The sequence below is a fragment of the Leptosomus discolor genome, chromosome 27 (assembly GCF_034619465.1).
Source record: "Leptosomus discolor isolate bLepDis1 chromosome 27, bLepDis1.hap2, whole genome shotgun sequence".
Lineage (NCBI taxonomy): Eukaryota > Metazoa > Chordata > Aves > Leptosomiformes > Leptosomidae > Leptosomus > Leptosomus discolor.
In genome coordinates, this window is record NC_141417.1 from 1,404,120 (window position 1) to 1,472,032 (window position 67,913).

General features: G+C 58.8%; 2 protein-coding genes across 2 annotated transcripts; one reads left to right on the forward strand and one right to left on the reverse strand.

Moving 5' to 3' along the window:
* The first annotated feature begins 22,469 nt into the window (after window positions 1-22,469).
* HDAC7 (histone deacetylase 7) lies at window positions 22,470-37,515 on the forward strand. The gene is made up of 23 exons (XM_086478605.1): window positions 22,470-22,658; window positions 24,304-24,394; window positions 26,412-26,523; window positions 27,018-27,133; window positions 27,303-27,425; window positions 27,926-28,035; window positions 28,778-28,976; window positions 29,525-29,733; window positions 30,036-30,245; window positions 31,038-31,263; window positions 31,752-31,885; window positions 32,504-32,624; window positions 32,866-32,915; window positions 34,041-34,148; window positions 34,383-34,438; window positions 34,667-34,754; window positions 35,074-35,193; window positions 35,656-35,753; window positions 35,849-35,967; window positions 36,142-36,275; window positions 36,398-36,482; window positions 36,722-36,860; window positions 37,465-37,515. Exons 1-23 carry the CDS (start codon window positions 22,509-22,511, stop codon window positions 37,508-37,510), a joined length of 2,844 nt encoding a protein of 947 aa, XP_086334731.1. The 5' UTR covers window positions 22,470-22,508; the 3' UTR covers window positions 37,511-37,515.
* A 5,323-nt stretch (window positions 37,516-42,838) lies between these two features.
* Window positions 42,839-49,688, reverse strand: LOC104344611 (twist-related protein 2). The gene is made up of 2 exons (XM_086478687.1): window positions 49,181-49,688; window positions 42,839-42,854 (listed from the first exon to the last, which is right to left on the reverse strand). The coding sequence occupies exon 1, from the start codon at window positions 49,671-49,673 to the stop codon at window positions 49,188-49,190; it is 486 nt and encodes a 161-aa protein (XP_086334813.1). The 5' UTR covers window positions 49,674-49,688; the 3' UTR covers window positions 42,839-42,854; window positions 49,181-49,187.
* Window positions 49,689-67,913: the final 18,225 nt, after the last annotated feature.

A 67,913-nucleotide genomic window follows, 5' to 3' on the forward strand; every position in this document is an offset into this window, starting at 1 on the left:
CCTCGAGATAACAGTGTGTGCAGGAGCAACACACCCCTCCCCTTGGAGATAAGTTTGTGTGCAGACACAGCCCGGAGATAAACACCCAGGAAGGCAAACATCCAAGTCGTACACCTGTACGGACACAGAGCGCCTGCAAACACCCGCCGTGCAGCTTTGCCCATCCTCCCGGGGTATTCGACACTCCCCGGACCAGCACCAGACCTGGCTTTGTGCTAGAAAATCCCATGTAGGGCTGTGTGGTGCCCCAAAATCTGGGGATGCTCAGGGAGAGAGAATGGGCGGAGTTTGGTGTCATCTGTGGGTTGAGCTGGCTGCAGCTTTCAAAGATGCTCAGACCAACGTAGACCCCAAAGTGCTGTTACACCCCAGGTTTCGCGTGCCCGGAGGATGCTGTCACCTATAGGCTGTTAATTCAGTTTTCTAGTAGCTCTCAGCCTCTGTGCACAACACAGAGCCTTAAATTGATCCTTTAAATTGCAGGAAGGGACTTTGTTAAACTCCTCGTGTCTTGGAGAAGTTGTGAAACTGGTGCAAGCGAAACCACCACTGGCGCAGCCTCGGCGCAGCGGGAATGCTTTGCAGGGGATTTCAACGCGCGTTTTGGGGACCCTGCTTTCTGGCTGCTGTGAAAGGAGCTGAGCTGGTCCTCTGGGCTCCACTTAGATTTGGGGGAGAGCAGATTGGTGCAGCCGACAGAGCTGCTGCTCGCTCCTTGGGGGCGGCGTGCGTTGGGTTTAGCTCCCTGAGTTTCAGGTGTCCGCAGTGATGGCATTTACATCTGAGCCTGAACTATGTGTTGCTGCGCTCTGGGCAGGCGGAAGAGCTGCTGGGGCAGACAAACTGCCCCGTTTTAGGATGTCCGTGGCAGGGTTATTGCTGGTGTCTGTGCAGCCAGCTCAGACATCTGCACCGAAATGTCGACTCTGGCAGATGAATCACAGCTGTAGCTGGCGGATTTGGATCGTACCCTGAAGTCGGACTCCAGAGTTTTATTTTTCAGGACTGACTGGGAAATAGTTTGGGCACCGTCACGTATATCCCAGATGAGATAAGGGCGGCTGGGGAGTTCTGGTGACGGTCAGCCCTGCGTGTGCTGTCTGCAGACGCCGCCAGCGTATTCTGCAGAGGCTGTTTCTGCAAGATTTCTGAGTCTCTCAATGGAACTTTAGTGGCAAAATGACTACTGAGACCGTGAAAAACGATGGTTTGGTGCAAGTCCTGCTGTTTTAGGAGCAGGGGAGACAACAGGCCAACTGCTGTTACAGCGTGTGACTTGTGCTGTTGCATTTCACAGCTGCAGTTTGTGGGACAACCTGGAGAACAAGCTGGCAGGTGCCCCTCGGCTCATCTCCGATATGCTTAGGAGTGCTTCGTGAGCAGACTTAGAGATGCTGAACGGTTTCAGGTAAAGGCACTGCAGAAAGAGACCCCGATGCCCCCAGCCTGCCATGCTCGTTGTAGGGGCTCTTCAGACAGGCTTTGGTGCTCCAGTCACACCATGCGGTTACTCTGATTAAAGTAAATACCAACAGTGGGTTGAAACCAAGTAGGTGGTGGTGGTTCTGCATCTCATCTGTCACTGAGAGGGCTTGCTGCAGGGCACCCCCAGTTCTGGGGTGAGCAGCAACCTGAGGAACCCTGGCAGGAGCCTCGCAGAGGGTCGGGGAGCTAGACATCGGCTCTGTGCTTCTTGTTATCTTTGTTTGTAAATACTGCAGGTGAGTGTTAACCTTCTTCCTTGGGAGGAGAAACTGGTGTTTAGACTTTGAAGACTAGGAGCAATGTATGGGTGGTCTGTAGCGGCAAAGCGCTCCTGATGCAGATGCAACTGAGCAGCAAAGACGTGCCTGCAGCTTGTCTCTGCTGGCCATCCTTTGCCCTCTGTCTCCTCACGTCTGTGGGACCGTGGGTACTTACTGCTGGTTTTGCTAGTAGAGGTTTATTTGTCACGGATCAACAGCATCCGTATCCGTGAGCAGGAACTGAGCTGTCAGGAGAGAGATGATGCTGGTCCTGCTCAGGCAGTGCCATGGTGGATGTGCTTGAGTTCTCGAAAATAACTGAACACGGTTGAAGGCTCCACTGATTCTGTGCTTCTTGAGTGATGCCGAGAAGCATCAAGTAGGAATAAGCAGATGTCGTGGCCTCTGTAGCTCATGGCTCTCTGAGTGGTCTTCATGCTGTGGCCAGCGCTGTACTATCTACTTCAGAAAGGGCAGTGACTCAACGGGAAAGATTCAAAACTACAAAAACACAGGATCTGCCTTGCAGGGAAAGATGATGATGAAGCTTGAGGGTGGTTATCTCGGCAAAGGAGACTCAAGACATCAGCTGCGTTGGCTGATAGACCAAAACAACGATGTGTTGGAGGCAGAGGTTAGCTTGTGGTTTCTGTGTTGGCCCTGTCCATCTCATGTGAACAATCCTAGCAATGCCACATCTCATCTCTTCTTGTGTCAAATCGGAGCAGAAGGGAGTCCCTGGAGAAATGTCTGGAGTCTGCTCCTTCCCTGGCCAAAGATCTACAAGTCTCCTTTGCGGTTCCTGTCAGTTTTATTGGCTGCCTTTTTTGTTTGTGTTTTGAGGTGTGGATTTGTAACAGTGATGATGACAAACCCTTGAAAGATCTGTCAAGGAACTGGGAGGATTTTTTTTTTTTTTTTTTTTTTTTTTTTTTTTTTTTTTTTTTTTTTTTTTTTCCCCCGTGGTGGGACCTTGCTGTCAGGGTTGGATGTCTTGTTGGGTCTAGCTTACTCATGAGTAACTGTGCTGGTTGGGTGGAGGTTCGCTCTGTCTTCTGCAGGAGCTCAGACTGGATGATGGCCTGTGACAGCGATGGGAACAAGTGATAGCGCTTGGCTGCTTCCCTGCTGCGGGCTTGGGATGCTGGCACGGAGAGGCCGTTTCACACCATGCGGACGTGTCTGGGACAATGTGCCAAGCGAGCGAAGAAGGTGGAGGGTGTGTCTGAAGAGAAGCCTGGGAGGGGTGCAGGGTGTAGGATGGGGTGCTGGCACATCTGGAGGTGGGACAGAGAAACTTGCAGAAGGATTTGTGGGCTAGGCCTGGTTTGAGCTTGGGTGTGTGCTGTATCTGCGCAAATCCGTATGTCCTCCCTTCTGCCGTCTTATCTTCTGGCTCGGTGCCCGCACTGCCTGCTAGAGGAGATCCTTGCAAAACCCTACAGCTTTCCCCGCTGTCCATGTTCATCTCCTCGCAGCAGCTCTTGTGCGTTCCTGACCCTGGGAATGAGAGATGAGACTTTGCCAGAGCTCACCCACCTGCTGACCAGTCTGATACCGACAGCCCAGTTCAGAAGAGAGGTTCCCAGTTACACACTGATGGTTGCTTTCCTGATGTACCCAGCATTAGCATACAGATCTCCCAGTTGGAGAGACAGGGAAGCCCCAAACACAGATCTCGCAGCAGGCTCTGGGATGAGCGAAGCTCCATGAGGGGCATCTCGTTACAAAACCTGGTGGTTTTATTTTGTCAGAATATCTAAATTAATGGCAGAAGGGCTATGAGTTACGTGACTCTGAGGCCAGGGCTTGGTCACGGGTGAATACTTTCCAGCAGATGTTTTGGGAAGCCGTTTGACACGTTGTCTTCAAGAGCCTCAGTGCTGACATTGCCGTGGCTGGAAGGTGGCTGATGTGGGAAGTGGGAGACTTGGGTGAAGGCAGCGAGCGGCACGGCACGGTGCGTATGGTCACAAGCAGGGGACGGTGGTGTCTTAGTGAGAGGTGGCATTTGCAGCTCCTCCATGTCTAGAAATTCTTGTTTCACTGAATAAGAGAGGGGTTAGGAACTTCGTGGCAGGGAATAGAAATTACAACCCAAAGGTCTGGCTGGGCGCTGTGGCTTTCGTGTAGGAAAAAAGAGCTCTATGAGGCAAAGACTAAGAAGGGAATTGGATTTGGGGCTGGAGTCGGTGGATTTAAGCCTGGGGTGGGGCAGGGGGGTTGCAGGAAGGGTTTGTGCAGCTCAGGGCTGTCTGTGCTGCTGGATGCACCCGCTCCTGGGTCAGGCTTCAGCTCTGGCAGGGCTTTGCTGAAAGGGGAGGCCAAACAGCTGGGAGAGGAGGTGAAGCTGGCAGAAATCAGGCCTGCAGGAGCTGATTTATCTGGGAAGATTAAAATACTTTATATCTAGCTGAAATCATGGCCTCCATGTAGGCTGTGCGAGGCAGGGGCTGTGCTCGCTCGCTGTCAGCTCCGGATCCCTGCCGCTCGCTGTAGGAGAGTCTCCTGCTGCACCTCTGCCAAGTCAGGAATTTACCCAGGCGTTGCTCCACGTCTGTCTGCAGCAGAGACGGGGATGGGTAGAAGCAGCCGCAGCACCTCCGGAGCCAGTCCCTCCTTCCCTTTCGGGTGCCCGCTGACCCACATGTGCGGGCTCGCCGGGGCCGAGCGAGCTGGCTGCTCCCTGAGCCTCTCCCTGGGCTCTCAGCTGGCCTTTTTGGGTTTTTTTTCTATTCTCCAGCAGCAGCCACATGCCCTTTCCACAGCCCTCATGGTTTTTCTTGGGTTGCAGGAGCCCTGGCAGCGGGATATCAGAGCAGACTTCCCTGCCAGGGCTCTGAAGGTGGATAGACCAGCTTTTCTCCTTCCCTTATCACCTTCAGCTTTGGGAGCGGGGAAGCCGCCGTCGAGCTGCAGAAGAGCTTTTTGATTTTGGCAGCAAAGGGAGAACATCAGGAGTTGTGATGGCTGCAGAGGGACCACCTAAGAGAGCATGGGAGGTTGGCAGCAAACGCAGCTGAGCAAAGAATGGCAAAGTGATGTTGAAACTCCTGGAAAGGGGAGAGTCTTCGCTGTAGAGGGGGGCGAAAAATAATATGGAAGCACGGGAATGGCTTGCCACTAGATGGAGCGAATGGTCTTACGGGGATTTATCTTCAGCCTTTGGCAAGTTCAGTCCAGGACCTTTGCTGTGGGAATAAGTCCATCCTTCCTCAAACTCCTGGTCTTGACCTTGGGAAGCTGAGGTGAGCTGGCCGTCAGTGTCTTCTCCAGTGCTGCTGAGGTGTGGTGAATCGGGCTGCTGGATGTAAAGCAGAAGAGTCACCTCCGGGTATTGTGGGCACAGAAATGGAATCCTTGAGCTCTCGAAGCCCGTGTCCTTCAGCAGAAGCAAAGTCTGGGGCTCTGCGGGGCGAGAGTTTCCATGTGTGAGCATGGAAGGTGCCAGAGTCATGCAGTGAGAGGACATCTTTTCCAGCCTTGCTGGGGGGAGCAGTGGAGCTGGTCCTCCTGAGGGTTTGGGTAGGGGCAGAGGCCTTTTGGGAAACCACCTGTGCAAGAGCTGGAAACGTTGCCCTCGCGATGCACGCAGAGTTGCAGCGGGACCTTGCGGAAGAGCTAGCTGCTGATCCCGAGCTGCGGTGCTGCCTCCGCGGCCCTCCCTGGGGAGCTGGTGACTTGCAGCAGGGGACCCTCGTGTCCCCTCCTGTTCTCTTGCTGGTGGCAGAGGAGGCTGCATGCCCCGTCAGGAATGACGCAGTCCTGCCAAAGGAGGTCAATATAGGAAAACCTTGGGCTGTGCCTCTCAGGTGCCGGCTGGGAGCGTAAGGAATCCCTGCAGCAGCAGCAGCTCCCCGGTGACGCAAGCGCCGGCGCAGCGGCCCCGTCGGGGTGAGATGCAGCGCTCTTCCCACCGCCCGCGCACCAGGGGAGGGGTGAGCTACAGCAACAAAAATGCGCCCTTCCACTTGGGTGACTGCTCCCAGTTAGAGATGAAAACATTTGTTCCTGAAATTGGAGTCATTCCTGGGATTGCAACACCCAGGCTGTGTTTCCAATTAATCTGCTGAAGTCGTCATGCATTTCCAAGTGCATTGGCTCAGCAGCGAGAAATCTGGCATGGCCTTCGCGCTGAAATGCCAGCTGAGATGTGCACGGTATTAAATGAGGAGCGAACGGCCTGGCAGGCTGGCCCACCAGCACCTGGCACGGGATCGCAAAGGGGCGCTGGGCAGCTCCGGTACGGCGGGGGGGATGTGACAGAAGGCAGAGCAGCCTCCTCCTGGGAATGAAAACGCTTGAAATAGTTGTTGAATTACTGTCGGGTTTTTCCTGACTGGTTTCCTTCTGTTTCTGGGTGTGTGTTTTGTTTTGGGGAGAAGGGGAGGGGGGTGAAGTGAGTTATGCTTGGTCTATTCGCTGCGTCTGCAGGAGTGTATTTACAGCCTCGCTGCCTCGGCCGTGATGAGTGGGTGATGTTTGCCGTGCGTTGGGGATAATGGTGTGGCCGCTCAACCCCAGCCTCCTCCCAGGCCCTCCCGCGGGGTGCTCCTGCCCCCGGGGAGGCAGCCGAAGGCTGGAAGCTGGAGGCTGTTTTGTTTGGGAGTTGAGGGATCCCTTAAGCGATGGCTGCGGCGCTGCGTGTGGGTCAGCGTCTGGGCGCCTGCGGGGCGAGGGGGGCGAGCGAGTCCGGAGCACGGCGGCCTGCAGAGCCGGCTTGGTGTTGGATGGTGGGTCCTGGTGGTGCGTCTCCGTGTTAGGCACCTCTCCAGGGAGCTGCTGGAAGGACAGACATCCCCTTGCCGATGGGATTTTTTTCTCTCCTAGGGCTGCTTTTGCAGAAGCCAGGGTTCCTGCCTGGAGCTGGAAGTGACCCGACACATTCCTCTCATCTCCCGTGTGACTTTCTGAGAAACGAAATTGGATCTAGAGCCCGGTCCCAGCTGGGTGGGAGCGGTCCAGTGCGTTAGCACAAACACTCATGGAAAGGGCTGAGCTTGCGTAGAAATCTTCCCTTTCCAAGAATTAGGTTCCAGCTGAGGCCCCCCTCCCTTCGGAGTCAGCAGGGGTGACGGATGGGAGCGGGGAAGGGGGGACCAGGAGGCTCAGCAGGTCTCCTGCCACCGAGGGCACCGGTGGTTTTTCCCTGTAGGGGAGAGCATGCAAACTGCTTTTGCAAAAGGAGCGTGCAAGCTGCTTTTACCTGTTGGGAGCTAGAGCAGGGATGGAGCGTCTGGCGGCCTCCAGCTCCCCGCCCCGCGGAGCCCCTCGCCCCGTGCCGCGGGGACGGCGTGACCCGCTGTGCTGCACCAGTGCTTCATTTGGAGCTGGAAAGTGTTAAGTGAGGATGGTGACAAGACCACTCCCAAATTGGATCACGCTTGCTTTCCCATCTGCGAGGGCAGCACCGGGGCAGTATGTTCTTCGGGTGGGAGTGTCGTGCAAGCCTGTGCACCCTTCTCGGAGGCCAGCGCAGGCAGGCGGCCTGCGGCAGATGCGTAAAAGCCTGAAAAAAAACCCGAGGGAAGCAAGGAGAGGAGGGGGAAGGCAAGTTTACCACTGGTGTTTAATGCCGCAGTGCGTCAATATAACGAATACTCAAGGATGTTGCACGAACTACCCAAGTTACTTGCTCCAGAAATAGAGCTTTCCTATGCGTCTGTGTCAGAATAAGTCTCTGTTGCAGAGATTTTTAGCAGTGAGGATGTAATCTTTCTATATTTGCTTGGAGGACAATAATACTGATGCTTTCTATTTTTAACACATCAGCGGGGCAAAAAATGCACTTGGGAACCTTCAGGGAGCAGAGCGGCTCTGCTCACAGTGCTGCCTGCACGGCCAGGCTTTGAGGGTGCCTGGCCCCAGTTTTTGGCAGGTAAAGAGAGGCCAGTGTGCGCAGGGCTTGTCCCCCTGCTCCGGTGGGCTCAGCGGAGTCCGTGCTCTGGGGTCCCAGGGCTGGGCGGTGGTGGGGAGGAGCAGGGACATGTGGCATTGTCTGTCCTTCTCTTCCTCCTGTTTCTCTCCCCGCTGTGGCCTTCTGAGGCTGCAGGGGCAGTGGGGAGCCCTGAAGGGTTCGTGGGTCCAGCTGTGTGTTGCTGACTCCATGGTGCTTCTTTGGGTGGTGGCAGTCCTGAAATCCCAGCTCAGGTCCTAAAAGCATCTCAAGCTTCTTATATATATATATTGGGGTTTTTTTTTTTTTAGAGAAAAACAATTTCTGTCACCACCTTGATCGTGGAAAAGGGCTGCAAGCGATAACCTGCAAAGCCCTCCAAACCGGGAGGCGAATAACAAAACCGGCACCAACTTGAGTCACAATCCCAAGTTTGGGGACTGAATCATAACTCTGAGTGGTTCTGCCCTGGACAGGTCCTTCTGCCACCCTCATCTGCTCAAGCTGCCGTCAGCAGCCGGCCTCGGGCAGGACAGGCTTGCGTCGGTCCTTGCAGGGTTTTCCGGCTGCTGACGTGCGTTCTGGAGGAGCCTGAACACATGCACCTCCCATTTGGAGGAGAAAATAGGAATTTAGGGTGGAACTTGCTCCCTGGGGGCTTTGTTTCACCCTTCGGGCTGGGTCCAGAGAAAGCGTCTTCTGCCGCCTTGGGTTTTTTTTTGCCTGCAGTGGAAAATCCCACCGGTCTCCGGGGTGGATTTTACCGTGGTGTTTGTGCCTGTTGCAAAGACTCCGGTTTCCAACCCCTCTGTGGGACCGTGCACAGCGATCGCTGTGTTTCCACAGCAGCTGGTGGCTGCCAGTGGATTTCGGATTAAATCCAAGACCTGGCCATTGTGCCCGGGGGTCCTGGGTGACGGTGGAGTCCGTGCCTGCAGCCGCCCCTCCTGCACAAGGCAGCAGGTTGGCACTTCGGGGGCCGCTCCTTTGGGGCAAAGAGGCAGTTTTGGTTTTGCCGTCGGGGGCGTGCAGCTGCGCGGGGCTCGGCCCCCGGCCGGGACAATGGCAGGAAGCCGGGAGCCGCGCGCAGCTCCGCGCTGCTGCCCGGGCCCCGCAGCCTCGCAGAGCCGAGGCTGCCGCCACCACCGCCGCTCCTCCCTTGCTATTTCCATCGCATTGTCCGGAGGAGAGGAAGGATGTTTCCAACCTTCTTCCTTTTTGCCTCAAAGGGATGCGGGGTGGGCGGGGAGAGGAGGGGAGAGGACTTTTCTCGCTGGCAGTTGTGCAATAGGCGCAATTACTGCTATTCGAAGCACCGTCCCGCTCCGCCCAGGTCAAGGGGGTGATGCATCTTGGCCTGAGAGGTCCCTGAGGTCTCCCCTCCTCTGCACAGTCTTGGCAGCGCAGATGCATCTCGTCCCGTGTCCCCACTGGCAGCCAGTGGGCTCAGGCGTGTCCTCTTGTGCGAGGCGGGGGCTCGGAGCTCCGTCGGAGGAGATGCTTCTGCAACGTGGCTTTTAGTGGACACACAGACGTGGCCGGACTCGTGGTGCTCAGCAGAGCCCGGGGGGAGATGCTGCTGCTTCTACCACCTTTATTTCCCAGTGGTGGGGTGAGGCTGTCGTGAGGTTGCTGGTGCTCAACGTAAGGTATTTTGGGAAGGCAAAGTGGGATCCTAATGTTATAAACGCCCCGAGTGCTGTGTGGCGGTGGGGACGTATTCTTGGAGATGTCGTGGTGGGGCTGCAGGGGGTGGGAGGACAATCCCTGGCCCCTCGGCGGGGATGGTTTCAGGTGCCTCTGAAACCGTTAGAAGTGTGTGCTGGGGAAGGGGAATGGGGAGAGTCACTTCTTGCTTTGTGGTGGAGAAATATGTCCATGAAAGATGGTTCTGGCTCTTTTTTTGGGATGTTTTTAGTTCTTCATCCTGTGGACGGGGCTCTGATGATGACAAGGAAATGCAGCAAAGCCCTTCTTGTGGTTTTGCACAGCTCCGACTGCTGTGGCCATGCAAAGTTGAGGCTCCTTGCTGCACCAGAGGAGGCTGGGCTCCCACGTGCCTGGAAGCGAAAGCAGAATTAATTAAGATGGGAAATGATCTTAATTTGCTCTGGCTAAATCCCTTTTAGCACCAGTAAACTCCAAACATTTGAAGCAAAGATCTTGGTTGGAGTGTGGCCACACCTCTCCCATCGTTCAGAGGTGGAGAAATCGCCCATGACACATCTCTGAGGGTTTGACTGTATGGGAGAGTTTTACCAGTTCTACTGGGGTGATTGTCGCTTCCTGGTAGCAGCCAAACTGGGAAAAAAAACCATCTCCTACTGAACTGGATCCCAGCTTAGCTGGGATCACCCTAGGACAGCCAGAAGAATCCAAATCTCACGTGTGCTGGTGTTGAGTCTGTCCTGGGACAGCCCCAGGACTTAGCAGCACTGCTGATTTTTCCACAGGGGAGCAGAAAGCTTTGAGGATCCCTCTTTTGGCTTTGTTTCTTTGCTTGTCCCAAACTGGCTCGGGACGCAGCGCGGCTGTTTTGTCCTCCTCGAACAGCATCCGCCGTGCGTGGTACCCGTCACGCATCATTCTCAGGAACACCCTCCATACCCCGTTTTGGAGCTGACAAACATTTCTAACAAAGCTCAGGGTTGGGGCCAGCCCGTATAACCTGCCAGGAATACTGGGAGCTCCCGGATTTTGCTGCTGACAGGAGGTGTCCAGCAGTGCCAGGGCGATGGAGCAATTCCTTGGCGGCTGTCGGAGCCAGCTCTTTGCATTAGTGAAAAACACAAATGATCTGCAGGCTTGTGAAAGTACTGCTCGTCCCCGAGAGGTCGGGGTAACGACCTCGCCTGCGTGTCCTCGGCCGTTTAAGCCTTCCTGATGCTTCGGCCACGCGTGTCCCGTTGCGTGTGTTGGCGTTTTCCGCCCCGCGGTGGGGCACGCGAGGGAGGCGAGGTTGCGTGGAAGGAGGAGGTGATGCGCCGCTCGGCGTCTCCTTTCTCCGTGGTTTTGTACTTGCAGGGAGGCTGTGAGCCTGGAGAACGCAGCAGAATAGCAGTTCTTCTGTAAACCGGCTTAGAGATGATGCTGGAGGAGCTGATGCAATAAAATACCACTTCAGGTTAGGGCAGAAGTTTCTCCCCATTTTTTCTAAACACGAGCGAGCTGGGGTGTAAGCTTCGTTATGGTCTGCCTCCTTGCACGTTCCCGTTTGCAGAGCAGAGAGGGTCTTGCGTTCGTCTCCGGCAGCTGCCGCAGCGACAGGCGTCGGAGTGGGCACGGCGGGAGCAGGAGGAGGGCTGGCATCATGGACCAGCCTCTGCTCCGCCGTGGCGTTTGCTTCCCTGCCAAAGACCTCGGCGTTTCCACCTGCTGCTGCGTGGGACCTGGGTGCCAGCCACCTGCCCGAGCCCACGCAAAGCCTCCCTGTTTATTTTGTCTAAAAGCAATATCCCCCAAAGGGGCGGGGGCGGGGGGGGGGGGGGAGGGGGGTGAGGAATACCCACTCTGGCTTAATTGCATTTAATGAGTCTGATGGGGCCGGCTGCCAGCAAGCCGAGGGCTTTGCCAAGGTTCGTACTTGCCCGTGAGAACTGTCAGGGTGTGGTGCGCGGCCGCGCCTGACGTTGCAACTGCTGGGAGAAAAGATCTGAGAGCTCCTGCCGCCCCTCGCTGCCGTCGCTGTGCCGCTCGCCCGGTGCCGTCGCGTTGCAGGGCTCAGCTCTACGGGCACGTTGACCCCCAAGGGCTCGCGGGGACACCATGACATCTATAGGTGAGTGTGCCCAGCGGGTGGGAAATGCCCCTTGCAGTTGTTAGAGAGGGTTTACACCGGTGGGTCTGTATTAGATGTGCCACGAGCATCATTTCGTCTGGAACTGGGTCCAGTTCAGCTCCGCAGCGTGCAGCCAGCCAGGCGCCGTTGTTTGATGATCGAGTGAGTTTTAGGGTCCCGGATCGGGATGTGAGTTTTGCCGCGTTGACGCCGGGTCTGATCTTGCGAGGTGCCGAGGGCTCAAATCCCAACCCGCGCGCCGATTCCTCGGTGTCTGAGGTTACCGCTGCTGCGCTGGGCTCACCGGGGGTTGGTTTGTTTATTTATTTTCCTTTTTTCCCCCCCATGCTTGAGCAGCTCAGCGGCAGGATTAACCCTGCTTTCTGGGTTAAACACCCTGGGCAGTGTTGCTACATGAGTGCGGAGCGCCCACACCCCACCGCACCCTCCGTCCCCGCCAGGCACTTTGGCTGCCTCGGGGCACCTGCGTTCTGCAGCCGTCAGCGTCCTCCTCCGAGGTTTCTCCCTGCTGACTGTTGTTTGCTCCTGCTTTTCCCTGGGCAGGCTCCAGCTGCATGTAGGACACCAGGTCCTCCTTGCATTCCTTCACCCCCAGCTCTTGCAGAGACCCAGAAATCCTGCCTGATGGCTTGGCTGTGCAGTTTCTTGCAGCTTTTCCAGCCTGGGTGGCATTCCCCGGCTTCACCATCATGGATCTCTTCTTAGCGTCTCCCCTAGCTGCTTGCATGCACAAGCACTAACCCAGATTTTACCCCGCAGGGTGGCTGTCACTGGTGTCCCCATAGTGTGGCAGAAGGGCTTGTTGGATCCAGGCGTGTTTCAGCCTCCTCTGCATTAAGGTTTTGATAGCTGCGCGTGTGCCAATTTTGAGCCAAAGGCTGTGCCTTCCTAGCTTCTTCCTGAGCACCCAGGTATGGGAGGCAGTACCAGACAGCCCCACAGTGAAGGACAGAAGTGTGTGTGTGCAGGAAACTGAAAATGTTGTGGCTTCCTTCCTCTGACATAAATAGCTCTTGCCCTGAAATGCAAGTCTCCGCTCTGCGTGCTGGTGATCCCCAGCGCTGGCTTCGCGGGGCGAAGCTGAGTCTCCCCGGCTTTGACAGTCTCCTTCTTCAAACACCCGACGGTCAGCACTGGAGCAGGGTTTGGGGTGAGCTCCCCTTGTGCCCTTGCTGATTGCGGTCGAGCAGTCTATGGACCCGCACGGGGAATCCCTTTTGCCTGGGATGCATCTTATTCCCATAGAGCTGGTGCTGCCGGTGTTTGTCCCAGATCCCTGTTCTCCTGCTCTCAGCATTGTATTGGGCCTGAGTTGGTTGGTTGGTTGGTGGGGTTTTTTTTTCAAATTTTCTTTTCGTGACCGAATCTGCCTTCCAGCCCAGCCTTGGACCTCAGCCAGCGCTCGCCAAAGGGATTTCCTTCTCTGCAGCATGCAGAGAGGCTCCAATTAATGGGCAGGTCCCCTTGAGTAGTCACTCGCTGAGAGTGGGCATTGTGGGAGTCCAGGCTTTTTGCCTCAGCACTTCCAGATCAAGCAAGACACCGCTTCAGAGCCCTGAGCTCTTCCCCAGGGGCTTATGAGTCAAGCTGGGCTCTTGCTGTGTTGCAGGCAGCAATTAAAAAAATAAATATGTAGGCTGAGCTGTAGCGCTGGTGACAGCAGCCCCCGTGCAGTGGTGACCCTTCGCAGGCGGCATGAGGCGAAGCAGATGGAGGTTTGAGCCAAGCGGATGGAGGCATTGCTCCGTGCCGTGCCCCCGAGGCGCCCCGTGCCGCGGTGGGATGCTCCCATCAGCGGCTTCGTGCGTGCGGGGGGTGACAGCAGCGAGGACCCCTCTGCTGGGGGTCCTGGATGGGCTGCGGGCAGCAGCGTGGTGCGGGGCAGAGGTGCTGACGGGCCCATCGGCGTGCTGTCCAAACCGGTTGGGAACGCTCTCCTCTGCGTATGCAGAGGGCTGGTAATTGAGGAGAGGTTCGTGGAATCGTTTGATCTTTCCTCTGCTTCCCTTGGCACGGAGGCTGCATCCTCTCGTGCTGATGTAATCGAGCCCGGCGCGGGAAGACAAGGCGTCCTGCGCCGAGAGGGTGCTCGCTCACTTCCCGGGAGCGCTTGGCTGCGCCCGTGGGGCTGCTGCGCGGCTCTGCCGCCGTTGGCATCTACCTGCTTGGAGAACAGAGACCTCGAGGAACTGATCTTGCCAAGCCCGGTGCCAAAACCTCTCTCCAAAGAAGATCTGCGTGGGCCGTAGGCAGGGAGATGATGCTGAGGCTCTAGACTGGACTGTTGCCTCTTGCCAGAAACCTGGTTGAGGGAGAAGATGGGGCTGCTGGAAGACACGGGGCTGTTCCAGTTCAGGCAGAGCAGGGCTGCTCGCTTGCCTGGAGACGCTGCCAGTCATCTGCGTTCGTCTTTGCCTGCGGGCCTTGGCAGTGTTTAAGGCTTCGGGAGCACCCCGCAAACCCTCGCCCCTTCTCTGGCCTCTCCTGTAGCTGTGTCCCCAAGGAGAGGACATGGGCAGTGAAGATGTGTAGCAGCTCTCTGCGGGGTGTGTTCGCAGGGCTGGTGGGGCAGGAGGAGCGGTGGAGCTCAGCATCAGCCCTCTGCGGAGCAAGGCTTCGGGGGAGGACCGGGAGGAACAGCACTGCCTCTCCGTTGCGTGACTCGGGATAACGTGATGTGCGGGGCTACGCCGACCCACCGCTGGTGGCCCTGGAGCAGGGAGTAGCCAGCAGACCAGTAGCAGGTGAGGGTGGTCAGAGGGGAAGGAATCCAGCGCGCTGGCCTGTGCTATGGGGGATGTTTCCCTTCTGGGAGGGAAGGACTTTTCCTGAATCTCGGGAGCACAAGCTGCCTACGCTGTTCTGGGGAGCACGAGGTGCCGCTGGGCAACCTTGGCTTTCCTTCAACAGAGCCCTTTGGTCACGAATTTCCCTCTTGTTTTGGAGGAAATGGCAGTTGTTGCGAGGTTTCCTGGGGACACCTTGCACTCCTCCGCGCGGCATCCTCCCCTCGGGGCCTTGTGCTGCTGTTTGGGATGGGGTTTACGACCGGTGTGGGTGGGAGGATGCAACTGCTGGCAGGAAATGACTGCCAGAGGTTTCCAGCTGTGCCAGAGCTGCGGTGGGGATGGAGCCCACTTGCCGTCCCTCCGGTCCCGTGGTCCTGGCTGCGGTTGCAGCAGATGAGCTCTTCAGTCCCACCTTACACCTTGTGCTGCCCACACTCAAACCGTGCGGCGCAGGGACTTGAGCCTTCTGCAGAGATGCTGCTAAAACGCTGTTTATTTACTTACTTGCTTTAGATGGGCACGAGCACACGGATACCACGATACCCTTACACTGGGTAAGCAGCTATTTGTGAAACTGCAGCCGCTGTCTCGCCTGCCTGCGCCCAGCTCCTTCTGTGGGTTAGTACCTGGGTGTCCCTGTAACCAAAAGATCTCAAATTTCGACTCGAAGCCTATCACCAAGTTTTGCCGTGCAGGTTCTGCCTCTGCACGTTCGTGGTTGGGTGCTCTGAAGGCTTTAAAAACTCATTCCCTGGGAGAGGGGCAGCATCCAGGGAGCTCAGCCCCTGGCACGTTTGCAAGTTGCTTCAGCTCCTCTGGGAGCTGTGCATGAGCATGAAGGAAGTTGTTTGGTGGTTTAAGTATCACCTGCGGTGAAGTTCGTGTCCGGTATAACGCTGGGGCTTTGGGGTAATTTAGCGCGGTGCAGGGTTACCTTGGCACCCTCCTGACCAGCTTCGCCCTGCAGGCAAAACACTTTCAAGGCCAATCTGAACGTGCGGATTTGAGAGCACGTGGAAAACCTGCCTCGAAAACAGGCACCTAAACACAGCTGTGTGGGTCTGCTTGCCCCGCTGACCCCATCGGTGGGGCAGCCCAGGGCCCGCACGCAGCCCTGGGCCAGCGAGGAGGGGGCTCGCAGTTCAGGGAGAGCGCAGGCGCTTGTATTTCCACTGGGGATGCGGCTGGACCACTTCCATGCCTGTTTTGTGTAGTCCCGAAGGGTTCGCTATACCTCTTCCTTGGGCGGTGGAGTCCTGCCTTCTGCTCTGTGTGATGCTCTGGGAGCATACGGCGTGGTCCCTGCGGAGCCTGGATGGGAACACCGATATTGGGGTGTGGGTTGAAACACAGAGCATTAAAAATAGCAGCAGATCCAGGTACAGAGCTTTTTTTATTCCATGTCCCTGTAGCACAGGCTGGCCTCAGTGCGCCGTGAGATTTTCGGGTCCTGGAGTCATGAGTTTCAAAATGTAACTACGCACATTTGCGGGGAGAAGATTCCAGGGAGGGCTATTAAATGTCTGACTCAAAGGTCATGAGCCGCAAATAACAAGCGAAAGTAATCAGGGGAAGTATCTCGCCCTGATCCGCTTCCCGAGGCCTGATGTGGATCTTGTTTACAGGCTCGAACGGAGCATTTCCTCATTTATGTGCTTGAAATAACTAAATAATGTGCTTCGCTCACAGGTGTATGTGCGAGGTCTGGGCGGTTTCAGGTGCGTCGCTTTTAATCCTGGTTCGTGACTTCGGTTGCGGAAAGGGTTTTGTGATGCACGTGCGACTTTGCCAAACTTTGATCCTCATCTCTCTCCGTTTTTTTTTCTGGAAGCTTTCCGCAGGAGAAAGTTTGCAAGAACCAGAGTAGAAAAATATGGGTTTACCCTTGTGGAAAAACTCTCGGGGGCTTTTCATAGAGCAGCATCAGCCTCGTCTTGTTTTGGAACAGGAATTTGATGTCTGGTAGGGAGGAGGGGGATCCACCCACATCTGGCCAATTCATAAAGCCCTTGAAACTCCCGGTTAACATGCTCCATAAAGAGTTATCAGAATTTGGCAACCGACCGCTCCAAGCATTACATCTTCCCTGAGCATCATCTGTTCTCTTATGGCTCACACGGGACGCTGCGTACGGCCTCTCCGCTCGGGGACGGCTGCGGCGGTGCAGGGCTTTCCCCGGAGCTGTGCGGCAGCTGCCCTGCGCTCCCCGGCAGCCGCCCGGCAAGGCGAGGAAGGAGGAAAATGCCCCAAACGTTCAGATTTCAAGGGGTCCTGCGAGGAAGCCCCCCGGGGATGCGTGAGCAGATGGAGGTAGGGGGAGCAGAGGGGCGCGTGGAGCACCGGCTCGGGGTTCCTGCTATTCCCCCCCGGAGAGCTGCGAGACCCGACGGCAGCGCCTGTGTCCCCGCTCCTGGTGTAGCTGGGCAGAGATACTGGGGTGATGCTGGTTTTGTCATTTTTCTACTTGTCTTTGAGGGGAGCATAGCGTTTGGTCCCATAATTAAAACCAGCAGGCACGCCAGGGGCCAGGGCGAGGTTATGCGAGGTACCCCGACTCTGGGATTTCCTATTTCTCGAGTTCTGGCTTTGTGATCTTAATGTTATTTCAACATAGTCCTTTTTGTGTGGTTTCATATTTAAGTGTTTTTAATTTGAACAAATTCCCTCCAGCTAATTTTTGTTACTTGTGCGTGGCTCTGGAGAAGACCTTTTCCTTTTATTAAAGAGGAATGTTTTTAATCACACGCATTCTTCAACCCGGCTGAACTCTGAACCTCTCACAGCTAATCGACATAAGATGGGAAACGGGTTTTAAAAAAAAAAAAAAAAAACCACCACAGAACCAAAAACCACCCCGCCTTTAACTGCTGCTCAGCCTCAGACAAAGCTCCTCGCCGTGTGCGATCGCCTCGTGGGCAGCGCTGGCACACGGCACGGCTGCACCGCGCCGCAAAACCCGGCAGCCTGCCGTCACGGCAGGCAGGGCTGAAGGCAGGGCTGCACGGAAAGGCGTAGCTCGATGCGTCTGGCTCGCTGCTTAACAATCTGCCTGCCCGGCTTCGTTTGCTTCTTGCTTTATTTCCCTCTTGTATAAGCGCAGCGCTGATCTTGCCTCTTCAAAAAAAAAGTCGGGAAATGCCAAAGCAAAGATTTCTGTGTTGCTTTTTTTTGGGGAGGGGGGGGTCGTGGCTGTCTGTCTCGAGAGCAGCAGCGTGACGGGTGATTTTCCCCTTTGGAGGGCGAGCGGCGCCCGCACCGGATTACCACCGCCAGCCTGGGGAACTCGCTGCCACCAGATCTCGCCCTGGCCAAAGGCCGCGCGGGAGTCCGAGAGGCGCTTGGCTGTTGGCGAAGCGGGGAGCCCGTCGCCGGCCGCGCGCTCGCTCCGCGTCTCTGCCCGCCTCGCCGGCGAGCGCGCCGGCCCTTGGAGCGCGTCGGCTCTTTTTCCCTGCGCTGTGCCGTGCCGGCAGCCTGGAAAATGCTGGTAACCCGTGCCGGGTTGTTGAGCACAGAGCTCGCATTCATGCTCGCACCGCCGAAGGCTTTCCCAGGGCACGCCGGGGAGAGACTCTGCGCCGAAGCTCGTCTTGCTGTGTTGCAATCTCCCCTTTCCGTGGAGGGAGGGTGGAGCTGCAGCGGCTGCTACCTGCCCAGGTGCGGAGCGGTTTGTGCAATGGGCTCGGCAGCCCGCGGCAGTCGCCTCTGCGCACCGGGGCTGCGGCGCGGTTTGCCTCGGCTTCCTCCCGGCGCAGCGGCGTGCTTTCCTCCCGGTGGCCTGGCTGCGCGAGGTGACCCAGAAAAACAACCGGTTGGTGCCACAGGGCACCGGGACGTCCCCGGTGCTTCTGCTTTGCTGCTGGGCCGCGTGGTGCAAGCGGGGACAAGGCAGCCGGGGATCCCCGTGTCCGCCTTCGCCTCCCGCCCAGGAGAGAGGCTGATGCTGCCTTGCTTCACACCCCCGGGTTGTTTGAGCTGAGCAGATAAGCTTTGCAATTAATGATTATTCAGCAGAAGCAGGGAAGAGTGGGAGAAGGCATCGTGTCCTTGCAAGGAGGCTGAGTTTTGCTGTGGTTTAATGGCAGGGTCCTTCGCAAAGCCACCCGCCCTGCGAGCGCTGCCCTGGTCCCACCGCGCTGCTGCTGGTGACATGGTGGCTGCTGAGCCCCTGCCAGCCCCAGCGCTCGTGTGAAGACGAGCTTGCCACCAGCGCTGGCCTTCCCGTGCGAACGTTCTTGCGAACTAAAAATAATTCGCAAAAATGTTGGCAGCCGGACATCCAGCCGGCCAGAGGAGCCTGTCCCAGAACCCTTCCGCCTCTTCCCGGGGTGGGTGCTCCCAGCTCCTTTCTCCCTGCCCCGGCACACAGGGCCAGTGGAGCATCCTGGTGCATCAGCCTGTGCATCCCAGCCCCTCCGTGGCCACGTGTCGTGGGGCTGGTGGCTGACGAGTGTCCGCTAGGAACTGGCAGGACCTGGGCTGCGCTGGGGAAAGGGGCAGACCCCTCCAGGAGCCATCGTGGGGCCACGCTTTTGCCCTTCTTGGGGTGAGGGGAAGAGGAGGAGCTGCTCGCCTGGCTGCCTGCCCCCTGAATCATGTGTGAGCATCGGAGGCTGCCGGGGAGGGGACTTGTTTACTGTAACTCTTGGCAGAGGTCCCAGCATGAAACCCCGAATGAATTCAAGCTGCAGCGGGAGGTCATGGCTGAAACAAACAGCTCCCAGGGCAGGAAGGGCTTTGCGAAGGGGTCCAGAGCTGCTGGAGCCCAGGCTGGAGCAGGAGGGATGCAGGGCATCCCGCGGGAAGCTGCCACACGCAGGTGCCACGCGCCGGAGGGGTCCCAGCGTGGGGACAGTGGCTGATGCTCCTGCCTAGGGGCTGGGCTGCGCTCCCGGTGCCGCCAGGCCTTGTCCCTCGCCACCCTGGCACTCGGCATGCAAAGCGTCGTGTTTCTAAGCGCTGGAAAACCGCCCTGAGTTTTGTGGCTTTAGCCTGCGCTGGCCGGCGCGAAGCTGTAACGTTGGGGCTTTGTGCAGGCTGGGACGCCCCGGGGCACTTCGGGCCAGTCCGTGCTCCCACAGTGCCTTGTTTTCATCCCATCCTCCCTCTTTTCCACCTCCTGAAGATTTTGCTAAAGCATCCCCAGCCGAGCAGGGTCTGGCATAGCGGGGTGCTCCCTGTGCCATCGATGTGCGGAGCTGGGGGACCGTGGCAGGAGGAGGGTCCACGCAGCCTCTGCCAGCGGCTCTTCCCTGGCTCCGATGCCTCTTGGCCGTGGGGATGCTCGACAGCCTTTTTCCTGGCTCTGGGCGAGCGGTGAGGAGTTGTTTTTCTGGCTGCTGGCCGCTGGCCTACCCGTCCTCCCTCTCCCCCAGCACATGCGTTCCCTCCCACTTCTCTTCCGCTGCTTCGGAGTTTGTTTTTAAAAAGACTAAAACAAATGAGGTAGAGAGACTCCCAGAGACCCCGCCAGTGCCTTCCCCCTCGGCTCTGTGCCGCCATCCCCATCTCCTCCTCCATCCCTTGAGCTGCAGGTAATAGCCCTTCCTTTGCCTGTGGTTGCCCCCAAGACCTTCTCGCCCCTTTTTTTCCCCAGGGCGGTGCTGGAGGGGCAGCATCGGCCTGGGCTGAGCATGAGGGTGCTCCCGATGGGGAGGTGGGAACGAGACTGCTGCTGCCGAGCTTTGGCTGGTGGGAGCTCCCCATGGGCATTTTTAGCATTGCAAGCTCTTCTCTGGATGCCATCAGCTCCGAGGATGGAGGTTGTGGCTTGGTGGGCTGGTCTCTTCCTCCTCGTACCCCCGCTTTCCCTTCTGAACGGTGATTCTTCACGTAAGCAGCCCTTTTCGGTGTCTCAAAGCTGAGGCTGACGGCCAGCAGCCCTGCTAGGCTTCCCAGCTCCTGCCTCTTCGTAGTATGCAGCAGAACAGTGACATTTGGCTGGAGGGAACCGAGGGATGGCTGAGCTTCAGCAAGTTTCTGCAGATAGACAGCGTCACGTGGCGGGGATTTGGCTCGGCTGGGAGCTGTCAGAAGTCCCCGTTTCCCATCCTGAGGTTTGCTCGTTACAGTCTGTCCTTGTCCGGCCGCCAGCAGCCCCGCACGTCGGGTAGCACTACGCACGCCGTGCCACTGCCTCCCCCCAGCCTTCCTCCTGCCGAGCATCCCCGAGGGGCTCGTCCAGCACCCGTCCCTTCAGCATCCTCCTCCTCCTCGCTGGGAGGTGGGAACACACGTGAGCTGAGAAGCAGGAGGTGACAGCTCGGCTTATCGCTTGCATCCTTCAAAACTGCTGATGTTTAGCAAGATCCGAGGCCCTTTGGGGATTGCTGAAGCTGGGAGGTTTCTGGAGCAGCAGGCAGGTAGGGCCTCCCAGGGTGCTGGTGCTGGCACCATGCTGCGAGGAGACGAGACCACACGCTGCAGCCTCTCGGGTAGCGCTGGGGTGAACTGTCAGCCCTGGGGAGGATGTCAGGCTTTTCGGAACCCCTGCCTGGCTTCTTGCAGGTGTTGAACGGCACGTGGTGAGGGGAAAAAAAAAAGGGCTGAGAGAAGACTTGGGGTCTTCTTGCTTGGGGTAACTTCACTTGGACTCTTGTTTGCTCATAAAAAATGCATCTGGAATGTACTTACCTGCTTTTGCTGTGCCTGACCCCCACGGGGGGCTATGGGGCTCATCCTGCCCATCTCGTGGCCTTGCACCATATCCAGCCCTGAGGTCTTGCTGATAACGGGACAGAGGAGCTCAGCGGCTTTTAGGCTGTGACTGTTCTTTTTCCTCAACCTCCATATCATGCCGGTTACGGTGGGGCGGGCAGGGTGTCACAACTAGAGACAATTAGCCAGAGACAACCGAAATCCCAGGCAGTTATCAGCGAGATGGAGAGAGAACGGAGTAAACCCTGTGATGAGGTTTCCTGGGAACATCAGATCCTTCTCTGACACGGGCTGAGGTCGGGGATGCTTCTGTTCTGGAGAGCTGACCTGGTGCAGGGAAGCGTTTGCCCTTGACCAGAGGGAATTTTCCCAGCCTGGGCCGTGCAGGAAAGCCAGAGCTGGCCCTGTTTCAGCAGGGCCGTGCACCCCGTCATCTGCACGGATGCGCGCCTGCGGTTATTAATGGTCCCTGTACCCTCCTCGGGTGAATGCACTCACGCTCCTTCATCTTGCAGGAAAGCATGAGCCAGGGTGGGAGTTTGCCAGGTTTCCCCCTGGCAGAGCCGTGTAGATGCTGCATTACGGGGCACGAGCCTGCAGAGATTTCTCCTGCAATGCTGCAGTCATCAGCGCAGCTCCCTGATGCTGCTGAGGCTGAGCTTTGAACAGCACAGGGTGCGGTTCTCTGTGTATAAAATAACGTTTGCATTTGGGATTTTTTAAAACTAATTTAAACTGCTTTTGGAAAACAATTAGCTCTCAGGCTGCAGTGGCCCTGTGGCCGGCAAGAGCATCCCCCTCGCAGTGTCCTTTAGTGCTGAGTTTCTTGCCCACCTGCCTCTTTCCAGCTTCCCCCGTGGCGAACGTGAAGCTGCTGCCTCACACCCGGCTGCGCTTGGTTTGTGGGACACCGCGGGGCTTGTCCGTGCGTCCTTCAGTTGCTGTCGTGCTCGCTTGTCCCCTCTCTGCCTGCGCTGGGCCGGCTCGCCGCCGGCTCGCCGCGGGAGGAGCAGCGCAGCTGCAGGCACCCGCATGGCTGGGTGGCTCTTCTGCAGGTTTGTCTTCTCTTTGGTGCAGCTGGAAGGCGACCAGCTCTGCTCTGCGCTGGCCCGTGGCACGTGCAGGATAAATTAAGCAAAGTTTTAGGAGCTGGTCGGTGAAAATCCCCTGCTGCGGCGGGTGCTCCAGCGCTCTGCGTAGTTGGGACTATTTTAGGTGTTCCCGTGAGGCTGGGGGATCCGCCACGCGGGGAGGCCAGGCATCCAGGCAGGGCAGGAGCGTGTTAAGTTTGCAGAGCGATTCTGAGCCATGGTGTCAGGGAGAGATGCCTGCAGCACCTTGGAGACTCTCCAAAGGCGTATAATTTACAGGATTTTTTTGCCCAGATGATGGAGGAGGCTTTTGCAGGCAGTAGATGGTGTGTGGCAAGCCCTGCTCAATGGCAGGGCGTGTTCCTCGCAGTGCCCTCCCGTGCACCGGGATATCCCCGGGCCCCATCCTGATGCTTTCCCTGCCTACCTAACGGAGTGGTCTGAGCCAGACCGGGACTGAGCTGTGCCCCTCTTTGTGTCCCGACAGCTGCCGTGAACCCGTGCACCTCCCCACGGGTGCCCCAGACCGTCCCCATGGACCTGCGGATCGGGCAGCGCGTCGTCAAGCCCGGCTCTGACACCACCTTGCTGGCCCTGAAGCACACGCAGCAGCTGCAGCACCAGCTTTTCATCGCCAGCCTGCACCAGCAGCAAGTGGAGCAGCTCGCCCACCAGCACGTGAGGGTACGGGCGCCCCGGGGTGCAGGGGGGGGACCTGCACCCGCTTTCGGTAGCAGCTGGGTGAGGATTAACTTTGCCCCCAAAGCACGTAGCTCGTGGCACCGTGCGTGTCTGCCAGCAGTGCCCTGCGTCGGGGCTGGCTTTCTCTGAGCTCCCGTCTCTGGCAGGGATTAGGAGGAAGAAGCTGGCAATCCCAACCCCAAAATAACCTTCCCAGGTGAATTCCTTCGTTCCCCTGAGCTGGAGAGTCTGTAGTGCTTTTTAGCCAGCCCGGAGACCTCTCTGACGCAAGGAGGCTGGTTAGGCAGTCAGGTGGGGGGGGGTTTCGTGTCTTACTTTCAGGCCAAATCTCCATCCTGCCAAGGCCGGCGGGAGGGCTGGGGCCTCCTGGGATGTGCGAAGCAGGGAAATGTTTTCAGCCGCATACCGTGTGCGCTGAGCGAGGAGCCAGAGCGACTGGACAGGATGCCTGGTGTCTGCGATCTGCCACTCCGCCTGGCCACTGCTGTTCCTCTGCCCTAAAGGCACGGCTTGCTCACTTGACAAGCTAACTGGCTTTTCTGGGAAGTCTTCGCTGAAATTCTGTAGTGTCCCCCGGAGTAGCACCCCTGCCCTGCGCAGCCTCTGCTGCCACAGACTCTGCATGGTCACAAAATGACGGCGAGATTTAGCGCGGGTGGTTCCTCTGGAGGCCCCCGCTGAGAGCAGGGCCAGCTTCTGAGGTAGGGCAGGTTGCAGAGGACCATGTCCAGGCGAGTTGTGACCATCTTCCAGCGCAGAGATCACCCCCTGCGCGTCCCAGTCGCAGGGCTGCACCGTGCGGGAATCAGTTCCATATATCCAGACGGGATTTCCCTCGTGGCACGGCTGTCCCGTTGCTGCTCGTCCTGTTCCCGCGCTCCTCGGGGGACCCTGGCTCCATCTGCCTCGTCACCCCCTTTGGGCGGTGGGAGAGGCAGTTGTAGCCCCTCTCCTCGGGACTGAACAAACGCAGCCTCATCCGCTTCTCTCACGACCCATGTGCTCTGCCCCTGAGCACCAGCCCTGCTCTCGGTGCGTGGTGTGGGCTCACTGGTCCCAGTAACCTTGTCTGGAAGCCCTAGAGGGGAACGTACTGAGGCTTTCTAGGGGAGGCTCAGCATCAGCTTGGTCCACGCAAGGAGAGTTTGAGATGCTGCTGCTGCTGCTGCTTAGAGGCATTTGTGCAGATGTGATGCTTTCTGACCTCCCTCTGAGATGGGATCAGCTCTGAAAACCTCAGCTCTGGAAAACACCAAACTTTTAAGACTAGTATAATAGGTTTTTTTCTTTTTTCCCCTTTTTAGTCAACTATGATTTTTATTTTTTGTTGTATTACAACATGCTCTAGCTACAGATGTGTCAAAACACCACGAAAGGCAGCAAGTTGAGACAGACTGGTTTGAGTTTTGCGATGTCTCTGGGGAGAGCGTCTCTGGAGACAAAGATGTGTCCGGTTTGCTGTGAGGAAACAACACGTTCTTGTCGGCCAGAGCTACCCGTCAGGTTTCCAAAAATGACATAATGGACTGTTTCAGACGCGCTCCACGACTGTGTCAGCGTGCCTTGCGCTTGGGGAGGGGGCTTCGATCTGTGTTGGGCGAGTGCTGATGTCCCTCTCCTCTCGCAGGTGACCATGGAGTCCCCGCACCGCGAAGCCGAGCCTGGGCAACAGGAGCAGGAGCTGCGGCAGATCCTCAACAAGGACAAGAGCAAGCGAAGTAAGAGCTTCCCTGGGTCTGCCAGCACGGGGCACTGGGCGCCACGTCCCTGCCCCGGGAGCCGTGTCCCTGGAACTGGGGGACTCAGCTCACAGAGGGAGTGAGATCGGAGCAGCTTCTGGAAGGGGGGCTCAGCAGGCGGTTCTGCCGTTCTCCAGACCAAGCTCTGCCTTCTCTTGGTCTAAAGGCGTGTGATAGCCACGGAGCACCTATCCTGAGCCGTGCTCTGTGCCTGCCTGGGGCCAAGAGAACAGCTTGGTGCCCGTGGGGAAGCCCAGTCCTTCTGAGCAGCGAGCAGCGGTGGCAGCAAATTGCACTGAGCAGCTGGCAAGGGAATTTTTTTTGGCCCTGGCCTGGCTGGTGTTTGTCCTTGATGTCCTTCCCAGCGATGCCTACCAGGCGGTCGCCATAGATCCCCACGCTAACGTTGCGTCGCGTCCTGCGGCCGCTGCGCTGGTGCCGCCTGAGCTGACGGTGCTCGTGTCCGCCCTGGGCAGGGCGTGAATTTGCCTCTTGAGCTTGCACAAGGCCCAGGCTGGAGCACCCACGGCTCGAGCCCGGTGGGGAGAGGTTAGTGGGTCCCCCCAGGCTCGGCAGAAAGGTTTGCAAACCCTCTCCAGCTGCGATCTCCCTGCGCCATCTAGTGCCAGTCGCTGCGGGGAGCTTGCTCGGAGCTTTTGGGTGCGGAGAGCTCTGCGCCACAACCCGGAGATCCAGCTGCAGCAGGCGTCGGGCCCCCGGCGCCCGTCCCGGGCTCCGTGAGCCTGCTGTCCGCCTGCCCGTCCAGGCTGAGCTCCGTCGGGATGCTGGGCTTTGCCCTGAGTTCAGGCTGCCCTGCCGCCTTGGCGGGGTCGATGGGGCTGATGGCAGCGCCGCGAACACGGTGCCTGCCCGTTCCGTGCCGTTCCTGAGCAAACAGCTCCTGCAGACGCCGTCGGCTCAGCGTGGCTGAGCGTGACAGCCTACACACGGCCTCCTTATGCAATCTGCGAGTTAATCATACAAATTAATTAAGTAACTTGTGCTCGGCCGTGCCAAATGCTGGCACAGAAGCGTGGAGCGTCCCCGTTGTAACCCCAGAGCATTCCTGCCGGAATGGACGGGTGGGAATACGGCCTGGCACGGGTAGGAGCATGGGAACGGGCCCGAGTCCGAGGTGGGAAACCACACGGGAGCCATGGTAGCTGCAGCCGCCAGACCTCTGCGTGGGGGTGTTTCACCACCGCGGTGGAGCCAGGTGTTGAGCGTGGGTCGCTGCTGTTTGTTCGCCAGCGGGCTGTGGTAAGTCTCGTGCTCTTCTGGAAGAGCGTAGCTCCATCGGGAGACTCAGGACCCTCAAAGCTATCCCCTGAGCTGTTCAGAAGGGGCTTGCTTTGTCTCTCATGCAAGCTCTCCCCGTTTGGGGGCAGAGCGTGGCTGCGTGGGGAGCTGAGGTGGAGGACAGGCAGAGCTGTATGCCATCAGCTGGAAATTACTGGCGTGTAACCCAAACTCGAGAGAGCCCCAGGGCACAGTGTCCTTGGAGAGGCTTCAGAAGGATCCCATGGACTCGTGGGAGTTTTGTCACTGCTTTAGGAGCCACGCTGTGCTTTCATGCCCTCTTCATTCTGTGGGTGTCAGCTTATACCTGCTCTTTCTGGCTCAGATGAAGCAGGCAGAGCCGCAGCTGAGACTTGCCTCTGGCGGTGCTCTGCCTCTCACCAGCCGTGCTCCTAGTGCTCAGTGAGGCACAGGCGGAAAGATTCAGGCTCCTGAGATGATGTGGAGAGCAGAGAGTGGGACAGGGATCCTTCCTCGACTGTCTGGGAAACTCCAGTTGCCCCTGCTGGCCTTTCCCGGAGGCTGTCTTGACCTGCGAACAAGCTCCCCGCGGGGTTTTGTCAGTGTCTGTGTGCTTACAGGGGGTGTCCAGCCATCCTGGCATTGCTTGTGGGGCCACATTCGTGTCTGCAGGGATCCTTTAAAGTGCTCTGTGTTGGCTCTCAGCTCGGTATGGTCACTGCTGGCCTTTCTGCAGGTGCTGTGGCCAGCACAGTGGTGAAGCAGAAGCTGGCTGAGGTCATCCTGAAGAAGCAGCAGGCAGCTTTGGAGAGGACCAGCAACCCCAACCCTTCAGCCATGCCGTACAGGTAAAACAGGGGCATCCTCTGGCCTGTCCTGAGCAGGACATCTGCTCAGGACCCAGAAAACGTGGCTGTTTATCTTGGGCAAGACCTTACTGTTACCTTCTGCTTCCAGGTCCTTAGAGATACTGTTTAGCTCATGTCTGTTGGGTTGAGGTATCTTGGTTCTGTGTGAAGCGCTTGCTGAAGCTGGTTGAAGCTCCCGTGTTGTTTTCCCTGACCTTGTTGGACTTTGATGGCTTGTCCCACTCCTGACCCAAAAAGTACAGCGAGGCTTTTTGTCTTTTGTCCCCAGACAAGGCAAAACCAGCAGCTAGCTCCCTTCTGTAGGTCTTTGTGGTAGTGGACAGGACGGGCCTTTCTGGCCACTGGCAGAAGAGCTAGCACACGCCCAGGAAAGACAATGCCCCATGGGCCACCCTTGCGTTGGAGGGCGTAGCGTGGGTGGCACGTGGCTGCCAGCTGAGAAGGGTCCCTAACCAGGTGGCTTCTCCCCACAGGTCTCTGGAGCGTCTGGATCCCGAGGGCCCTTCCCCTCCTGTGCTCAGCAGCTTCCTCTCCCCCGTCCCCAGCACTTCTCTTGACCCCCCAGAGCATTTTCCGCTGCGGAAGACAGGTAAGGCCTTGGGGATGATGCCATCTCCCCCCCACCATGATACCCTCGCAGCCCACTCGCAGGGGACAGCTGGAGCTGAGAAGCAGGGTGCCCTGTGCCCCCCCCAAGCCAGTCCAGCTTCGTCCTCGTCGGCAGCGGGGCCGGGACTGACCACCTCGTCCTCTCACAGCATCTGAGCCCAACCTGAAGGTGCGTTGCAAGCCCAGGAAGTGCCTTGACCGACGCAAGAACCCCCTGACGCGGAAGGAGAGCGCTCCCCCCTCGCTGAAGAGGCGGCCGCCCGAGGCGATCGGTGAGGGCTTCGCCTGGATGGTGATACCTCGGGGCGGGGGGGGTTTGGAGAGACCTTGGGGCCAGGCTGGAACAGCTACGGTCTGCCCAGGATCCGGCGCCACGTCTGCTTGGGGGCCGTTTCTCTGGGGCTTTGCACGTTCTGGGTGCCCTCCTCAGGGCCCAGCGCCTGCGGAGGAGGCTCTGCCATGGCAGTGCAGGGAGAGATGAGCTGGGAAAGGATGTTGCTGCCGCTGTAGCTTGCTGCTTTTTGGGCCCAGGATGGACCTACGAGGCTGGAAGGATCCAAGGCCCCGAGCCAACTGGTCAGGACTCCTCACCGTGGTGTGGTGCCTCCCCCGCTGGCAGGGCAGCTCCGTCTCCACTGTGGCAGAGGGAGATTTGGCCCTAGGAGGGCAGTTGGGTGGCTGTTAGAGGGAGGGAGGGCTATGAAGGGCTGGGGTAGGGGCTCTGCAGCCCTTCTCTGGGTGCCCATCACCCCCGTTTCTCTTCCCTGTGCAGACTCCTCCCCGAGCAGTAGCAGCACCCCCGTGTCTGGCTGCAGCTCTCCCAATGACAGTCTCCCCGCTGAGCACGGAGCGCTCCCAGCTGCCTCCGGCATGGCCCACGAGGTGAGTGCTGATGGCCTCGCAGCCAGAGCTCTTGTGGGTTGGGGTTTCCTGACCCTCCCGCTCCCATCCCAGGCTCAGGCAAAGGTAGCGTCCCCCACCCAGGGACCCCAGCCCTGAACCCCACTGCCCAGGAGCTGCCCTTAGCCCTGCTCTCCCTGCACGGTGGGATCATCTGCCCGGCCCAGCGCCGCCCCTGACGCCCTGCTCTCCTTCGCAGGGTGCATTTCTTGTCTCTCAGTCTATGTGCTGTCCCCACGGGTCCCCGATGCCCCTTGCCCTGGCCCCAGGCGTTCCCCTGGGCTGCTGGGGCTCAGCCACCCTCTTCTGCTGCCCGTGCCCGAGTTGCTTGTCCCGTGCTGAGCTCTGCCGCTGCTGGAGCAGGAGACTAATGAATTGTGTTTGGTGCAGACACCCCTGGCCCAGCGCCTGATGATGCAGGAGAGCTCACTGGCCCAGTTTGCCCTGCAGAGTGCAGCCTCCCTTCCGGCCATCACACTGGGATTGCCGGCTACCACTAGCGCCAGGGTAGGTAGCCAGGTTGTAGGTAGCCTCAGAACTGGGCAGAGGGTCCCTGTGGGGCAGGGGAAGCTCTTTTCTTTGGGCCTGGGGTTCCTGAGGGAATGCCAAATGTGTGCTGGCTCTGAGTATTCACGGGTGCTGCCCGTGGGCATGGTGAGAATACGCCGCCGCCTTCTTGTGCTGTGTCCTCCCGGGTTGCTAACCCACTCCTCCTCCTCCGCAGGGAGAGGCAGATCGCCGCCCCCTCTCCAGCCTGGCACACCGGGTGCCCGTGCTGAACGGCCCTGTCCTGGCGGGCACGCACTCGCCCATGTTCATACCACCCGGCTTGGAGCAGCACGAGGCTGGGAGCCCCTTGTCGCCTCGGCTCCAGCCTGTCATCATCCTCGAGCCCTCGGTCACCCACACTCCGCTGGTGGCAGGTAGGTGCTGAGCTCGGTGACAGGCACTGAGGCTGTGTCAGTGCTGGCGGGGCTCAGCGTGGAGCTTCACTCAGGGCAGGCGGGTTTTTTGGGTGCCGGGAAAGCCCGGTGGCCTTGATTTATCCATTACTTTCCTGCAAGCCAAGGCTGAGGGAATGGAAGATGTTGACCCTGGTTCTGGCTAGCCAGCAAGCTAGGTTATCTGCTCTGACTGCAGCAGAAAGAGAACTGTCTCCTTTGTGCTGGTTCCTGGCTCCATCTCTCCCTACCCTGTGACACCTGCAGGGAAGGAAGCTTCTGCCTTTGAGGACGAAGCTGAGGGGGGACTGAGATAGCTGAGGTCAGCCAGATCCTGTCTGCAGACCCCTGTGGGCTGTGTGATGCCAAAATGATGGGGACAGAAGGAGGGGAGCCATAAAGGCATGGCCCATCCACCCTAGCCCACCACTGGGCTCTGAGGCTGGGTCACTGTCATTTTTAGGGCTATCTGGAGATAGTCTGCCCAGTAGAGAGTGACACCCCTCACCTCTCCTTCCTCTCCCCTCCAGTGCCAGGTCTGGGAACGGTCCCCTTCTCCTTCGCCCCCTCCCTCATCTCTGCAGAGCGCCTGTCGCTCCCAGGCCACCATAAACCGCTGGGCAGGACCCGCTCGGAGCCCCTGCCCCAGAACCCCAAGGCCATCCAGCAGCAACTGGTGTACCAGCAGCATCACACCCAGTTCCTGGAGAGACTCAAGCAGCAGACGCATCTGGGCAAGGTAAGTCACGGAGTCCAGGCCTGTGGGAAGCAATGGGCAACAGATGCTAGAAGGGGGCGAGACGGCATCCCTGCGCGCCGGGCGGTGAGTACCAGGTGTCGGGAGCCAAGCCCTAGCCAGGCACGCGAGGTGCTGCCTTGCCCAGGCTCGTAGCAGCAAGCCGAGGGTACCTACTCAGCTTCCTTGGCTCCTACATCCATTGTGCTCCTGCCCCGAGATACCTTGCCGCTCCCCATCACCTTCTTGGCCTGGCCTGTCCCCTGCCACCTCTCTCTGCTCATTTGGGACCCCTCTGGCTGCAGCGCATGGCTAAATCCAGCGAGAAGCCCCGTCTGCGGCAGATCCCCTCCTCGGAGGACATGGAGGCCGAGGGGACGCTCCCAGAGGCTGGGGCCGAGAGCGGTGACCTTGCAAGGGCACGTGTGGAGCCCGCGAGGCCGGGGGGCAGCATGAAGGAGCCCGAGAGGACGCAGAAGATGATGCAGCCTCAAGAGGAGCTTGTCCTACAGCAGGTACCCAAGGGCTGGCAGGGATGAGAAGGGCCCTGGGGAGGGGTCCAGGCTGCCGACCTGACGCCACCGTTTCCCTGCTGGGCACAGGGAGCCCATGGGCAAAAGGGACAATGCCTCCCCTGGCTGCCCCAAGCTGCGTGGAGCCCCCGGGGTGGTCCGAAGCCTTCATAGCAGGCTCAGGAGTGGGCTGTAAGAGGAGGAGTTCCCAGCCTCGTCCCTCTCTCCGGTTGTGGCTTAATTGCTTCGAGCATCAGTCGTGAGCAGGCAGCGTGCAGAGATCCCTGCCCTGCAATTTGGAGCAGTTGTTTTCCCCATCCCTTGGTGTCTCCCACTTGAGGCTTTGCACAAACCCAGCAAAGCTGGTGGCGTCCCTGAGCCTGGGGAGATTCAGCTCAGATCCTGAGAGCCACCTCTGGAGAGGGGTGCTGTGTGGGTAAGGACACAAGCTGTACCTTCCTCAAGCCCGGGGCAGTTCGCTAGGACAAGGACCGGAGCTGCAGCCACCCCTGGTGTCAGCAAGGCTGGCCATCGTCCCCAGACTGCCGGGCACCGTCCTCCAGATTGCAGGGCTGCCCAGCACTGCGGGGCTGAGCCAGCAGAGAGCAGCAGATGCTGCGTGACGTGTCCCAGCTCCTGCAAACCTGCTCCGAGCCCCCCCCCCACCCCAGCACGGAGGAGGCTGGCGTATCCAGACCCCCTGAAGGTGCAACAGTGCAGGGCTCCCTTTCCTGGGCTGGGTGACGCTGCTGTCACCGCCCTGGTGCCGACCTCAGCACCGCCTCTCTCCATCAGGCCTATCTCTGGGACTCCTACCAGCGTGTGCAGCAGCAGCTCCTCAAGCGTCAGCCCTTGGCCGACTCCCCCATGGTCCCCACCATCCACGCGGGGCACAGACCCCTCTCCAGGGCCCAGTCATCTCCTGCCACCGCGACCATCTCCCTTCCTGCCCAGGACACGGCCTCCAAGACGCTCTCCCTGCCTGTGCAGGAGCAGCCAGCCAAGCCGCACTTCACAACAGGTACAGCCCGGCCCCTGCGCGGGGCTGTCACAGCGGGGGCAGCAGCAGGGGCCGGAGACGAGAGCTGGAAGGGAGGTGGGGATGCCCAGGGGCAGCTTAGCATCCGTCCCAGTCACTCCCAGACTCAGAAATGCTTGGGAGTGCTCTGGCTGGCTGCAGAAAGAGCAGAGCAAGCCGTGAGTGTTCCCTTCTCCTTATCTAAGGTGGCTTTTCCAAGCAGGACTTGCCCACCTGGCCCCTTGACTGCCATCCTGGTCCAGCGACGCTGGCAAGGTTCAGCTCTCTTACGTATCCCAGGCAGGATTTGCTTCAGCCGTGTTGTGACAGAGGCCTCCATGGTCCGAGAGACGCGTTTCAGTCCAACCAAAGAGTTCTGGGCGTTTAGGGTCTTGTCCAGCCCCTGAAAAGGAGCTGAATTAGGGTCAGCACCGTCGAGGCCTGGCTGTCCAGCCCGGCCTCGGGACAGCAGCTCTCCTTGTGCATCGCAGGGCTGGTTTACGACTCGGTGATGCTCAAACACCAGTGCTCCTGCGGCGACAACAGCAACCACCCGGAGCACGCGGGCAGGATCCAGAGCATCTGGTCCCGTCTGCAGGAGAGGGGGCTGCGCAGCCAGTGCGAGGTGAGCCGAGCGGCAGGGTGGGAGCCGGAGGGGGATGCTGGTACGAGCAGATCTGCTCATGCTGTGGTAGGGTGTCCTGCTCCCACCTCCGTCCCCTTTTGCTCCCGGATCTTCTCAGCCTGTTTACTGCCATTATCCAGAGGGCTTGGACTTGCCCATTCCTGGCAGTGCCAAGCTGGAGCACGTTGCTCTGACCATCCTCGGCTTCGGATGGCAGCGGCCGTCTGCTCTGCTGGGAGATGGGCGTAGGGCGAGGCGAGAGCCCTGCTGAAACGGGGTGTTCTGCCAACTCGGCGAACACCAGCGTCAGTTCCAGTCTGTTCGAAACCTTGCCCTGGTCTAGCTGGGCTGACCGGTCCCCGCAGTTGCGGGGAGGCGGTGCTGGCATGGCCCGCCTGACCCCTGCCCGCAAACGCGGGGTGCTCGGCTTCAAATCCAAGGCGCGCAGCGCGGCGCTCAGCCTCGCAGCTGCCTCCCCGGCCGCGGCGGCGCGAGGTGCGGCCGTACTCGGACAGCAGGCCGTGCCCCCCCCCCTGCCCTCGGGGGCTGGCACGCGTGGGTGGGAGAGCCTGCGCCTCCCGCCTGGCGCGGCTCGGTGACAGCCCCTGCCTGCCACAGTGCCTGCGGGGCCGCAAGGCCACCCTGGAGGAGCTGCAGTGCGTCCATACCGAGCGCCACGTCTTCCTCTACGGCACCAACCCCCTCAACCGCCTGAAACTGGACAACGGGAAGCTGGCAGGTGAGTCCCCATCCGCGCCGCTCCCTCGGGCCGCCGTGCCCTCGCCTCCTGCCCGCACATCCACACCGGGTCTCGGAGCACCCTCAGCTGTGGGGCACGCACCGAGCAGTTCCCCTGGAGGCTGGTCCTAATTCTGGCCGAGCGGCCAGGCCCAACCTCCCTCCCTGTGCCGTGCGCCCTGTCCCCCCCCCCCCCCCAAGTTTCTCAGCTCTGAAGTCCTCCCTGTGCCCTCTCTCTGCAGGGATCCTGTCCCAGCGGATGTTTGTCATGCTGCCCTGCGGAGGGGTTGGGGTAAGTGCTCGATCTCTGCTCTGGCTGGTTTTGGACAGGGTTGTTCCTTTCTTCTGCCCCCAGTGAGGGCCTCCTCATGGGCTTGAGCGGAAAGGGAGCTCCTGAAGCCTTTGGGCTGCCAAGGTTGGGTAGCCTCAGGTGGTAGCGCTCCATCTGTGGGCAAGATGTCATTGTAGAAGAGCTCCCCCCTGTCCTTGCAACGGTCCTAAGCATCCCACCCCTCAGAGGGGGATCCTTTATGCCTCTCTACTCCAGGGGACCCAGCAACCAAAAGCCCCTCACGACCATTTCTAAGAGCCCGGGCCGTTAGAAGGGAGTGAGCTGGGGGAAGCCGCAAGTCGTGGTCTCCATTGAGGGAGAGGAGCGGTGTCAGGGGGACAACAGCTTGCCACTTCTCTCCAGACACTTCTACAGCCTCTCCTTTCACAGCTTGCCGTCCTAGTTTCTCTCCATTCATTGCGTTCTCCTCTCTTCCTCTCTCCCCCCCGTCTCTGTCCTTCTCTCTCTCTCTCTCTCTTTCAGGAAGGGTCTCACTCCATGCCTTCCTGCTGCCTCTTCTGGTTCTTCTCCTCTCCTTGCCCCCGCTGCTGGGCACCAGCTCTTCTCAGCCCCGTTTGCATCCACTTTCCCTGTTCTGCCTCCCCCTCCCTGCCCTCCTCTCGCCCGTGCCCCGAAGGCGGGGGGGGGGGGGGGCTGGAGCTGCCCCTCTCCGTGGGCAGAGGGGAGCCTTTGAGTTGCACACATGGCGTTGATCAGAAGAGACTTGAGTTTTCCGGCTCTGGCTCGGCCCTTGACGTGATCCTGATCAAACCAAGATGTTTGGTTAAACAATAAAATAAGATAAAGAAGGTAACGAGCGTTTTCTCAGTCACTCCTTCCAGCCCCCGGGTGCAGGGGGAGATGCTCTGTGCAGAGCTCGGCTGGGGGCTGGGGCCGTCAGCAGGCGGAGGAGCTGCCATCCTGGCCAGCAGCACCAGGGAGCTGCTGGGGAACTTGCCCCGTGGCGTGCGAGGTGGTCCGGCCTGCGCAGGACTTCAACCCCCAGCCCCGAGCAGAGAGCGTGGCTCCCGTGACTGAGATCTCCTCGGCTGCTGCCCCGTCGCTGACGGATCCCCTTGCTTCCAGGTGGACAGCGATACCATCTGGAACGAGCTGCATTCCTCCAACGCCGCCCGCTGGGCCGCCGGCAGCGTCACCGAGCTGGCCTTCAAGGTGGCCACCAGGGAGCTGAAGGTAGCCTGGCTTCGTGGGGAGGTCCCAGAGCTGCGCATCGCCCCGTGGCCGGGCAGGAGGGGGGCCGCGGGGGCTCGCCAGCCGGCACTGGGTGCTCCCAGCCCTGCGCTGCTGTGGGCTCTGTCCCCAGCTGTCCCCGTGCGGCAGGACAGGCCAGCGGGGGGGGGGGGGTGGAGGGGGTGCGTGACGACGGCGGCAGCAGATCTGATCGCCTCGCCTTTGTTTTGTCCCCAGAACGGCTTTGCTGTGGTGCGGCCACCCGGACATCACGCGGATCCTTCCACTGCCATGTAAGGGCCCCTTCCCACGCCGCGGGGCTTTGGGCTGGCGTGTGGGAAGCCCCCAAAAAACCAGCTCCTTGGCTCAAAATCGCTCCAGACGAACCCCCACCGGGACCCATCTGTATCCAGGCCAGGGGGGAGGGTGAGCCCACCCTTCGGGGGGGCACGTGGGCCAGGAGGGAAGGGTGCTCAGGAACGTCCCCAGAGCGCTAACTGCCTCCGACTCCCTCTTTGCAGGGGATTCTGCTTCTTCAACTCGGTGGCCATTGCGGCAAGGCAGCTGCAGCAGAAAGGGAAACTCAGCAAGATCCTCATTGTGGACTGGGTAAGTCCCCTCTGTCCCCCAGCGTGTCCCCGCTCCTCCCCAGGCCGTCCCCAGGCGTGGGTGTCCACACCTTCTCCCAGCTCTGGTTTGAAGCTGGACCAGAGAGCTGCGAAACCTCCTCCTTTGGGGACTGGCTGCCAGGAGTGCGGCTGGGAACCCCGCGGCGTGTGGATGGGGGAGCAGGAGCAGCTCCTGGGGATGGGAGACCCAGCCCTGGAGCAGGGTAGAGATCCAGTTGCTTTTAGCTCCGTTAGGCTATTGGGCCACCATCAAGGCTGAAAAAAAAAAGAGCTCTCTCCCAGTCTCTCCCTCCCTCTAGGATGTTCACCACGGCAATGGGACTCAGCAGATCTTCTACAGAGACCCTGACGTTCTCTACATCTCTCTGCATCGTCACGATGATGGCAACTTCTTCCCCGGTAGCGGGGCCGCCGACGAGGTAAAAAGCACTGAGGAGGCTGCGAGATCTGGGCAGCTCTGCCCGGGGTTGGCAGCGCTGGCGGCGAAGGGGACGGCCGGGGGAGCGGGGCGCTGCGGGGTTTGAGCAGGGGGTGGATGTGTGTCGGTGCCTTGTGGGCTCCTTTCCCATTGATGCCTCATCCTGCCGGCTTCACCCCGCTGGCTGCGGGGCCGAGGCTTCATCCCAGCCTGCAGCCAGCAGCCCGGGGACGGTGACTGATAGCTGCACGGCTCTGGGGAATGTCAGGAAAACGCCCCGGCTTCTGCTGCTCTTCAGCAAGCTCTGCCAACCCAGCCGGCTCCTGCGGCACAGGGCAGGGGGTCCAGGACACCCCGCTCTGCCTCCCCAGAGCCTGGCAGAGGTGCAGCCCCCTCAGGCTGCTGCCCCAGCGTCCCTGCAGGCCCCATCCAGGCTTTCACCGCTGTCCTTGCTCTCTTGCAGGTTGGTGCTGGCCCCGGCGAGGGATTTAATGTCAACATAGCCTGGACTGGAGGGCTCGACCCCCCCATGGGAGACCCTGAGTACCTGGCTGCTTTCAGGTGCTGTTCCTTGCGTTTCTGCTCATCTCCTCCTTCCCTTTGCGTCAGGCAGAGCCGGCACTTAAACACCTTTTGTTTGTTTTTTACCCACGCAGGACGGTGGTGATGCCAATCGCACACGAATTCTCCCCCGATGTGGTGCTGGTGTCGGCCGGCTTCGACGCAGCTGACGGCCACCCGCCACCCCTGGGCGGCTACAAAGTCTCTGCCAAATGTAAGGAGGTGGAAGCGGCGCTGCTGGACCGGGCTGGGACCGTGGCGTAGGGGTGGCAGCTCACCGGGGAGCTGGGCAAGATCTTTGGGGTTGTACCGGCCCGGAATCGAGGGCCGGGGCCCCGGCGTGGTGGGCAGGGAGGCTGACAGCTCCCCCCCTTGGCTTCTCCTCCAGGCTTCGGCTACATGACGAAGCAGCTGATGAGCCTGGCTGGCGGAGCCATCGTCCTCGCACTAGAAGGTGGCCATGACCTGACGGCCATCTGCGATGCCTCCGAGGCCTGCGTGTCGGCCTTGCTGGGCAACGAGGTGAGAGCTGAGGCGGGGGGGGTCAGCGGGTGGTGGCTGCGGGGCTGTACCCCGATGCTGCGAGCCGAGCCCTGGGCACAGCTCCCTCCTGTTGATCCCCACCTCGTGTCTTCATGTGGCAGCTGGACCCTCTCCCAGAAGAAAGCATGAGGCAGAAACCAAACCCCAACGCTGTGCGCTCCTTGGAAACGGTGCTCCAGGTCCAGAGTGAGTGTCGCAGGGCCGGGGGGCTCAGTTCACCAGCGGGGAAGGGCCGGGAGTCGGCATTTCTTCCCCTCTCCAGTAAACCCCCTGGCCTCCAAGGGGACACTTGGCATGAAAGACCCCAGTGGAGCCCTCCATCATCATCCATGGGTGATGTCCCACGTGTGCATTCCCTGCAAGGGAAGCCCGGTGACCTGGGGCACCCCTATCCCGGCACCTCCTCATTTTGGCTTCCCCCGCAGGTAAATACTGGGTGGCTGTGCAGCGCTTTGCCTCGAAGCTGGGCTGCTCCTTCCTGGAGGCGCAGCACCACGAGGCAGAAGAGGTGGAGACGGTCACAGCCTTGGCCTCCCTCTCGGTGGCCGTGATGGTGGAGAAGAGGTGATGCTCTTAATCGATCCTAGGAGGTGTGGGCGCCCCTCGCTCCCTGTGGCTGGCCCTCAGCCTTGGTGTCACGAGGATGGCCGCAGAGAAGGGCCATGCCTCACAGCCAGATGAGCTTCTGGGAGGTCAGGACAGAGGTGTGGGAGATAGAAATTACAACCATCCTCCCCACGGAGAGCTCTGATGCTGTAACCCTCGCATCCTGCCAGGTTTGGCCTCAGCGTTCAGCATCGGCGGGTGGTGGGGTGAGGTCCCGCGTCCACACGGTCAGGGCTTGGGTTTGGCTTCTGGGAGATTCAGTGCTGGGCTCTTCCCGAACGAGATGAGAATGAGACCAAATCCTCCGCGCTTCTTTGGAAGCTGGAGATGTGGGGGTGCATCACCTCCTTTCAGCAGGGTCCCCACCACCTTTTCTCATCCTCACCGGGACTCGTCCAGAGTCAATGTGGGTCTCGGTGGAGCGGGAAGCGCTGGCAAGTTGGGAGGCTTGTTGGATGGCTCCAGAAGCTGGACCTGCCAGAAGGCCCCTTGATGCCGAGAGGGAAGTCTGGTGTCACACAGGTCTCCTCCTCGTCTCATGGGTTGTGTTTCTCCATTGCAGGCCGCAAGACGAGCCCATGGAGGAAGAGGAGCCCATGAACCAGTGACGAGCGGTGACGTTCTCTGCTCCCCTGCTTCCAGGATGTGGCTGGACTCTCCTGAGCCCAGCACTCACTCTTCACTCCTGGCTTCCCGTTCGCCACATCATCCTCACTCCTCGAGTCATGGTCCTGAGATGGCCTGGACCTTTGGCTGCCGCCTCTGCAGGTCTCCGAGAAAGGATGCACCTGCAGCTACCTGGAAGATGTCCTCCCGCTCGGGACGGATGGAAAACCACAAACTCCCTCTGCACGGCGTGGCCTTGCAAACCTCGACCGTGCCTGCGATCAGTCCCCAACCTTTGGGACCTGAAACCCCTCTGGGGTTGTGCGTGAGAGGCCTCCGCCCCTCTGACTGCGGTGGCAGCCAGACGCAGACCTGCCCTTCTCCTGGGATCTTCCTCACCCTTGGGGAAGGGGGTGGGTGTTGGGATGGATGTTGTGGCCGTGCTGCGGGTGGTTCCAGCCGCCTTCGGGACTGCACCCAGAGCTCCTCTCCGGCCTGGCAGCGATGCCTTTGAGAAGCAGCCCTGTGTTTTGCTCGGGAGGGACGGGCTCTCTGTGGCTTCTCGCGAAGGCTGCCTGGCTCCCCCTCCTCCGGCGGGGCGCGAGGCGGGGGCGAGTGCGGCGGTGCCGTGGGCTGTGAGCTCACGCTGCACCAGAAGGGTGCGGACGGCTGCGGACGATGCGGCGGGAGAAGAGCGAGGGCTGGAGTGGCTGCAGTGCCCAGGATCGCACCCGTGGCTCATCCTAACCACTAACCAGAGCGTGAACCCTCTGGCGCCGGGGCTCTGATTTGCACTATATACAATTGACGTGTGCTAATGTGAACCTTCCGTACTCTTCTTTCCATGGGAATTTCGGGAACAAACACCTCTTCGTGTGGACGTTAACCAAGGTGCCTTGAGCCCTTTTCGGCAACCAGAGGATCTGTGTCGATGTAGACCCCTGTCATCCCCAAAGCAGGGGCAGCCCAGCTGTCTTCCAGTCACCCCCCTGCGCCCACCCTGAGCTGCACCCCCCAGCCCGCGCCCAGCACCCCCATGGGCTCCTTTTCCCCAGCTGAGCTCAAATCAAGTCCCGTCACCCTCTGCTTGGTACTCGGCTCCCCCAGGGATGCCCAGAGCCCCAGCACTGCAGTGCCTGTCTCTGTCCAGGTTGTCTTGGGGTGACAGAGGCAGGGTCAGGCCCCCCAAAATGAGGTGTCCCTCTAGATTTGCCGCTTTCCCCTCTCGTACTGCAACAGGGCATCGTGTGGCTCCTGACCCCGAGAGCCCTTCCCCATGTCTTCCCTGGGATTGCCCCTGCAAGGACAGGTCCCTGCTGGGCTGCAGCGGGGTTGGGGACAGCTGGGCTGGGCTGGAAGGGACGCTGAGACCTGGCTGAGCTCGGGAGGTGGCCAGGCTCTGTCTGCAGGCACAGGGAGGAGATTTTGTACAAAAAAAAAGGAAAAAAAAAAAGAAAAAAAAAAAGTATCGAAGAAGGAGAAAGAAAGAAAAAAAAAAAAAAAGGATCTTGGAAGAATAAAACATTTCTGTGTCTCAGACCGCCCAGAGCTGGGGTCCAGCAGCGCTGGCCGAGGGCACGGAGACGTGGGAGGGTGTGAGATCCTTTACAGCTGAGTGCCGCACAGCGAGGTCGTCGTGGCCACGCCGCAGCGCTGTCTGTACCCCTGTGGTGGCTGCCTCCTCGCTGCCGGGGCTCGGGTCCCCACACTTGCCCTGCAAGGTGGTCCTGGGGTGGGCACCCGCCGTGGCAGCCTCTTGCTGGACAGGAAAGGGGGGGGGGAAATCACATTGCAACAGGGCAGCTTGGGCAGGAAGGGGTTAAAAAGCACCCCGGAACCTCTCTCTGTCTTCTCCAGAGCCTGGCAGTGGGAGATGCTGCCCCTCCACCCCACGGGTCTCCCCCTGAGGTGGGCTGTGGGGTGGTGGGAAGGATCCGCTGCTTCTCCAGCCTTGGGGCACTCGGGTGTTTCTGGTGCCCCCGAGCTGAGGCTGGTGCTGCCACCCCTTCCCCCAGCGCCACCCCTTCCCCCAGTGCCACCCCTTCCCCCGGTGCCACCCCTTCCCCCAGCGCCACCCCTTCCCCCAGCGCCACCCGCTGCAGCCCCTTCCCTCCGCTCCATCCCCTCGGCTGAGCTGGGCATCCCACAGCCCTCGTGTCACGGCTCCTCCTCTGCCACCACCTCTCCCGTCGTTGGCCTCGGGGTTCCCTTCCCTGCTCAGTTCCAACCTCATCCCCGTTTCTCCCAGTGGGTCCCAGCGGGGCTCGTGCCACGCAGGAGCCGTGCTGGAGCAAAGCGGGTCACGGCCGCTCCTCGCCTCTGAGGAAGCTCAAAGCTCAACATCAAAGGAGACTTTGTGCCCCGGTTTCCACCAGGAGAAAGCTGTGGGTGCAGCGGGGTGAGCTCAGCTGGGGAAGCTGATCCTGCCTTAAAGGAGAGAAAATGCCCCAAACAAACGGCCTCTTTCCTCACTTCTGAACTCCTGTAGTCTTTCCCATTTTCAGGTTTTCTGATCAGGACAAGATACCGGGGGAAAGAAGCTGCGCTCGGTTCAGCTCATGAATTCAAGGGCTGGCCCTTGCCAGCCTCCAGCCTGGCAGGAATAGCTGGGAGCACCCAGCGAGACCTTCGTGAGCGTCCCCCAGCCTGGGCTGGGGTGGGTGGCCCAGAAAGCCTTCATCCTACGTGCCCCACAGGGTAGGAACACCCCAAGCCGGAGCCAAAAACCCTGAGCAGCCCCTCTGCGTTCGCTCCCCTCTTGCGTCGCCCCAGTGGCACCAGTTGCTTGTGGTTGCGACTCCCAAGACGGGGCCAAACGACGCGGCGGCGAAGCGTGGGTGCTCACGCCAGGGTGGTCCTTCTAGCGGAGTTACCTGCTTGCTTGGAAGGGTCCCCCCTCCCCGTGGGGTGTCACCTCCTCGTCCCCAGGTCCCCCCTCAACACCCCTTTCCGTGGCGTCCGCCGAGCACGGAGGCTGGAGGAGGTGGTGGGGTCCCGTGGGTGGAGGTCGTGCCGTGGTGATGCCGAAGCCCAGGCGTGGGTGGGTGCGCGGCTGCCTGGGTGCTCCCACCGCTTCTCGGTTAGGACGGAGGGAGGGACCCCACCGAGCTCCCACCCGCCTCGTTTCAGCAGCTGACCATGGGGCAGGGGAGTCCCGCCGTGAAGCTGATGGTGGGCGTCCTCAGCTCGGGGGAGGAGGTCTCCTCTGCAGCCGTCCCTCTTGCCGTCCCCGTGCATCCCGGACGAGCACACTCCGCCCCACTGTAAATGGGGGACGGGCCCTCCAAACCGGGCACCGGGGCCCACAAAAGTCGCTCGCGCTTTCCAGCCGACGGGAAGGTTTGTTGGCGCGGCAAGAAAAGCCCCCGCGGCACCAGGGCCGCCCGCGCCAAGGATGCTGTGGGACCCCCAGCGTCGTGCTGGGGTGGCCGTCCCTCGGGGACGGGGTTGACCGGGCCTTTACCGCCAAGACCTGTGAAGATGCTAAGGGCCAGAACATCTCCAGATCCCTCCCTCCTTGCCCCAAACACCTTTTTGCCCCAAAACTTTCTGGGTCTTTGCTAACAGCAACCGTGACTGTGGGCATTGAAAAAGAACCCAAGACCTTGGTTCAAACTGTTGTTCCTTCCTTAGGGCTGATGTTTCGCTCATTTTAAGTCAATATAGTTTTTTTTTTTAAAAAAAAGACTCAACAAAGTGTTACTTAAAAATAATTTTTACAAAGATACTTTACCCTTTTTTTTTAAATTAGGGTTGGAAGCCTGAATCTCCACAAAGAGGTATTTCCCCTTTATTTTTAAAGCACATTTTATTTTTTTGAAAGAAAATTTGTAATTCTAAAGGTGGTTTCATTTTTCATGTGTAAAATACTTCGTCTGATGCGGTTAATGAAGCCACCCACAACCCTCTTTTTAATGGAATTTTTATTTTTTTAAGCACATTCAGATCTTCTTAAAGGCTGCGGTCAGCTCCCCAGAGCAGGGAATCCACTCACCTTGTACATAAAAAAATTGAGAATTACATAGAAAAAGGTAGTCTGAGCCTTGCTGTCGCTTCTCGTTGGATTCTCTGGTGTGTAATAAAGCGTGCTCACTGATTGAAACCCTGCTGTTGAGTCGTTCATAGCACCTCTCCCGTGTGGGTTATTTGGGGCTGCACCCCTGTTGCAGCCTCCCAGGGACTTTCCCCCCCCCCCCCCCCCTTTCTCTGCCATAACAAGCAAAAATACCTGATTCTCTTTTGCCCGATTCAAATAAAACTGCCCGAGCAGCAGCGCTGGGGGAGGGTGCAGGGGTGGGCGCGCGGCCGCGCCGCCTCGTGCTTGCGACAGCACCATTTCCTTAGGAAACAAAAGGGTCGAACCCTGGAAAATTCCCCCTGGACTTTATTGGGATCGTCTGGAAACCCCGACGCCCCTCCATCACCCCCCCAGCGCATCCCCCCCAACTTGTTCTTGCCCCCAAAAGAGCCTGAATCCCCCCCGAGCAGCCCCGCTCCGGAGGTGTCCCCAAACTCCCCCATTCGCATGGCTGTGGGGAACGCATCCAGCCTTGTTTTCCAGTAATTTCCAAGAAATTGGGTTGTTCCAGCAGAGCGGGTGATTTGGTGACACGTCCGCAGGGTTCTGGTGAGTGGAGGGCGTCGTGAGCCTCGGGGTTGGTTGAGGGGGTTCAGCAGCCGCCCCCCAAAATCCGCTTCGCGTGTCCGGCGGCAGCTCGAACCGCGGCATCGTTGCGGCGCAGCCCTGCAGGGCAGGATGAAAGCGGCGCCGTGCTGGGCTCGGTGCTCCGTCCTCGGCCAAACCCTTGGACGCTGCTTTTCCACATCCCTGGGGGAAGCAGCCAGGACCAGGCCAGCGCAGGAGGGTCCGAGCCTTTCCCGTCTTCCCGACGGGAGTTGTCCTGCCTGGTCCTGGCAGAAGGCAGCTGCCGACACGTCCTGGCTGGCCGCAGGCAGAGGTGGGGACGCCTCCGGGAGGACAGAGCCCGCTGAGCCGGGGACATCGGCTTCCCCGCAGGCTCGGCTGGTACCAGAGCAGCTAAAACTCGACTATTTCTTACCTGCGAGTCAAAAATAAATTACACCCTAAAGAGTTTCACACGCAGCATCCAACCAAGCTCATTCCAAGCAAAAACCACCCAGGTCCTGGTTCGGGTCCCTCTGCCCCAGCCCTGGGGTTTGGAGAGGGTCAGAGGTTTGGCGGGGTGGGACGGGGCTCGTGCTCTCCTGCTCGCCAGGGAGGCTGCTGTCGGTTTTCGGGTGCTGGAGGAGCGCGGGGTGGCTGGGGCTGGGTGCCCGGGCGCTGGCGAGCTGCTGCTTGTTTCCGTCGAGGCAGAGGCGTGAGACCTGAGGGGAGACAAGGCAGGGTCAGCCTGGCTGCCAAGTCACCGAGGTTTTGGCTCGGCACGGCCAGCCCAAGCTTCCCAAAATCATGCAGAATCCGGTGCTCGGCTGGGAAGCCGGCGGGGGGAAGAGCCGCGTTCGGTTGCTGGCTCCCGAGCCTTCGTGCTTCGCATTCGCAGACTTCCCCAGAGCCGCAAGGGTTTGCATGGGACGCGCTGGGAAATGTCCCCACACCTGAGCCCGGGACCGCGAGCGTTCCAAAAACAATCGCGGCTTTTACCCCAAACGTGGTGCTCGGGGAGGATGGAGAGGGAAAGCAGCCGAACCGCTCGGGGCCGGGGGGGGAGGACTGGTGTTTTCCCATGATGAACTGTTCCCTCTCCAGCCCGGAGGACGACAGGCTGTCCCCGGGGTGGGTGACACCGGAGGGGACCCTGCAGAGCCGCCGGGCGCCTACAGTCAACGCCGGCCGCCAGCCTGGAGCCGGCGGCCGTGGGGCGGGTGAACGGAGAGCGGGAGCAGGGCAAGCCAAGCCGGGGCCTGATCCGGACCTTGGGCAGGGGGAAAACATCTCCTGCAAGGGCTGGGGGAGATTAGGAGTGGCTCCAGCAGGTCTTGAGGGACCAGCCATAGCAGGGGCGAGGGGCATCAAGCCCTGGGCGGGGGGGAATGGCTTCATCTTGCTGGCCCTGCTGCTCTCTGGGTTTCCTCCCCATCACCCTCAGCTCTCTGGTTTTATTCCATCACCCCCGGCTTTGCCTTCTGCTTTTCTAGTCCTTCCTTGCATAATAGCGGAGACCTTTAACTCTCCGGAGAGGAGCCTGGAGAGGAATAAATCAAACCCTCCAGTAATTCACCCCGGGCCCTGCTGAGGTAATGCAGACGGGGGGCTGGCAGGCTGCTGGGGGCAGCCCCTGCCCACCCTCTCTGCAGGCAGGGCTGCCCGCGGGGCTGGCGAGGCAGGACAGAGCCTGCCCGAGCCCAGTGGCAGAGAGAGGAAAACAAAATAAATCCCCAAAGCCCGACGCGTCCCACTGCTGTCCCCTCGGGTCCGTGGTCCGAAAGGTCCGTGACGGGCTCTGTGCACGCCCGCGGTGCTCAAGGGCAACGGTGCGCGGCACAACGGGCAGCCAGAAAGGCTGGCGCCCACCCGGCCCAGCGCAGGGCTGTCCTGGGGTGCGGGACGCGCAGGCACGAGCGTCTCGACACCCTCCCCTTCGCCTCGCGGCACGGCCGTTCTCAAGCCAACAAGGCCTGAGGCCCAACGACGCCCTCGCGGCGCGATTTCGAAGGCTGCCGAAGGGCTGCGGGAGCCTCCGGAGGAGCCCAGCCCCGCTCCGAGCGTGGGGATGGATGTTCACGGGGCTGGTGTGGGGCAGACCACGGAGCTGGGGGGGATGCAAGGCTCTGCGAGCCCGCCCTCGGCGCCCCGGCTGCCCTTCCCTCCCTCCGCTGCGTTAACGCCCTCGTCTCTGTTCAGGTACAGCCCTATAAAAAGGAATTAAATGCAAAGCCCGTCTTGTTAACGCATCTCCTGCGTTCCCCCTCAGATCCCAGGTGCATTCCCGTGACATTCGGCAATGAAATACGGGTTCGTTTCAAAGGCATTCCTCTGGGCTAAGCGAACGCAGCTGAGATCGAGCGAGCCCGTCTCCTCGCGGGGATCGTAAACCGGCAGACATTTTAATGCTCCTCGCAAGGGCTGGCTCTGTAATTTTATCTCTGTTTTAATTTTAACTAATCCTGAGCAGCGCTGAGAACCTGCCTTCCTGCGATGGAGAGGAGCCTGGCCCTCCCCGGGCAGGTTTGGTGTCAAGTCCTTAATAGAAAGGAGGGAGTTTTTTCTGGAAAACAAGGTTTTTCTGACGGTGAAGTTAACGGCAGCCCCAGTTGCCCCTTTGACATGGCCTCGTGTCGTGCCCAGGGGCCCGGAGAGGGACGGCCGGGCAGCCTGTGGCTCTCCCTGCTCCGGGCTGGGCTCCGGGAACCGTGGCAGAGCAGCTCGGGTCGGCAAGGTGATGCCACCCCGCGCTCCCGCGCAGCCGTCGGGGTGTCCCCTGGCCTCCCCGGCGCCGTGTGGTCGGACTGAGCATCCCCAGCCCCGTCTGGTCCTGCACCCTTACCTGGCGCTGGGGCGTGAGATCAGCCCTGGGGGTCTGGGGGATGTCCCGCATCTACGGCAGCTCCGCCTGCCCCGGGGCGCTAAAGCTGGAGCCTTCAGGGCACCAAATGTCTCTTCCTCTGCCTGTCCCCCCCCTGCAGACGCCGCGGCAAATGCTGGGCCGGCTGTGGGGGCAGACAGCAGCCTTCGGAGGAACCTCCTGGCCTCTAAACCCGCTCTGTGCCAGAGCAAGGAGCAAATCCCAGAAGAGCCAGAGGGGTGGGAGCGCGGCTGGTACGCCACATGGCCCTTGACCCGAATGGAAAATGGAAAAATCCCCCAGGCACAGATCTCCCAGGATCTGGGCAGCTCCTCGCCTCTTCTGGGAACTCAAACCAAAAGCGAAAGCGAGGTGGTGGCTGCCAGCGCGACCCCTCGCCCGCTGGAGCTGGCTGCGGAGGAGCCCAGCGCCTGGGCTTGCTCTGACCCAGCCCGGGGGTCCTGGGCCACCCCGGCCAGTTTAACCAGCAGCGAGCGAACGGCCCCGCTCCTCACTGCTTTTAAAGGACCGATCCAGGGTGGCAAGGCAGCTCAGCCGGACGGGAGGTGCTTTCTTGCCGGTCGGCAGAGGGGTCTCAGCTTTGGGGCGCAGATGCTGCTTTAAGTGCGTTTTCTGAGCGGCTCTGAGTGGGGAAGGGAGCTCCCCCCCAGCTCCTTTCGTACCCTGGTGCTTTAATACTGTGCAAGGAGACGTATTTATAAATAAAAAAAATAAAGAAAGGAAACATCCACCCGACAAAGCAGACTCCAAGCAAGAGCAACGGTCCCCAAAGGGGAGATTTATCCAAGGTCTTTCAGGATAGACAATTAAGCGAGGGCAACGCGAGAAAGACAATAAATCCAGGGAGACAAATGAAGGGCAAGGAATATCACCCCTTACAACTCCGCCAGTCTTTCCCCCCCAGCAGTTTCAGCCTCCAGCCTCATTTTCTCCTCCAGCAGGAAAAGAAACCATTTTAATGTGCTCAAGACCGTGCTGAAAAACCGTGAGCTTGGGGGACTTCAAACATTATTTTTCTTGCCTGAGGGCTCAATCCCTCTTTCCCCGGATGATGTCTCCTGGTTAACAAGGGCACATCCACATCCAGCTATTCCAGCACCCTTTGATATTTAATAGGCTGAGTTCCAGTGGAGACCAGTACGCCGGCGCTCGCAGCAGCCGTTAGCTGCTTTACATTATAAAATTACAGCCCCATTGCAAGCGCCGGGTTAATTCACTTACGGGAGAGAGACGCAGCCTTTCCCACTCCAGCATCGCTTCCCCTGGGGCTGTTCCCTCTTTCCTGGTCTTTGCTTAGCAAATCCTCCTCCCATTACTTCCCTGCCCAACTGGGAGCTGCTAATTGGTACCCGAATACCGCTGCAGGTTGGCACGAAGCAGATTATTATCTGTGCAGCTGAAGGATGCTTTGCCTCGAGGCAAGCACCGGAGCCGCTTGGGATGAATATTAACCAGCAAGGATAAGCACGCTGAGCGCGCTGCGCTCACGGGACGTGAGGGATTTTACGTGGAGGCTTTTTCATTTAGCAGAGAGGTCTTTAAGATCACTAAGGGTCTTTAATTCCTCTGTTTATCATGGGAACACAACTCCTGCCAAGTGCTCAGCTTAAATAAACAGGTCTACAGGTCAACAGCCGGACGCAGAGCCGCACGGCAGCCCACACACGCCACCAGGAGCACACACGCGTGCGCCGAGAGCCACGGCCCCGGGTCTGGGGGTGATGGGGAGGGGACTCGAAGACCCCCCACACCTCCCCAAGGCCAAGATGCCTTTACTTGGGCTTTGACCAAGTGCAGAGCTCGTCAGCACAGTGCTGAAGCTCTTATAAACCACCCACCCAAGCAGCCCAAGCTCCCACCGGGCTGTTTCCACCGCTCTTGCGAAGCCAGGAGCGGGACAAAGCAGCCCCCCTGTCTTTTGGGAGAGCGCACGGAGCACCCCACATCCCCCGAAACGGGGTGACCCGGCTGCAAACTGCAAAACCCCCAGGGCTGCAAAAAACCGTGATGCCCAGGAGAGGGTGAGGGAGGCTCTGGGGGGGCAGAGGGGCTGGGTCTGCTCAGGGGGGGCTCAGCATCCCGACTGTCCCCGGCAGCTTTTTGACTTCTCAAAGGGAGAACAAGTCACCACACGCTTCGCTTCTGGCTGTCCCAAAGGGGAAGGTGTCCCCAGGGCACCCAGCCACGGCACAGGGGCAGCAATCCTGCTGCCAGCGAGGACAGGCTTTCGTTTTTTTAAAGAACAGGTCTGCCCCAAATAACTGAAATCTATACAGGGGGTTAGAAAATGGGAGGTTTTCCCGTTGGTTAGAAGAGATCTTAGGAAGGCTTGCAGGAAAACGAGAGTTTAAATGTGGCACAGCCTTAAATGAAATCCCCCTGGGAGCTGGTCAACACCTTTAGCCAGCAGCTGCACCTTTATCTGTGGATCTGGCCTGAAACTGGGGGCTCTTAAGTGGCAAAGCCCGATGACAGGAGGGTCGTCGGCCACAGCAGAGCGTCCCCCAACGCCCCGGCAGCGCTTGGGCCGCTTGGCAGGAATTTGCTGATTTATTTTGTCTCAGAAAGGCCACTTCCCTGCTTTTCCCGCTCCCTCTGGCCTTTCGAAACAGGAGACCAGGGTGGAGAGCAGGTATTATTTTTTTTGCACTATGGCTTCCCCCACCCCAGACGGGACCCTAAAGGCAAAGGCCGGGAGCCCACGCTGCACCCACGGTGAGGAGGGGACCAGCGGTCTCGCTTTGGGCTGCAGCACCACACCGGTCCCTGCCCCAGCCGGGGGGCAGCACGGCTTAAGTGAGGGTCTCGCACCCGCTCAGCACTTCTCATCGCAGGGTCCAGACTCTCCCCAGTAATATCTATGATATATTTTATACACTTTCTCGTATAAATATGTTGCTTCTGCCTGCAGGGAGCCCAGGGCTGGGCATGGGCACCCACGTCCCTGCCCTGACTCGGGACTGCAGTAAGGCCGGCCAGGAGGAGAGATGGCAACGCAAGGAGGGTGCACGAGGCTGAACCCAATTGCCGGCAGAAAATAACCAGAAAAGGGTCTTTCATGGGCAGCCCTTAGTGGTGGGGGCACGAAAAAGAGAAAATAAGACCCCTCTTGCAGTTGGCTTCCCCGGAGGACCCGGCGGTCTCCCAGCGCCAGGGCCGACCCAAGGCAGGGCTTAATGAGTCCGTGCCCGAGGAAAGCCAGAAGCCCTGATCCCGTTCAGGGGATAACGGGGACTCTCGGGAGCTGGGCTGGGCTCCCGTGGACTGTTCCTGTAGGCCACGGCTTGGGAATGTCCTCCGGAGCTTTCTGCTCCTGCTCGTGGGCTGCAGGAAACAGTAGCGTGGAGCTGCCCCTTCTCCTCCCGTTCCCTCTTTCTCCCAGCCCAACCAGACCCAAACCACTGAAATTAGGATTATTCCCCTCAACAGCAGCTTTGCCGGTGATGCTCAGGCGGGGGCTGGGCGGTGCTGAGTACATCAAGCACGGGGTGCGGTGCAAGGAGTGGGCAAACCTCGCTGCCCCGCCATCCTGGCTCATGTCCCTGCGGTGGAGGATGCCCACAGATCCGAAGGGATTATGGATCCCGTCTTATCTGCGGCGCTTTCGGAGGGGGATAGGAGAAATCCCAGTAGGCTGGAGGCCCCAGGGCCACCCAACGCCGCCAGGGAACGGCGCTGAGGTTCGCCCGGGTGGCCAGGACAAGGCTGGGCTCTTTGCGCGGCGGGAGCCGCAGCAGCCGTCGGCCGATGGCTGCGGGGCTGCCGCTGGTCCCGCTCACGCGGCTTTGACACCTCGGCAGCCCGAGCACGTTCAGGAGGGCGCCTGCTGATTTATGCACCCTCCCGGGTGACCGTGGGAGGATAAATCAGATTTTTAAGCCCTCGTTTTAAACCTTTCACTAGCCTGCCCTGGACCAGACCCCGCCAAACGAGATCAGTCGCTTGTAGGGCTCTGCGCCTCGGCCCCCTGCGACGGTCCTACCGGCCCTGGCGAGGTGGGGAATCGCCACCTCCTCCGACCGCCGGCCTGGGCTTCGTTAAAGCAAATCGCTTGCACGTGGAGCGTGAGGAGGGGGCGGCTGCTGGGCGCTTCCCCCCGCCGGCCCGAGCTGGGGAGATGCGTGGAGGATGCGGGAGCGAGGGACGTGCCGGAGGTGCGATACATACCCCCGGCTCAGTGGGATGCGGACATGGACCAAGCCCCTTCCATCCTCCAGACGGAGAAGGCGTAGCTGAGCCTCTCGTGGGCCAGGTAGTTGCAGCTGGTGATCTTGTGGTCCAGCTCATCGCTCTGCAGGACCTGGTACAAGAAGTCTATGTAGCGGGCGGCCAGCTTGAGGGTCTGGATCTTGCTCAGCTTGTCGGAGGGCAGCGTCGGGATGATCTTCCGCAGCTCCGCGAAGGCGTCGTTGAGCGACTGGGTCCGCTGGCGTTCCCGCACGTTGGCGATCACGCGCTGGGTGTGCACGTCCTCGAAGGACTGCGGGACGGGGCTGCGCTTGCTCCGCTTGCCCTGCGGCGAGGGGGCACCGCAGTCCTCCGCCGGCTTGCCCCCCTGGCCGCGCTTGCGGAGGCATTTCTTGTGCAGCCGCTCGCCTTCCTCCTCGCTGGTCACCAGGCTGCCTTCAGGGGAGTCCGGGCACATGCTTTCCTCTTTCATCTTCTCGGCGCCTCGCAAGCGAAGGGCTCCGGGGGTCTCACGAGGTGCGACGGCCACAGCGCATCGGCCAGGCGGCCTGGAGAGGAGCCAGCGCCCGCTCAAGAGGTGCAGCCTGGAGCATCCACCCTTCAGCCTCCCCAAACCTCCCAAGGCTTGCGGAGCCCTCCAAGGAGCTCGGTTGGTTTTTCCTTTGGGCTACGGAGAGGAGGGCGTTCGGATAACTTTGGGGAAAGGCTCTTGCTGATAGGGCGAGGGGGCCCGTGGGCGGACCAGGCGCAGACCAATGCAGCCGTGCGAGGTAACGCAAACATCAGTGGAGCTTATGGGTTCCAGATTTCCTCCCTCCTTCCTCCACCGACACCCCCAAGCCCTCCGGCACAGATGCTCCTGCCTGCTGCCCGGATGTCAGGGGACGTTGCCTATGCTAATGTGAGCACCAGCCTTGGAGTGTTCAGGGGAGGCTTTTTTTTTTTGATTGTTTTTCTTTTTTTTTTAGAATTTTTTAAGCCCAGTTGACCCTGCAAAAGCCAGCCAGGAATATTCACTTGTTCAGTTTGGAAGAGGAGGCTTTTATCTATGAGAGATTCAAGTGGAAACGTGGAGCAATGGATGGTTCCATGAGCGATACAGGAGGGTATTCTCTGAATCCAAAGGAAGCAGCAACAGTGATCGGTGTCCATGCTGCTCCTAAGAAATGGCATAATTCAAAATGAGCTTGAGTTTGCACCCAGTCATCCATCTGCCCAGTCATCCATCTGCCCAGTCATCTATCCATCCATCCATCCATCCATCCATCCATCCATCCATCCATCCATCCATCCATCTCTCTTCCTCTGTCTGCATTTCTGGCACTCTACCATAGCCCTTGTTATACAGATGGAAGCCAATACCACCCACCATCATATTCCTCCCTTATAAATATGGCAGCTATTGCAGACAGGAGGGTGTAACAGGTCCAGACCCTGTTCCTGGCTGGACCCACAGCCAGCTCAGCCCCTCATTTCCCCAGGAAACCCAGCACTACGAGCATTATCACTCCCTTACGCCTCTCCTGAGCTTGCCTACAAACAACCCCACCTTCTCCTCCCCTCAGAAATGCCGGGAGAGCCGCAGCCCCTTCTAACCGAGGCTGGAGATCCAGATTCAGACTACCAAGCCATAAAATATTCTGCACAGGTCCCTCCTTATATTAGATAGTTTTCAGCCCTCTGGGGTCACACCAGTAGAATCAGCACATGAAACTGGAGTCCACCATCCTCCCACGTCCAGCCACCCCCTCCCAAAGAGCTCCTACACCTTCAGGAACCCCTATAACCTTCCCATCTCCTGCCTGTGCCCTCTCCACCTCTCCAAGGTGTTACTTCCCCGGAGTGTCTTGACCTCACCCAAGCTGTCCCTGCTCATCACGCTCTCCTGGCACAGCTCCCTGCTCTTGGCCATCGGGAGCGCTCACCCCAAGTCTCTTTGGAGGGACACTGTGGTCCTGGCATGATGCTCCTTAGGGATATTGGGATCCACGCCCAGCAGAGCTCCACGCTACAGTCTTGGGGTGTTATTCTGCCTTATCATGAGGGCACAAAGGGGTATTATGGGAAACGACGTAGTTTAAAACAGAATCAGTAATTCATCAATATAATTAAAATAATATCAATAAAACATAAATAGTTGAGTTGACAAATGCCTGTCTCTGTGTAGATGTTTTTTTAATGAGCTCCCTTTTATAACCCCTAACGAGGTGCCATATACAACGTGCTTTACCAACAGCAATACGTAACGTGCTGCAGGGTTCTGCCACACGGATGAGCCTGCTCCGTGCTGACCCCCCGCCTACCCCCAGTGATGGGGATGCGGCGGCTCGGGCTGAGCACGACCAGGAGGCTGCAGGAGAACGTCCTTTAAAAGGCAATGACCTTATTAGGGTTTTTTGTCTTGCTGCCTGTAACAAATTAATATTCTCATCTTGTCAGTATTACACTCATCCTGAATGACCTGCACTGTTGTACTGCAGTCTTCCCTTGAACGCCTCTTCAGGACCCTCTGACCCGCTCCCTACAGCCAGAGGAGGAGGAGGAGGAGGAGGAGGAGGAGGAGGATGTCCTCCCTGCTCTTTGAGGTGGGGCTGCGTAAGCAACTTGGCCAACTTTGCTCAAGCTACACCCGTGCCTAGTAGAGAAACCTCAATTCAAGCTCAGCCACAAGGTATTTCTCCAAAAACGTGCTCCACAGACCTGCCAAGCGCCTGCAGCCTCGCTGACCAGACTCGCATCCCCTTGTCCTCCAGGGCTCACAGCAGAACCCTTGCAAACCCCTTTCCCTCCCTAATTAGACCTGCCTGGATGCTGCTTTCTCGCTCGGGACGCCAGCACCCTGCAGGCGCTTGGCTTTATTTTAAGGAAACGCGTGTTTGCGCCTCCTTCCACAGGTTTCTCACCAACATCCTTCACGCTCGGTGGGGGCCCAAGCGAGGCGGCAACCTCAGAGAGCCCCTGTCCCAGGCAGACGGGAGTGACGACGCTGGATTTGAGAGGGCTTCGGCTCAGCCCCATCCTCCCTGCGCTCCTGTCAACTTGGCAGGGCCGGCGGTTTCACGGATGGGAGCCACCAGAGCGCCAACGGGTGAAAACCACCCGGTATTGCTGAAAGAAGTAAAAGATGCTCAGAAACAGGTCGGTACCCGGACCCGCCGGGAGGGAGCCCCGTGACTTTGCTCCTTCCTCCCCACCGGCCCCGCGGTGCCGGCGGGGCACCGGCTCAGCCCACCCCTCGCACGGGAGCGTGGTCGAGACAGCGCCTGGTGTCAGATGTTCGTAGAGACAATAGATCAGAGGGGCCTGGGAAAGCGAGAGAAAACAAAGGGCGAAGAAAAAAATACCCCAGGGAGGGCAGGATTTAGGCAGGATCCAGCGTCCTCTGATCCCGCGCTCGGCGGAGCTGGCTCAGCTCTGCCGAGGGCTGGGGAGCTGCCAATTAACACCAGCTGGGGCACGGGCTTGTGCCTGGGCTTTATTTTTTTATTAATTTTTATTTTTTTTAAATTTTATTGTTTTCCTTTTTAAAGAAAATAAGTTTAATTTAATTTCGCTGGAGAATGGGTTTGGACGGAGGAAGTGAAGTTTGGTATTGTTGCTGATATCCTTGAGCAAAAGGAGGAAGACAATGAGCTTTGATCTGCAGGAAGGATCAGCTAAGCACCCCGAACCGCTTGAGCGGGCTTTTTTTTTTTTTTTTTTTTTTTTTTTTAACCCAGATTTGGATGTTTTGTGGCAAGAGTATTTTTTCCCTTAAACATTTCAATTTGTTCTTTCAGTGAGTGCTTTTTTGGAAGAATATTAATATAAACTTCTCATGGAAAGGTCATGAGTCACCAAACTGTTTTCAATAACTTTGCTTTTCCAGCTAGCTGGGGGTTTTATAGCGCTCCTTTTGACAGATCAGTGAAAATTTCAGGCATTAAATATATGGAGGGGAAAAAAAAAAAAAAAAAAAAAAAAGCCTCGCTCGCTTGATTCAGTGAGAAGCCACCAGATGGAAGATTTGAATTCCCACCATGTCCCAGCCCCTCTGCCCACCTCCCCTCCTAGTCCTCCTCCTCCCCCCTCTCACTACTCACATCCATCCTTCCCGAGCAGCTTTTATTTCTTTTTTTTTCTTTGGTTTAGGTAGGAAATGTCCCCGGTGCTGGGGTGTCCTCAGCCGATCCGAGCCTGCAAGGTGGTTTGCAGGGCTCCTGCGGGGCCAGTTAGGAGTCTGCAAAGAAAGGAAAGGTGGAAAACCGGAAGGCGAGGACAAACCACACATGGGCAGGGAGCAAAGGGAAAGCCAGGCTGAGGCACACCAGTAACTCCAGAGAGGCTGTAGGACCTCAAATGGGAGCTGTGCCACGGGGTTGAGGTGGGAGCCAAGGCTTCTCTAGAAGGGGGCTGAGGCGTCCCCTCAAACCCGCGTCCTTCGCTGGGCTGGAGGCACGTCTTGGCCAGCCTGAGCCTCGTTCTGTCTCGGAGCCTGGCGCTGCTGGAGATGCTCCTCACCAGCCTCCAGCGCCGGATCTGGCTGATCCCTGCTCTGCCATCTGCTTGGCTGCAAAACAAGCCAAGCCCTTTTGGTCCCATCCCCATGAGCAGGTCTCCAAAGCCCCTGGTGATCCCAGCTCCGCTCCGTGCTGTCCCCCAGGCTTTCCTCTCGAGTCCCAGGAGAGCTGAGCATCAGCACGAGCGCTCGCTCACCTCCTTCCAGTACAACCCACCGGCTCAAGCAAACGTCAGACTGTTGTCCTGGGATGTCCTGGCCTTTCTCTATCTGCCGTAGGGGATGGTCCATCAGAGAGGTGGCTGCTCTCTGCATGGTTTGAAGGACAGCGTGGCACTGCTGTGCCTCCAGGTCCAGCGCTGTCGAGCTCAGGACACCTCATGGGAGAGCAGACGAACCACTGAATGTCACAAATCACAAATAAATTAATTACAGCAATTTGCTGCTTGTTCACTGGTGATAGATGTGACATTTTTTGGCTTTTCTGAGTTGGATCTTGAGTGTGAGGATCTGTCCCAGCCTTGTGGGACACGTTGAGCAGGGTTGGCTCTGACAGGAGGAGGTCTCAGCGGGTAGATGGGGTCTTTGGGCTAAGGCACGCTGGAGAAGAGCTCGGTGTGGAGCTGATGCTCCACACCACCGGTGTCAGGAAGGTGGACAGGAGGCTTCGCCATCCTCAGGCTTTGGGAAAGGGTTGAACCCGTGATTTTTCTTGTGTTGTGTGGCACAAACCAGGGCTGCATCTGCCCTCACAGCGTACGGAGGAGGGGCTGAGGAGCTGGGTTCCACCCGAACAACTCCCACAGACACAACGACTTGCCCTGGGTGGGCAGAGCGGGGCCGGGGCAGGAGGTACCTCACGGTCCGTCTGCAAACGCCGTCTCGGGCCAGGGAAGCCGAGCAAGTGCCACCCCCCCAGCTCCACCCTCGGGTGCCACCCTGGTAAAAACGGGGCCGCAAACCTGCTCTCCGCTGCGGAGAGCTGGGGCTGCGCGGGGATAACGCGGTCCATGTGTGAGCCCGGTGCCGTCGATAGCATCGCTTTGATGGCCGAGGACCTGATTACGTCTGCAAATAATTCTGGGCACAAAATCAGAGGCCGAGCCTCGATGCAGAGGGTGTTGGGTTTGGGGTTTTTTGTTGTTTTTTTTTTTTTTCTATTGCAAGCTGCTTTTCTTTGTTAGAGAGGACAAAAATAATCTCTATTTTATCCTGCGTGAAAAAAAGGAGGATAACGCTAATAAATTGAGAACATTAAAGGGAGCCAGGAATAGCCGCTGCCCCTGGAGGCTGGGGAAGCAGCTTTGGTTTCGCAGGTTTTTCTAGTTATTGCAGTGTTAGAGTGGAAACATGTGTGGTGCGAATAAAAATGCAAAGCATCCGCTGTAGCGTGCTGTTGCTGCAGCAACCGCAGGGAATATGGGCGAGGGGGATCGTGCAGGGCTCTGGCTGTAAAAGGGAACTCGAGCGCCGCGGGGTCCTTTGATCCGGGCGCCTGCAGCTTTGATTGATGGCCTCGCAATTCATTTCCTTGTCAAAGTGACATAATGTTCCTGGAACTTGCTGAACTTTTTAAGAACTAAAAGATGTTCCCTACCAAAACGCACCCCCCCACACACCACCACCACCACCCCTCCCTGAGCTGGGGGCGGTGGGGGCAGAAGGGACTGGGGTGGTGGATGGAGTATGGCCAGTGGTGTTGCTGGTGAGACTGGGAGCGAATCGTGGTGGTGGTTTTATGCTTTGCTTCGGTAGCGGAGCCGCGGGATGGGGCGGTGGGATGAGCTGCAGCACCGGGGCCGGGAGACGGAGGGACACCCCACGTCCCGCCCGCCGATGCCAACCGCCACCCCGCGCTGACGACCAGCCCGTTCCAGTTAATTTTTACGTGTGAAAGTTTGGGGTTTGTTTTCCCCCCTCCTCTTCTTCCCCATCTGTTTCCATCTGGCCATCAAAGGAGCCAAACGCCATGGTCTGGGTCCCGCTGCCAGCATCCTCCCCGCAAACAGAACAATTCCCACCGAAGCAGCCCCGGCACCGCGCGAGCCGAGGCTCGGGGTGGGCGGTGAAGCCGAGCGCGATGGGCTCACGCCCGGGGCACAGCGGCCGAGCCGAGCGCTTCTCCGGCCACCGCCGCTCACGGAGCCTTGGCTGGGAGACCCAGCGCTGCAACCTTGCTCTGCCCTTGAATGTGCATCAGTCCCAGGCAGCGCTGAAGCGGATCAAACACCCCCCCCCCCCCTCTAGGATTTGCTTTCCTGCTAGTCATAAAAGATCATCACAAGCGGTTGCTCTTCCTCTTTACTCCAGCTTTCTCCGCCAAAGCACCCAGCTGCTTTGCAAACCCCACGCAATGCTTCGCAGACACGAAGCCACCCTGGGAGGGCACCCCAGGTGATGGGGCAGGTGGGGCGGGGAGGGGGGGGGCCATGCGTGCTGTGGTCAGTAGGAAACCGACCCAGCATTGCCCCAGGAGAGGGGATGAAGAGGACAAACGTGGTTGTTTGCAGGCAAAGGAATTCTCCGGGAGGAGCAAGAGCCCTACAGCCCCGATGCTCCTGCGAGCAGTGACCCCATTCCTGCCTGGTGAGCAGCCTGACCCTGAGTCTACACCACCCCTTCAGCAAAGACTTCTTGGACCAGCTCCTCTGCTCAGGCAGGAGGTGGTGTTCACCCCGGGATAGATCACCCAACACTACCAAGAATGGTTTAGCTCCAACGTCTTTGTAGCTTGCGAGTAGTTGTGCTTGTACCTGTTGTCTTGCACCTCAGAGGCGAGTAAAAACCTCTCTCATTCTTGCCTTTAGTTTCTCGCCTCGGATTTAAATGCCAGACAGAGGCGTTGAGCTGCCCATCCCCGCCTGGCACAGCTCCCCGGCTCGGCAGACCCGGCTGCAGGACCCAGCCCTGGCTCCAGACGTGCAGCCCCTGCCCCCGGTGCAAAGCAACCCCCCCTCTGCCTTAGGGCCCCCCCGCGCTTCGCCCCGCACCGCTGCGCGCATCTGGCCGAGGAGGACGACCTCCTCCCAGCCCCCTCCAGCTGGAGGCGCCGAGGGTTGTGCCTCGTGGTGCAGAGGGCACCGCGATGCCCCAGCTCCGCTTGACGCATGCGAGGGGAGGTGCTGTGGGCACACTGCAGGCAAGGGCCTGACTGGGAGCTCTGCGGTTCATCCCAGTGCTTCCCAGTACCCAGCTGGACTTGCGTTAGCACCGGTAGCCCAAGGATGAGAGGCCAGTGACTCACTGTCAGATGGAGCAAGGATCCTGATGGCTGTGGCTGCGTTAGCAGGAAGCCTCTTCCCATCACGCTGTGCCTCAGCTCAGCTACTCCTGCCGTGAGTCACTTCCAGCCAGGAGATCCTACAGCCTCCAGTCCGGTTTGTGGGAAGGGAAACCGAAGGGTCATCTTCTGCTCCTAGGGAGTTTCATGGTTCAGTCCTCTCTGAATGTGTAAATGCCGCCTAACCCGCCCTGCTCCAGGCCCGCTTTCCCCCTGCAGAGGCATCGGAGCCTCCCCTTGCAGCTCTGAACCCCACAAAACAGAGTTTCCCAAGTGTGGGAGCTCACGAGAGGAAACACGGTCCTTCTTATTTTTGCAGGCTGCACCCTGATCTCCGTACCAGCCCGTTTCTGCCTTTTCCTGACCCTTGGGACATCTCAACTGTGGGTCACCCTGTGCCCATCCCTCTGTTTCAGCCTCGGATCTTCCAGCATCCAACTTCTGGACATCTCTTGCAGCTCCAACTCCATTTCCAGACGTACGCAGCTGTCTACTCGTCCATCCTTCGCACACGTTTTCCCTCCAGCTACCAGGGGCATAGCCACGTGCTTTGCCATCCCACTGCCAAGCCGTCCCTCCCCTCTCCCTTGCCCAGGATCCTGAAATCCCAACAAAGCACAAAAGTTGACCCTTTCCTCCCCTAGCGCACCGGACCTGGTCTCTTGCTTTAAAAGGAATTTGATTGAGGCAAATATGTATTTTTTTTGTGCGCAGTTACTCCTCTCCGCACAGAACTGGAGAGGATCCAGCCAGCCAAAGCCACCCTGACCTCCATCTGCCCCATGCAGAGCGCCACGCGATCCTCCAGCGTCAGCTCAAGTATTTGTGGGAAAGCGAAGTTCAAAACTGCCGTTAGCAACAAGACAAACATTTAGGATCGGTTTTCTTTAACCCGCGAGCAAAACGGCCTCTGGAAAAATCTGCGCAAGAAGGTGTTGGAAGGGCAGAGGTTGAACTTGCCCCAGGGGGTCCCAGTCCAAGAGCATCTTCCCCAGACGGCTGGAGATGTTTCACTTAGTGTTACCACTAAGCAGCGACCAAACTGTCTCGGTCCCTTGTGCTCCTGCTCACAGCAGATCGACAAGGGTCAGCAACTGGGAGGGAGTGAAAACAGGGGGGGGAAAAAACTGTGGGTTTTTTTCCTGGGGGCAACCAGAGCTGGGCCAGTCCCATCCAGGGAACCAAAAAAAGGAAGACACCAGCGAGCACATACATTTAATAACAGTTTTCCTCGGGCTGTTACCTAAATGCTGCAGAGCCTACCAGCAGGATAAGGCCACGAAAGCACAGAGCAGACAGACAGACGGATGATATCGATGATGCACGTCCCAAAGAACGCCGAGTTATTTTTATGTGAGCAGCTTTGTCAGCACTCAAAGCTGACTCAGTTTTCTGCATCTCCTCCCTTCGAGCCACGGGCCAAACGGGAGCCACGCCAACCGGAGGGATGGTGGAAAAAGGGGTCTCGGAGAAGCCACCAGGCCGGGTCTTCTTCACCCGGCTCTGCGTGAGAGTCCGCGCTCGTGCAAACCACTGGCGTCTTGGAGCAAATGGGCAGCTCGCATTCACAGGCTGGTGGCTCCCCACGGCTCCCAGCTGGCCCACGCTTGGCAGAGCGCAGTTGTGAGCAACATCTTAGCACACACTGGGGTGGGAGAGGAGGGGACTCCCACCCCCTAAACCCATCCGCATCACCCTCCCGTCACCACCACACCGTGCCCTGGTCTGTTCTCAACGAAGTCACAGAGGGCCAGAAAGAGAAAGAAGGGCTTTGGAGAAGGGGGACTGAGCGAATGCTGGAGTAGAGGGTGGTAGAGAGCTTGGGCCCTTCCCCACACCACTGATCCTGCCGGTGAGAACCAAACTCCACCTCTGCAGCCTGTATAAACCACCTTCGTCCTCCCCACAGCACAGTCTTGGGCAGAAAGCAGACCCACCAAACCCAAAGAACCCCCCAAAAGCTGGGTAAAGCAGCGGGTAGCGTCTCTGCCTCCATCCCAAAGAGCTCCAAAACCTTTCAAGCTGCCTGGAGAAGAGGCTTCACAGAAGTTCAAAACCACCAGGAGGCCCCGTGGGACGGCAAGTCCCGCAGTGCTCCAGCCCGTGGACATCCCCAGCCCCTGGCTGCTCCCTGCTCTTCACGACCATCCAGGGTGAAGATGGTTTGCAGGAGCCCCTCTGGTCGCCTCATTTGAGCATCTCCCGAAGGGAAGAACCCTTTTCTCCCGGTGCTGCTTTCCACCCTCTCCTCCCTCCCAGTCCCAGAGCTGACACCACTCCCAGCCCCAGCAGCACATGTGGGAGGACCCTGCAAGCCTTCAAAGCCCTGTCTGGGGAGAGACGAAAGGCCGGTTAAACTCCTGGCTGGAGATGAAAGGAAACTCTCCTCTCCGCGGCTGGAACGAGTTGCTGGTGCTTTGGAGTCGGGTTTGAGGCCCATTTCCTGAGCGCCATGGCAGGAGCTTTCATTTGCAGAGGGACTTTGCTAACTAGCCACGGGGCTGCCGCCGGAGCAGATGTCCGAATCATCCACGGCACTTCAGCGCGTCCCCGGCCCCGAGCACGCCGGGAGGACGCCAGGCCCCGCAGGAGGGGCAGCCTGGGTGCTCCAGCAGCTGAGGCTGGTGCTCGCATCCTCTGTATCTCCTCCCCTGCCTCCCGGCACAGCTCAGCTGGACCCCACCGTCCCTCGGGGGGTGACAAAGCCATGGGCAAGGATGGGCCGTCCAGCCGGGGCTGGCAGCAGGACCGGGGTGAGGAGAAAAGAGAGATTCCGGCCCCTGGACCAAGCGCAGATACACAGCCCAGGGCTGAGGAGCGGCTGGCTGGGCGGATGCGAGCGACAGATTTTACTCATTTTGTCAAAGGAAATTCTATTCTGATTAAAACTCGTTTGATCTCGATGGAGAAGGGGGGTAGGGTGGGGGTAGGATTGGGTTTCTCTCCAATTGTTGGGCTTTATTGGGCTAATGTATCAGCTAAAAGCTTCCAAGTAAGATTTAAAGGAGGGAAAGGCAAGGGCATGAGCTGCAGAATCTGGAGATGACTTCAAGGGGGTTATTTAAAAAGGGATGCTCTGCATCGGAGGAGGAAGGGATCAAACCGCTCGTCCAGGGCCATGTGGGCTGCAGAGACAGGTGCCTTGGTAGCCACAGACACCCCGGGGCTCTCCCCTCTCCTCTCTGTGCTGTCGTTTAAGCCTGCGACTTCTTTTCCCATAGGGACTGGACAAGAAGAGCGGATTGTCCCTCTCCTCTGTAAACCAGCCCCCAAAGACCACGACCAGGTCTTCTCCAGACCAAGCAACAAAGACACCTCCAGGCTCGTAGTGGGTTGTGCCTTTCTAGAAAAGCCGTTACCTGCTGCTCAGCCCGACCTGCTGCTCCCTGAAGGTCTCCTCGCGCTGCCGCTAGCCGCCGCCGAGCACGTTACCGGCTGGGTGCCGGCACGTAGAGTGGAGCAGGGATGGATGAAAGCTGGACGAGGCAAGGGGGAGACCCTCTTGGTGGAAAAACCTCCTGGAGGAGGAGATGCCACATCACTGCCTCGCTGCGAGCTGGGTTTCGTGTAGGTCTGGGCAGCGGAATGAATGCCCAGGCTGACTTTCCTAAGGGTTGATTCCTCCCTGTCGAGGAACGAGTGTCTTCCAGTTCCTTACCTTCTCCTCCGTCACCAGAAATAAAAGGTTGTGTCCGGGTAATGTAAAAGGGAACGGGGTCCTGTGATGCGGAGCACTGCTGGGTTGGATGCTTTTGGAGGAATCAGGAAGGTCTCACTGAAGTTTGGGGGTTTCTGAGGGCTGGAGAGAGCATTGTGGGTTGGGAGGCTGTGAGAAAGCATAATCTGAAATGAGTGAGCATGAGCTGGCATGGGTTAACCTGAACGGATACCTAAAGTATCCGTGTTTCGCTAGGGAACCACTTCTTTTGGGTTTTTTTTGAGATGGAGAGAGGGAAAACCCCACTGAAAAGTTCTGTTTGCGAGTAGAAAGGAAAAGAATCAAAGGAAACATCTCTTTCTTGGCGATCTCGGTAGGGATAAAGCCAGACTTGTCCTAAGCCAGGTTGAATTAGACCTGGCTAAAGAAATCCAGCTGGGAAACCCTTTAGCTGTGTACATGAAAAGACAGGGGGGAAAAGCAGCTTACATCTGTGCAGTGCAGGTAGGGTTGAGCTTAAAGATAATTTAGGTGTCTCCCCGGATTACTCCACGATTCAGTGAGGAAGATGAGGACACGGGAAGGGTGCACCACGAGGAGGAGTTTATGGAGCGAGCACCTTGGAGGCGGAGGCAAATCTCCGTATCGTGTGCTGGAGCACTGAACCCTGGATCTGCAATAAATATCATGACTTGGTGGAAAATAAAATAAAATAAAACCAACTGCGTGAAGACAGTAAATACAGAGCTTTTGCTGTCAGGAGGGCGTGCAGGGCTTGGAGGAAAGCTGGAACGTAAAAACTGTCAAAGATGGGGAGATAATTGGATTAAAATAGCACAGAACAAGCTCACCTTGGGCTAACTCGATAATTGTCTTTGATCAAAAACCGTTTTCTGAACAAAGGCCGTGCAGCAGAGCTCCTCTGTCTGGACTTTATTAATGCACTTGATAAATCGCTCCACAGGTACTTGTAGGTAAACTGGAGAAAAGGGGGGGTCAAACCGTGGAAGGACTGGGCTGGGAGGGGAGGCACGGGGCTGTTGTGGAAGAGGGGCTGCCGTGGCTTGGGGTCCCTCAGGGACTGGTTGGGGACAGGCTTTCCGACAGCTTTCCTTGGCCTAAAAAACCAGGAGGGAGGTAAAAGCAATTTGCAAGCGATGCCAAGTCAAGCCGAGAGGAGGATCTGAGTGCAAGAGCTGGAGGTATTGAAAGATTAGGGTAGCAGAAAACAGAACCAGATCAGATGTAAATTCGGCATTTAGAAGCACAAACCCCTTCTCGACCGAGTCTTCTTGCCACTGCTGGCACTTGCAATGTGGACACCCCATTTTTCCCAACCCCATTCCTGGGTGAAGCTGCCTCGCAACCAGAACTGGGCTCATCCCACCAAGCAAATCTTCCCCGGGGTGGGAAAACCAAACAAAAAAAAAACCCCTATTTGTAAAGGAGGAGGAGGAGGAGCGCGCATTGGTCCGGTGGGCTTTGGGGCGCCCATCCCCTACTCTGCCCATGCCAAACCAACTCCACCTTCCAGGCACTGGGGAGATGGAGAAACCTGTATTTTTTTGAGAGCTGATCTTTAGCTTTGGAGCCCTCAGCTTCAGGACCTTGCTACCAACCCACAAGATTTCTAATATAATTATTCCCAGAATAATTTCTCCCCCACAAGGTCTTTAAACCACCGAACCGTGTCAAGGAGCTGTGGGCCAAGAGACACGTCCTGGCACGGCGCTGGCTCAGCGAGACGTTTCCAGCCACATCAGGAGTGGGGTAAACAGGATCTGGTGGAAGATCTCGCAGCCCGAGCGCTTGCAGGAGGAGGGGAAGGGCACCCGTTTGGGCGCTTGCCTTTTTGTTTGCAGTCGTGTTTTACTCTGCAATGATTATTTCGGTTCATTCTTGGCTTTTTAGCCGTTCCTTCCTTTCTTTGCTCATTTGTTCCTGGTTCAGGAGGAAGATAAGCAACGACCCTTCCATGAAAAGTTGCTGCCAGCCCAGCTCAGCTCCAAGCCTGCAGCGTGGACTGTCCCAGCAGAGGACCAGAGCCCTCCAGCCAGCTCCAAACTGCAGAGGAACCCCCACGGAGGTGCCAGGACCATCCGATAACCTCTTTGCAAAAGCTGTGGTTTGGCTCCTTTCGGCTGCACATCATTGCTCTCCATAAATATTGTCTCACAGGCTCTTCCTAGATACTCCACTTCAACCCGGCAATTTTCAGCCTCCTTGTTAAATATTGAAACCATATTGAATCATTTTACTCACTTGGTTGCTCTCCAAACTGAAAGATGTCCTAAAAATAACTATTCCCAGTTCTGTGTGTGATGCTCAACCCCCCCACACACACCATGGCTTCCTCCCATCTCCGTCTGCGCTTCGGTTAGCTTATCCCAACACTAAATCGGCTCAGCTGGGGACTTTTAATCCCAACGCTAATTTTTACCAAAACCCACCTCTGCCTGCTGGCTTGTGAGAAGCACAAGGCGGGACCACGAACTGCCTTGGGAAGAGCATCAGCCCGGCAGGACCTGGTGGTGAAGGTGATGACCAGGAGGACCTGGTCTGGACTCGTAGCTGTGAGTCCAGCACCCTTCCAGCTTGAGAGACGGCGTTTGGGAGCGAGGAGACACCTCTGGGGTTACTTGCTCCAGCGAAGAGGTCTTAGGCAAGGACTCCTGCTCCCCTTGGGCAGGTTGTCCCCCATCCAGACCCAGAGCCACGCTCAGGAATGGGGCTGGATGCCCGGCTACGCAGTGAGACTTTGCGGTTGTCCCTGCTGCGAGGAAGGTGCCAGGCTGAAGGTGCCAAGAGGTCCCTTCCAGCCTGATTTTACGCTTTTAACCCATACCGGCCACACCAAACACTACCCCTGCCGCCACATCCGAGGGCACCCCACCGGCTACGACCCCCTACCCCTCCTGTCCAGCACCGTCCCGGGCCCAGGGCTGCCCCAAGCTCATTGCTGGGCTGCCCTCACCCAGCAGCGCCTCGGAAGCAGCGCTACCTCGGCCCCTCGTTCGTGTCCAAAGCCACCCCGCGCCTGCTACGCCTCGCTCCAGCCGGCACACGACGGCACACAGCTCCCTCCGGCTCTCATCAGGACGTTGCGTGCAAGGGCCGCAGTTATTAAAACGGTATTTGGGGGATTTTCTTTCTTTTTTTTTTCTTTTTTTTTTCTTCCCTCTTTACAAGCAACAGCCAGTAAACAAAGAGCAAATATGTGCTGAGTCGGCTCCCTCCTCGCAGGGCGGGCGGCTCCGCTGCAAGGCTGGGGACCGCGCTGGCAGCAAACTGCGCGTCCAGGCGGATCTGCACGGCCGGAGCGGTGCCACCAAGGGCGGCCGAGGTCCCCCCTTTCCTGCGAGGCGTGTAAAACGGTCCCCTCCGCCTTCCTCCGCTCTGCGCTGCCGACAGAGGCCCCTTCTCAGCACCCGCGCTGCCGGGCAATGGGTCCTGCAAGCACGGCTTTGGCCAAGTGGCAGGATGAGACCCAACGTGACGCCGTTGTGCTGGACAGGTGGACATCCCCAAGGGAACAGGGACCACCTGGGCAGACCTTCCACCCTCCTGCCTACATGGCTGGTCCCTGCCAGCACTGTGCTCCCAGCCTAGCCACGCTTATGGCCGTCCACGGGCGTCTCAAGGATGGCTGAAGACCTCTCTGCCGTGGCTGCTCAGAGCCCCAGGCTCTGCCCCACGCCTTAGGGCCGTCGGACACCCCCAAGCACAGCCCCAGAGCTCCCTGAGAGGACACACAGCCAAGATTTACGGACACAACGCGCCGAGGACAGCGTCACCCCGGCCAGCAGGCACCGAGCATCCTTCTTCACCCAAACCCACCTTTGAAGGCCCACGTTCAGCAGCTCCAGCGAGACTCATCTGCGGAGGCCTCCGCGTCTGGCGGGGCTGCAGCGCTCGAAGCCTTTGAAACGCCGCTTCCGTCCTCCCCACATCTTGAAAGCAGATTGCTAAAATGCAAAAAATCTGTTGTTTTTGTTAATGTTGCTTTGAATATCTTCAAGCGCTGCCCAGGCAGGAAGGTGGGGTCAGGGCCACCGACGCAGGCAAGGAACGGACCCTCTGGGAGGGTGCTGAGACCTCGAGAGTGGGTCCCGGCGTGCTGTTGGAGACCTGCACTGGTGGTATGACAATGGGCTGCAGGTAGAGCTGTGCTTCACGGTGGGCTCCTTCCAGCACCAAAGGTCCTCTGCAAGCCCCAACACCCATGCCGAATCCAGCAGATGCTGCCCAATTTCCGAAGACTTCCCTATGCGGTGTGATGTGAACATCCCAACTAAGTGAAAACTTGGGCAATTGCATGAAAAACGTCCTGTTGGATGGTAAATCCTGGTCTACCCTGAAGATGGGGCTGGGATCACCAAGACTTTGGGGAGCCTGTGGGTAGAGAAGGGCTCTCATGGCAAGATGATGGCCTCAAGTCCGCCCAGAGGGTTGCTCCAGCTCTTCAGAGCCCCACAGAACCTCGTCTCTCCTTCTATCCCAGCACCAGAGGGATGAGAACGTCATCTGGGCTGCGGTGCTGCCCTGCCTGGTTTAGAGCAGCGGCTGGAAACTTTTCCCCAGGGGAGGAGAAGGCTTTACCCCTCCTGACCAGGGCAGTCAAGGGCTGCTCTACCCTTCCTTTGGAGGGTTGCTGGATCCACCAACCTGCAAAACCCACCCCGTAGCACAAGTGGGAGACCGCAACCGGACCCGAGGAGCTCTGAGCTCGGCCCCTGGACCTGACACAGGGCTGGCAGGACGAGTCCCCCCCCTGGTGCACACATCCCTGGGTGCGTGTGCCACAGCGCTGTCAGCCCTTGTCACCTCCCCACCGACGGCAGAGACTCGGTGGCTCCTCAGCAGAACAAAACCAGCTGGGATTTCATCAGGAATGAGCGGGGAACGGTGCCAGGAGAGACCTCCCGGTGCAGGAGCGGCTCCCAGAGCTGCCAGCAAGACGCCGGCAAGGGAAGGGGAGCCCCAAAATGTCCCGCGGTGGCTGCCGGACACAGCTCGTCGCCCTGCCAGACCCTCCTGCCACCCTGGGGTGGGGCGTAGGTGTGAAACAAGGACTTGTGCAGACCTCAGCCTGCGAGGAAACGGGGGTCTTGGTCGGGATGGTGGGGTCACCGCGGTGGGAGCTGGCGGTCCCCAAAGGGGTCCAGCCTCGTCCCCCCACTGCAACGCCAAGGAGACCTTCAACTGGGCGCCCGTCCCCGCGATGGGGGTGTCATGGGGATGAAGACCTTGCTCCTGGGGAGGGGGGCACCCAGCTCCCCCCCGCCCCAAGCCATGCTCGGGCCACTGCTGCCCTCCGCTGGCCACCGCCCACCCTGCACCCATGGGTGCTCCCAGCCGGGCTGGGGGCTTAACCCCACCTCCCACCTCCCTCCCTCCCCTGCTGCCACCAAAAGCTGCTGGCTCAGGGGTGGGGGGGGACCCCCCCTGCCCCCTTCCCTTCCTCTGGAGTAGATTTTTCACCCCTTGCCCCAGACGCCCCCAGCAAAGCGGCTCCGAGCCCCTTCAGAGAAGGCGGCCAGTCGGGCGGCTGAGCCCGGCAAACTCGTGTTATCTGTGGTTGGAGTCGGAGCGGAGCTCACCCCGCAGCAACGCCGGCCGGTGCTCCCAACCGCAGGGCTGCGGAGCCTTGGATTCTGCCCTCCCGCAGGAAAAGCATCAAAGCGGAGACGCTGTCCCAGCGTTTCCCAAATTTAATCCAAATGTTCCCGTTGCGGCGGCCTCCCACCAGCTGCCGCGCTCGCCGGCTGGGCTGCGGAAAAGGGATGATCGGGAATCAAGACGCAAGAGCCTCCCCCTACCCCAAACCTCGCTGAGCCAGGGGACCCGCTCACGGGTGGGGGGCACAGGGTCCCGGTGCTAGCACCAGGGTGGCAGGACTCGTGCCACCGGGTGGGCCGGGGAGGGCAAGAGCCGCTCGAGGCGACGCGTCAGCCCCCGGCGAGGGCTCGCAGCCACCTCCGCGGCTGGAAGAGCAGAGCGGTGCCTCCCACCAAACTCCCAGCTCAACCTTCGGCACTGAATTTAAGACGTCGCCTCGCGTTCCCTGCTCAGCTTCCCCAAACGGCCTTCTCTTCCCTGAAATCCTAGAAGGAAGCAGAGGGGCAGGATTCCCCTTTTCCCTCGGCCTGCGCAGGCGCTGGACCTGCTCGGAGCCCGCTCACCGGCTGAGACCGCGCAGGGGACACCGGCCGCTTGCTCCGAGACCACCGCTGGCCTTCGGGCAAGAGCGAACGGCTCATCCGACCCCGGCAATTTTTCGCCAGGCCTCGTACCAGAAGCACGGAGCGAAGCTCCTGCGCCCCCAGAGCTAGAGGGGATTTGGGAGCGGGATTCCCACCTCCCGGGCGAGGCCGCTGAGGTGTCGGGAGCAGGAGGGGACAGCGCTGGGGCTGCAGTGCTGATGGGGGTCACCGTCACCACAAACTCACCTACACCGTGGCAGAGAAGCCGGCACTTCTTTATCACGGGGGATAGCTCCTCCCAACGTGCTTCAGAGTTACATTAAAAATCCAACATTTTATATACTTTTTCTGCAAAGTCATGATCTTTAACCTATTTTAACTTTTTCTGCAGTCATGATCTTTAATATATTTTAACATAAACCTGCATGTTATGCCCGCTATTAATTTTGACATTTACAAGGATTGGTCCACCCTATTATATGACTTTATTAATACTCCTATACTAATCTAATCACTGGTTATTTTACTGATCAAAACCTGATATACAAATTAGGATGGGGAGGATGTGAGAGTCTTCACAGCAACATTCCTTTGTTTCTGTGGTTTCACCACATTAAGAAAACTTTGCTGAGAATGTGCACTTTCACTCCTTGTACCTGTCTCCCTGCCTCCCTGTTCTGTTCCGTACCTTTTCACACCCCGCAGCAGCCCTGGCTTTGGCCGTTTTCGTAAGGCAGCATCTGCTGTCTCTGAGCATCAGTGAGGTTTTGGGTATTTCTTACCATAATGTAAATGGACTGAATCAGGAAATTCATACAAAACGTTAGTTGTTCATTAAAGCGATTAAGTAGTTCATGAAAAGCAATTAGTTATCAATGAAAAGTAATTATCTACTCCAAATTCAGACCTGATCATAACAGCAGGACGGGTGTTGTCTCCACGCAGAACGGGTGGCGTCTCCCAGCCCGCTGCTCCTCGGGGCACGGCGGGATTTCTCCGCCGAGGGGCCGTGCAGGAGGCGCAGGAGGCGCCCACGGCGCGGCAGGAGGCCGGGCAGCGCTCGCTCGGAGAAG

What these genes read in the sequence shown, in the direction of transcription:
- HDAC7 (XM_086478605.1), top strand. Translation starts at nt 22,509, where the DNA reads ATGGACCTGCGGATCGGGCAGCGCGTCGTCAAGCCCGGCTCTGACACC. An exon ending in CCTTCAGCCATGCCGTACAG is followed by an intron (nt 26,524 to 27,017) that starts GTAAAACAGGGG and finishes TTCTCCCCACAG; the next exon opens with GTCTCTGGAGCGTCTGGATC. An exon ending in GGACAACGGGAAGCTGGCAG is followed by an intron (nt 32,625 to 32,865) that starts GTGAGTCCCCAT and finishes CTCTCTCTGCAG; the next exon opens with GGATCCTGTCCCAGCGGATG.
- LOC104344611 (XM_086478687.1), bottom strand. Translation starts at nt 49,673, where the DNA reads ATGAAAGAGGAAAGCATGTGCCCGGACTCCCCTGAAGGCAGCCTGGTG.